Raw genomic sequence first — 72,089 nt, 5'->3', positions numbered from 1 at the left:
TTATGAAGAAACAATTATAAGAATACAAAAAAATGAGGATGCTTTGGTAAACAAGCTAAAAGAAAAGGTGCAAGAATGGAAAAAAACTTGAAGAGTAAGTTGTTTCAACAAGGAAGAAATTAGAGGAAGCAAATAATAATTTGAAGTTAGGAAAAGGAAATGAAATTTGGGACACAATTATTAGCAATTAGAGATCTCCCCTCATCAAAATAGGATTTGGTTATGATCGCGAAATGTTCAAAGATAAATCACTCTCAAGGGTACCAAATGGAGAACATATCAAGAGCCATGCCATTAAATTCATTGGATCCACCAACAACATAATTGAATATTCCAAGCAAGTGATGGACCAACCCAAACATATTCACTTCAACATCTTAGATAACACATAAAAATACACTATGAATTAACAACATTCTCAAGATAAGGTTGAAGTAACTACCATAAGCCATTATAATCCTCTCAAGGGATCTAAAAGAAAGAGCAGAATAGGAGAAAAAGATTGGCAAGGAGATGAATATTTTCAAAGGAGGAACAACTTCACAAGAAATGCTTCATCAAGATAATCTCACTCATGGAGGTATCAAATAATTTTTTTGGTCATTGTTACCCATGCACTACATTTGGACATAAATTAAAGGATTATAGAACCTATTACATAGATTATTATGAAATATACATAAGATACTATTGAACTTCCAAGAGTAGGTTCATGAACAATAAAATAAGAAGTTATGGCAATAGGTCATTCCTATCAATATTCAAGCCCAATATAGAATTTTATAAATGTCACAATGAAGGACATACAACATGTGGTTGCATAATCAACATAAGATGGTCCAAAGAAGAAGGTTTCTCTACTAATACAAGGAATAACACTAAAGTATGGAGAAGAAAGAAGGAAGATCCAAAGGTAGATATGACCACTCAAATCTAATATATTGGTGAAGGATTCTTCAAGTATGAGCAATTTTGAAATTGAGATGGAACTTGAGAAAGTAAGAGAAGGTTTAAGAAGCCCAAGCACAAGGGGAACAACTATCAGAAGGAGCAACACTTCAGGAGTGGATATTGGGGCACATGTAATGGATCATATATTTGTTTAGATGATTTGTTGATAATGTAGAGGTAATATTTCAGATATATAATACATGGATGACTTCCAGCTCCTCACAATAGGAGTTTGGCAACAAGAAAGTATAGAAGAATATGTCTACAATATGACAGGAGGTACATGTACATAGCAAGAAGACTTCAAAGCCTAGATTTGAAACATAGGGTTTAATACAAAACAAAAAAATCCACTTGCACCCTTTTGCACCATGAATGATGAATCCTATCCAAAAATTCTATGTTGTAATCCTAATTGACCTTAACTAAGTGGAAATAACCTAGAAATATATTTATATCTATCTAAAAAAATTTGATTGGAATGAACAAATGTAGCATGTTGTTCCCATTCCAACCTCCTTATTACTTGTAAGAATCCTCATTTGAAGGGGATAAAGATAAAAGAGTTATGATGGTTATACTTCAAAAAATATATACATGAAAAAAGTAGGTTATGTTTAGTATGAAAACAAAGGTTATAAATTGCAAGCAAAGAAAATAAATTATTTTCCAAATCACTCTTCAAGCATTACTTTAAATTGTCATAATTGGTTATATATATTACTTAAGCATACTTATATGGTTGAAACTGAATGTTATATCTAGATTTATCTTCTATAAAAAGCCATTGGCATAGGATGTTTTCCATAGAGAGTAAGATGATTCTTCATTCTTGTACTATCAAGTGCATTTAGTCAAGAAACTGTGATATAGATTATAATTAAGAGACATCATAAATAAAAATTTATAACCATGAAAATGTATTTAGAAAATATGGAACAATAACACTCTTATAAGTTGTAGCATTATCGATACAACTCTTGTGAAAGGGGAAGTTTTGACGGAGGAGAGACTGAAAATTAACACCTCGAAGGTTTCTATGCCACATGTATTGAAAAAATAATATGTGGCATGTAACTTCATGACATATAAATGTCATACAATAAGAATACCTGCCATGCTCTATTATGGAAAATGTAACCATAATAGGTGTAGTGCCTCGCTCTAGTTGACTGACAGTTATATGACATTAACATTTATTTAGCCCTAAGGCCCACACTTTATTCTTTTAGGACCTCGGGTTGAGGATCTGGACACATGACTCTATTATTAGTGGTTGCAATGTTTATGTATGTTCTCCATTGATATTATGATGAAGATAGCATTAATGGTTATGTATGTTATCTATTGGTATTATGATGATTGTAACATTAATGGTTATGCATGTTCTCTATTGATATTATGATGATTATGGCATAAATGGTTATGTTTGGTCTCTATTGAATTTATGATAATGATAGTAGTAAAGGATATGTATGCTCTCTATTGATATCATGATGATGATATTGATTGATAGGTATGTTTTCTATTCATGTTACGATGTTGATAGCTTTGATGGATATGTATGTTTCCATTGATCTTATGATGATGATAGCCATGATGGATGTGTCCCCTATGTTACCTACTTGCATTAGTTTGGTTCACAATGAACAATGATATGAATGACTAGGTGATGGTGATGATGCTATTATGACAATGATTAACACTGAGAAACCTTTCTACTGATGATTATTGAGTATGGTAGGAAACCACCATAGGCACTCGCATCTGGCGAGTTGATGAGACCTTGTTTGATGAAAATTTATATTATTTTATCTTTGAAATCCTAAGTCAATTTTTAAACTTGCTATATATGTTTATCTATATTCTGATGACATGTTAGTGGTTGCATGCACATATTAGTTTCTTGTCTGAATGACTCACATATGGGTGATGGGGTTGTATAATTGGATGGAACTACATGGGAGGGATGGGACAGTGTCCCTGATCTCACCCACTAGCACTCCCACCGTGACTTGGGATGGAAAGGTTGAAACACCTTCGCCTTGAATATCATGATGTCATGAGGGAAGGTCCCAAAGTTGGGTCACTCATGAGGATTTTACCAGGGGGGTGCCCATCAAGGCAAATTCCTTGATCCATAACACCATTGGTCTCACTATATCAGGAAACATAAGAGATGATAGTGGTCTCTGTCGTAGCACCTATAGTTTCCCCTCATAGCCACTAAATGCTTGAAAGGAAAGTGGCGTGGCACCCTTGGAATTTCAAGGGAATTTCTTGAAGGGCATGACCAACTTGGCACCCTTGGAATCACAAATATACTATTAGTTGTGGCACCCTTGGAACTTCAAGGGAATTTCTTGAAGGGAATGACCAACTTGGCACCCTTGGCATCACAAATAAACTGTTAGGCATGGCACCCTTGGAGCTTCAAGGGAATTTCTTGAAGGGCACGACTAACTTGGCACCCTTGGCATCACAATAAACTGTTAGGTGTGACACCCTTGGAACTTCAAGGGAAGTTCTTGAAGGGCACGACCAAACTTGACACCCTTGGAATCATTAAAAATAAATAAATTAATAAATATAATCAATATATGAAAGCCAGGTAAATTCACATCAAGGGTAAATGATGTTAGAAACTGAGGTAATTAAATCGAGAATAAAACTTGGGTTAAGAGGATCATAGGGAGAAATAAAATATTTTACCTTAAAAACTCTACCTTTCCCATGTTGGAAAATATTAGGTAGATAATGTAATTTAATTAGGTAAAAAGGGGAAAGCGAAACATAAATGTAAGGATAAATATTAATCCTAAAATAGTTAAACCTAATTAATAGAAGAAGACGGTGAATTAAAATAAGATTAATAAATTAAATTTTAGAGAAATTTAGAGAAGCTCCATGTGGCAACAACCAACATAAGAATATCCATCTAATAGATAACTTGAGTTAAATTAGGGAGTAGATAGGGGATCAAATCTTCACTTATCAATTGAATTTAGTAATGAAAAAAAATTAACGAGTAAAAAGGAGGATGAAGAGACAACTAGGAGAAGAAATAGGAATCTTGTTGAGGTGAGGAAAAATATTAGTTTTAAATTAAAATTTAAGTAAATAATTTTGGAGACCCTTGATGAGAGAGTGACACATGGATATATATAACTTGAGTTAAATTAGGGAGTTGATAGGGGATAAAACCTTGACTTATCAATTGATTTTAGTAATTAACACAAAATAAGGAGTAAAAAGGGGGATCAAGAGACAACTAGGAGAAGAAATAGGAATCTTGTTGAGGTGAGGAAAAATATTAGTTTTAAATTAAAACTTAAGTAAATAATTTTGGAGACCCTTGATGAGAGAGTGACACATGGGTGGTTGAATAATCAAACTTTCGAATTATCAAAAATATTTAATTATGCATGAAATGGCAAGTGTCACCTATGAGGACTCTTATAAAACAAGGGGCAGGCCATGGAAAAGGGGACTTTTCTTTACCCTATTGTTGGATGGATGAGACTATGTTAGATTAGTGACTATGAGCTATAGTGAGTTTGGTGAGGTAGAGGACTTTAGATAGGGGACCCTTGAGGCAAGGAGTTCTCTCCTCTACTAGCTAATACATTCCTCCATTGTAAAAACCCATTGCAGCTCGGGGTTCTGCGGGGAAGGAGAGTACCCAAGGACTAGGTTGGGAGGTCAACCAGTGGGTCATTGCATTCAGATTAAGCACATCAACATTCACACTTGGAGGCGACTGACAATGAAGGAGGGAAAATAGCGGCAAGTCAAGTTTGAATCTTGTCCCCCAGTGAACGATACCTATGTTGTTATAATATTATTTTGTATGACTTCATAATGGTTTTAGTTAATAACATGTAAATTAGATGATATGTTCAATAAAGTGAAATTCAGGAAAGTTTTCTATATTGCTTAATAATTTTTGGGTCCTAATGCTATTTTCTTATGCTTGTATGTTTAGTATTTAAAAAAAAAATATAGGGTTGGTCCTTACACTTGGTATCAGAGTAGGTTGAACACTTGAGACCTATGGGCCCATGCATGCATGACTAGTTTTGTCAAATATCTACTACATTCAAATTGGTAAGAGTATCACCCTCGCAGGATTTGAAACTGAGACCTCACATCTACAAACAAAGTCCAACACTAGCATGCCAATTGTGTTTAATTTGACAATTTTTCTCCAAAAGTGAAATTCACTTTACTCAAAATATAAATGGTAAAAACTTTATAATGAAAAGAATTTAATAATGAAACTTTTTCTAGTGAATTTCCCAAAGCTAAAATATGAGAAAAAAATCTATACTATAATGAAAATGACAAATATAATTAAATGAGAAAATTCTTCACAAATACGGAAAACAATTTTTCTCAAAGTGAAATACCCTCAAAAAATTAACGCTAAAGTTCAATGAGGAAATTCACCTAGATGAACAGGGAAATTTTGATGCAAGCTTGTAGGAAATTAAAATTCAAAAAACCCAAGTCTCAAAGAAGCGTGAAATAAATGTATGGTTAATCTCTGCAAAACTTTCAAAGTTAGTGTATCAAAACAAAGAATAGCTTCTCAAACCATATTCGACCTTTTTCAGAAAAATAATTGACCCTTTGAAACATAATTTCTAAAGATAAACTCAAGCAAATTTCAAAAGAATTTGAAAGATGAAATTCTACATTTTTCATAGCCGTCTACTTTCTGGGATCAATTTTTTCTTAGGGTTGCAAATGCCACAGGGCTGCTCTAGCTTCATATTGAGGGTTTCACAAGTTTTTTTGTTAAATTTTGTGGCGCATTAATACATTCATTGAAGGCTCCTTATCTCTGGTAGGTTTATGAGATAGCCGCAGGCCATAGAGAAATTGCTTTTTTGTTATAAAAAATCATCTAATCCTCCATGGCAATTTATTCCAATCGCCTAGAAAGATTGCACTCAATCTCTGCAACGCGTTGATCGGATTCGTTCACAGCCTTGTGATTTAGCCAATCTCAAAGGGACTCTAGAATGGATCTAGTCTATGCAACATCAGAAACAACGCCAGTCAGTTTAGCCACGAGCTCTAGGTGTAGAAGCTTAGGCATATATCTAACCAGAGCCTTGCCATGTTGCTCATTGGCTTCTAAATCCACTTCAATGATGATCGAATATGAAGGTTTGGAGGCCAACATCAATGGCTGCTGCAAAGGTCCTCAAAGAATTAAGTGTAAGCATCCAAAGGAATATGAGTCTTTTGACAGAATAACTAGCATTAGCTGTACCATTGTTGAGACTGTGAACTTATTGAACAACGAAAAACATGTTAGTGCAAAGTCAGATTCCATAAAACAAAACTATAATGAAAACATCAATATAGGAAAACATTTGCCCAGAAGTATTAGAGTTAATATTTCAGACAGTGGCAGCTAGTGTGAAGAAGATTCAGGAAATACAGAAAAGGTTGATCAGAGCACATTAACTTTCCTACCCAGTATGTTAGTTTCTATTAAAGGCTTTCTCAATCACGGTCAAATGAATTTGCAGATAAAGAAGTAAGCATACACCCTCTGAAACTTTAACAATAGTGTGAAGTCTATTCAAATGGAACTTTCAACAATACAAGAGATGGCCTTCAATGTCAATGGAAAATTCCAGAAGGAACTGACAATAGTTTCTTTCGAATTCATTTGTATTTCTTTCTATTAGGATAACTAACTTGCATTAATGATTTTTCCAATTACAATGGTACGAAGCCACCAGGAGCATTTATTTAGGAGATGCCCTTGTGCCAGAGCATGGGAATAATGTTTGGGGATGCATTGTCAAAACTTGCGACATCCCCAAATATATTTTTAAGTAGGAGAATAAAGATGTGGATTGATTTGTATTTTTGAGGGAATGATCAAGGAAGGAATTCTTCTTAATTGTAAAAGCTAGAGCTTGATGCCAAGGACCCATCTACTAAAGAATGTGGAAATGTATTAATATGATAATGTTTTCCCCTGGATGTGAGATTGATTTTGTAATAATTAAAATCTGGAATGGATTGTCTTGGGACAAACAACATGGGAGTTATGCCCTGATAGATGGAGTCTAGTTGATATCTTGAACATTTCTGGGATTAATGAATCCCTCTTCCTTTTTTATTGTGTTAGCCCACATCTATAAATTGGCCACCTTTCATATATAGGACATAGTTTTAATTTTGACTATAGCTATTCTGCTTCACTGTAGAGTCACTACTATGAATTGTGAAGAGTGTACGAAGATAACTGGGTGTTTTCTTGTTGAGGCTCATGTCTAGTGGCCAAGAAAGTTTTGCTGCATGATAGAAGAGTTTTGTTAGAACAATTGGTTTCTAATTGGGCAGATGATGTAGAAATTGGTGACTGGTAAACCTATACAAGACAACAATGCAGAAGAGATTCATAAGAGAAAAATAATAATAATATAATTGTATCAAGGTTCCTGTGATCATGAAGAGTTCGATCTATCTGAAACTTTACATATATGAATTTCTAAAGTTTTAAAATAATCAGAAGTGTGAATAGCATATAAAGAAGTTTGCCCCTAAACAAATTTTTTCAGATTGAAGAAAATAGTATCTCAACTAAATTTTGAATTTCTAACAAATATTTTTATGCCCACAACCCCATTAATTTAGTTTGTATGCTAAAGCAAGTACGAAGTCACACATCTCTTTACGTCCTGACTTCTATCCGCTAGTTGTCTCTTTCGTAGGCATGCTCTTAATGAGTTTGTGAAGTTTGTGCTCTACAACACTCGATTTGTTTCATGTGTAGTCTCTGTTCGGTATGTGTTTATGTATGTGTCTTTGTTTGTTTGTGGTGTCTTTGCATGAGAGCGTGATGGTGTCTATGTGAGGGTGAGATCATTGACACATGAAGAAATGAGATGTCGGGATCGATGGACCAAGGCAGAGAAATTTTTGATGCTAAGAAACGAGATGTTGATTCGATGAGGGACTAGTATGTTAAAATATTTGTCATTGTTTTCATTTTCATCCTAATAAATCGATTTTTTTTGGGTTGCATTTTTCAAATCACTTTGTCAATTAAAATTTGAGTTTTGATTTGTGAATTTCTAATATTAATTTGTAACCACCTAAAAAAAAAAAAATAATAATAATAATAATAATAAAATTAAAATAATTTACTGTATGGGGCATGGCTGGGCGGGCTAGGTGACAATGATTTCAAGTGATCAATGGTACTTAAGATTCATAACCATCTAGTAGTTGTTGTTTCTCCATCAGATAGCTACCATTTTTGTTTAAGTTTGTTTGAGCCCTTTTTCTCTCCAATTCGATGCTCTAGTTATCATCCATTTTATTTTTATTGTTAGAAATAGATTTTGAGTTTTATAGTTTCTTTAATTTAGATTTACAGGAAAATTCTTTTATCCAGTGTCCCACATATACACTCTATCCTAAAACAAATCCATGGGTGTTTTCCTTATACACTGTCCCTGAAACAAATCCATGAGTGTTTTACTTTAATTGTTTGGGCTTTCTATCATCATCTAAGGGTGGGTGGCTGATATCGATGATATCTACACCAAAAGAGTGGACATCCATCAAAAGATGCCCAAATTTTTCAAGTTGACCCATGGAATTCCGTTATGAGTTTCATGTCCTTGCTTAATCTAATAAGATTATAGCATCGATCCATAAATATATTGACATAATAATCACTAATAAGTATAAGCACTCTAAATGCAGTAATAATATTAAGACTAAAAAGTGTAAGCACTCTAAAGGCACTAGCAAAGCCCACTACATATCGCCATAGTTAGATATCCTCTAGTTCCAGATTTCATTGAAGCCATAGAAAAAACATTACCTTCTTACATAGAGAAAGGATGAGAAATCCCCAACAATAGGATGAGAAACATCAGAGCAAGCATCAATGGTTTAAGCAACAAAGTCGGGAGATAGAACATGGACAACATAGGCAAGGGAAACAATTAAAGAGATAGAGGTGGCAGCAGGGGGAGAATTAGTTAGTGGATTTTGTTGTTTAATTTATTGATCCATGAGCTGTTGTTTTATTTCACAAAGTGGCACTCGGGGGTTAGTATCTATCTCTTTCATAATTTATTCTCCGACATTATTTAGAAATCTTTCACAATATTGATTTCACTTGTACAAGGCAAAAGCAATTATTATTGTGTTTATGTCTGGTGTTGATGTGAGATTAACATCTGAGAGATAGAGAGAAAGAGCATGGCACAGAGGGAGAAGTTATTGAAAAGTAGCAGAAATGGAAAATTCCTAAATAAGAGGCATGGTTAGAAAAAATGGCTATGTGCTTTACCCTAAGAGATTACACTTCAAACATGAAGGCCAAAATGGGTATATTCCAACTAAAAATAAACACACTACTTTGGTGGAAGACATTATTAACCCAATTGGGAATGGATATCTCAAAAGTAACATGGGAACTATTTGAAGAAAAATTTAGACAAAGGAGTTCCTTGAGAGGAAACTAAATGAATTCAATGCATTAAAGCAAGGGAGTCACTCACTACCAGAGTATGAGGCTCGTTTCATGGATTTACTCCATTATCCTTCGGGTGTTTTCATGAGTTTGATGAATGGGATATTTTAGAATTACTTAGACAAGTTTGTACAAGTCTTTATCGATGACATTTTGATCTACTCAAAGACCCCAAAAGAGCATGACGAACACTTGAGGGTAGTTCTACAATGTCCTAGAGAAAACCAATTATACGAGAAGTTGTCAAAGTGTTCATTTTACCAAAACAATATTCATTGTCTTAGGCACATTATCTTTGTGGATGGTATTACAGTATACCCGGTAAAGATCGATGCCATCATGGAATGACCAACACCAACCAATGTTCATGAAATACGAAGTTTCATGGACATGGCAGGGTATTATCATAGATTTTTAAAAGGGTTTTCAAAGATAGCAAGCCCCATTATCGAGCTCCAAAGAAAGAACAAGAAATTCATTTGGACTGAAAAATGTGAAGAGGCATTCCAAAGGTTAAAGGTTTTATTAATGACAACACCAATTTTGAAGGTGCCAGACATGGAACAAGAATTTTTGGTTTGCACTGATGCCTCCAAGGAAGCGTTGGGTTGTGTGTTGATGCAAGAAGGAAGAATAATAGCTTATGCATCAAGGAAACTTAGAACCCACAAAGAAAAATATGGAACCCATGATCTAGAAATGGAAACAATTATTTATGCACTAAGGATTTGGAGACACCACCTTCTAGGAAGGAAGTTTGATCTTAGGATTGACCATTGTGGGCTACAACACATATTCAGTCAAGACCACTTAAATGCCAGACAAAGATGATGGTATGATATAATTAGTGAATATGATTTTGATATCACTTACATAAAAGGAATGGTAAATAGGGTGGTTGATGCTTTAAGTAGGAGGCCTTGATATTTACAGTGATTCCCTTAAAGACAAATTTGAGGGAGAAATTGTTTGATTTACAATTTAAAGACACCTGGTATCAGGAGGTTAGCAAAAGTTTGAGGGGGGATGAAATGACGGTCCCAAAATATGAGGAATACTCCCTTGATAATGATGGGCTACTATGATTTCGGGGAAGGATATATGTACCACCGAATAAAGATATACACTAGTTAATCTTGAATGAAGCACATTGCTCAATATACATGGCACACCTTGGTGTTAAGAAGATGAGTGTGGACTTGAAACCAATCTTCTCTTGGAAAGGGATGGAGAAGGACATTGTAAACTTGGTAGAAAGATTCTTAGAGTTTCAACGAGTAAAATTTTAACACAGACATCCAACAGGATTATTGCAAACCCATGAGATACCAAAATCTAAATGGGAAGTTATATCAATGGACTTCATTGTGGGACTACCAATGACCTCAAGAAGACATGAATTCCATATTTTTAGTGGTGGACACATTGACTAAGAGTGCCCATTTCATACCAGTTAAGACTACATACAAGGCACCAAAATAACCAGAGTTTGTATTGATGAGATTATGAGATTACATGGAGTGCCTAGGAAGATCATATATGATGGGGGAGCAGTGTTTACAAGAAGGTTTTGGACCAGTTTCCAAGAAGCCTTGGGAACCTAATTGAACTTCAGCACTTCTTATCACCCTGAGATAGATGGGTAGATAGAGAGGAAAAATCAAATCCTCGAAGACATGCTTCAAATGTATGTGATGGACCAAGAAAAAAGAAGGGAGGAGTTTTTACCCCTTGTGGAATTTTCTTACAATAATAGTTATTAGATTTCCATGAAGATGGTGCCATTTGAGTTCTTATTCGGAAGACCTTGGAGAACACCTCTTAGTTGGGACCGACTAGAGGATCGAGTATTAATAGGACCAGAAGTGGTGCAAGAGATGGAAGAACAAATGACTATGATTAGGAGGAGGCTAAAAGAAGCACAAGATCGACAAAAGAGCTATGTTGATGCTCATCAGGTAGACCGAAGTTATGAAGTGGGAGATAGGGTGTCCTTGAGAGTAAGGCCCCCAAAAAAAAACCTCTATAAGATTTGGAAAGGTAAAAAAATTGTCTCCACGGTTTGTGGGACCTTTTGAAATCTTAGAAAGGAAAGGGTCAGTGGCATATAGGATTTCCTTACCTCCATCTTTAGCACGTATGCATGAAGTGTTTCATATTTATGTTTTGCAACATTATATTTCAGATCCTTCGCATGTTATTGACTTTGGTCATTTGAAGTTTCAGATGAGGGAACAGTAATGGCCAAACTAGTTCGCATACTGGACCAGTGAACTTTGTAGCTTAGACAACGGTTAGTGGACCAAGTTAAGGTCCAGTGGGAAAATTATAGTCCCAATTCATCTACTTGGGAGGACGCCGAGGAGATGCGCCACTATTTTCGTTACCTGTTCCAAGGACTTCGAGACGAAGTCTAGTATTAAGAGGGGGTGTATGTAGTGCCCCACTCTAGTCGACTATCAGTGATATGACATTAACATTTATTTAGCCCTAAGGCCCACACTTTATTCTTTCAGGACCTCAGGTTGAGGATCTAGACTCATGAATCTATTATTAGTGGTTGTGATGTTTATGTATGTTCTCCATTGATATTATGATGAAGATATCATTAATGGTTATGCATGTTATCTATTGGTATTATGATGATTGTAGCATTAATTATGGTTATGCATGTTCTCTACTGATATTATGATTGTGGCATAAATGGTTATGTTTGGTCTCTATTGACTTTATGATGATGATAACAATAAAGGATATGTATGCTCTCTATTGATATCATGATGATGATAGATTGGATGGATAGGTATGTTTCCTATTGATGTTATGATGTTGATAGATTTGATGGATATGTATGTTTCCATTGATGTTACGATGATGATAGCCATGATGGATATGTCCCCTATGTTACCTACTTGCATTAGTTCTGGTTCACAATGTACAATGACATGAATGACTAGGTGATGGTGATGATGCTATTATGACAATGAAAAACATTGAGAAACCTTGTTACTGATGGTTATTGAGTATGGCAGGAAAGCACCAGAGGCACTCACATTTGACGAGTTGACGACACCTGGTTTGATGAAAATTTATATTATTTTATCTTTGAAATTCTAAGTCAATTTTGAAACCTACTATATATGTTTATCTATATTCTGATGATATGTTAGTGGTTGAAGGAACATATTAGTTGCTTGGCCAAATGACTCACATATGGGTGATGGGGTTGTACAATTGGATGGAACTACATGGGAGGGGTGGAACAATGTCCCTGATCTCACCCACTAGCACTCTCATCGTGACTTGGGCTGGAAAGGTTGAAATACCTTCACCTTGAAGATCACGGTGTCATGAGGGCAGGTCCCAAAGTTGGGTCTCTCATGAGGATTTTAACAGGGAGTGCACATCAAGGAAAATTCCTTGATCCCCAACACCATTCGTCTCACTATATCAGGAAACATAAGAGATGATAATGGTCTCTATCATTGCACCTATACTTTCCCCTCGTAGCCACTTAATGCTTGAAGGGAAAGTGGTGTGGCACCCTTGGAATTCAAGGGAATTTCTTGAAAGGCACGACCAACTTGGCACCCTTGGCATATAAAATAAACTGTTAGGTGTGGAACCCTTGGAACTTCAAGGGAATTTATTGAAGGGCACGACCAAATTGGCACCCTTTACATCACAAATAAAATGTTAGGCATGGCACCCTTGGAACTTCAAGGGAATTTCTTGAAGGGCACGACCAACTTTGCACCCTTGGCATCACAAATAAACTGTTGGGCAGGACACCCTTGGAACTTCAAGGGAAGTTCTTGAAGGGCACGACCAAACTTGGCACCCTTGGAATCATTAAAAATAAATAAATAAATAAATATAATCAAGATATGAAAACTAGATAAATTCACATCAAGGGTAAATTATATTATGAACCGAGGTAATTAAATCAAGAATAAAACTTGGGTTAAGAGGATCATAGGAAGAAATAAAATATTTTACCTTAAAAACTCTACCTTTCCCATGTTGGAAAATATTATGTAGATAATGTAGTTTAATTAGGTAAAAGTTGGAAAGAGGGACATAAATGTAAGGATAAATATTAATCCTAAAATAGTTAAACCTAATTAAGAGAAGAGGATGGTGAATTAAAATAAGATTAAATTAAATTTTAGCGAAATTTAGAGAACCTCCATGTGGCAACAACCAACATAAGAATATCCGTCTAAGAGATAATTTGAGTTAAATTAGGGAGTAGATAGGGGATCAAATATTGACTTATCAATTGACTTTAATAATGAACACAAATTAAGGAGTAAAAAGGAGGATCAAGAGACAACTAGGAGAAGAAATAGGAATCTTGTTGAGGTGAGGAAAAATATTAGTTTTAAATTAAAATTTAAGTAAATAATTTTGGGGACCCTTGATGAGAGAGTGACACATGGGTATAGATAACTTGAGTTAAATTAGGGAGTTGATAGGGGATCAAATCTTGACTTATCAATTGAATTTAGTAATGAACACAAATTAAGGAGTAAAAAGCGGGATCAAGAGACAACTAGGAGAAGAAATAGGAATCTTGTTGAGGTGAGGAAAAATATTAGTTTTAAATTAAAACTTAAGTAAATAATTTTGGAGACCCTTGATGAGAGAGTGATACATGGGTGGGTGAATAATAAAACTTTTGAATTATAAAAAATAATTAATTATGCATGAAATTCCAAGTGTCACCTATGAGGACTCGTATAAAAGAAGGGGCAGGCCATGGGAATAGGGACTTTTCTTTACGCTATTATTGGATGGATGAGACTATGTTAGTGTAGTGACTACGAGCTATAGTGAGTTTGGTGAGGTAGAGAACTTTAGGGAGGGGACTCTTCATCCAAAGAGTGCTCTCCTCTACCAGTTAATACATTCCTCCATTGTAGCTTGGGGGTCCGCGGGGATGGAGAATACCCAAGGAGTAGACTGGGAGTTCAATTGGTGGGTCAATGCATTCAGATTAAGCATGTTGACATTCACACTTGGAGGCGACCAACAACAAAGGAGGGAAAATAGCGGAAAGTCAAGTTTGAATCTTGTCTCCTAGTGAACGGTACCTATGTTGTTATAGTATTCTTTTGCATGACTTCATTATGGTTTCATTTAATAACATGTAAATTAGATGATATGTTCAATAAAGTGAAATTCAGGAAAGTTTTATATATTGCTTAATAATTTTTGAGTCTCAATGCCATTTTCTTATGGTTATATTTTTAGTGGATATATCTATATCTATCTATATATATATATCTATATCTATCTATATATATATATATATATATATATATATATATATATATATATATATATATATATATATATATATATATATATATAGGGTTGGTCCCTACAATAGGTTGCATGTCCATTGCACAACTTACATGTCTAATAGTAGTGTTGAAATGTGCAACTCTTATTTGATTGCAAAATAAGTGTTGTTATAAGGAGGAGGAGGAGATCCTTCATGCCCACACAACCAATAATATTATATACTAGAAAAATACACTCTTTTAAAATTGTAAAATAAATAGAGACTAGCTGCTAGATGGTGACCTATTGCTTTTGCACATTTCATAGAAATTCAAGTACTATTGGTGTTTAAATGGCATATTTTTTTTTGTAAAAAATTTCCTTAGTGAGGACCTCAAGGGGAAGAGGTTTGTAATATATTTATTATTGTAGCTAGACAATTTTACAAAACTAGAAAATTCTCCATGTAAGGATTGGAGAAGGATGCTCTCCAAGTAAGAGAACCATAAGAAGCATGTAAATAAAAGTTGTGGGCATTCATATATTGAAGAATGTATAAATAAATCTACAAAGTATTATAAAACTTACAAAAAACAACTTCCATAACCCCAACAAAAGACATGAGAGAATATATGCAATTATTGATAGCTAGCCTTGCTAGACTAACTACAATTTGGATCTCAAATGTTTAGTTCGCTTATGATGGGTCAATCTTAGTTACCATGGGTAGCTTAGAAAACCCGTAATCACCATTATGTTTATTTTTCACCTTATGGTATGAGCCAAGTGCATAAGATGCATAGCCTTAATAATTTGAGTTGTTGCGTGATGATTCATGTCTCATAGAAGTGAAATCACCATGTGCACAAGCATAAACAATACACTAGGGTAATTGAGTCAACACTAAAGGGATTGCACTTGGGTTGAGCACACACCATCGTCTAGGAAAATATTTAACACCCTTGGAAGAAACAAATGTCATATTCTATTTGTGTCTTGACAAATTGATTGCATATTTGGGCATCCCATTATACTGAGAAATGCCCCAATGCCTTTCATATTTACATCAACATGGTGAAATAATTTTTGCGTCTTCATCAACATGACTAAATAGATAAGTTACAAAATCTATATGTCATGTTAGTATACCTTAACCATTTTTTATATGCTTAAAAAAGATCTAGTTAAAGCATTATGCATAATTCATGTTTCCATTCTTATCACCATCTGTAGGCCAACCAACTTCCCCCACAAGGATAAGCAAAGTAGGGAACATTGACTTCTTTAGATCCGTTCTTGCACAAGGATAAGAAAAGTAGGTAACCTTGACTTCTTTAGATCCTGAAGCAATATATCAAGAGCGCATCAAACACATTTGTATAATTGATATTTTCCTTAATAAATGGTTATCCAATACCATCAAGTAAGACAAACTACACAAGAAAGTTTTCATTATTGTACAAACTTAGAAAGAGGTAGAAATTAACTATAAAATATCCACCATTATTAGCTAGAAGCTAAGAAATATGTATCATGAGACATCACAAGATTCTACCCAACATTGTTTCTTATATGCCATTGTATATGGAATATTAACAAAATGTAAAAATGGAAATGAACAAGTTCCTATATATGTTATGAGTGGTCAAGTATGGCACAAAAATATGACACCAAGATAAATATAGAAAAAAATTATGACATGGAGAGTTATCCTCTAACCTAAGGCCATGATATTTAGCTTTGTTGTAGTAAAATCTTAGACAAAAATGAATTAAGAATACAATTGTAGATCAATACTAATGTACTAGTGATAGAAATTTTGATTAGGAATAGTGATGAAAAATCTTGAAGTGCACTATTTGGGGTGTGAAGAATACCACAATTTTGTGGTAAATCAACTTAAGCATCATTCTACTGAGATTTCTTTCTTATATTTGTAATGTCTTCATTTTAGCCTCTGCATACATTCTATCAACTAATTCCTTGTAGTTGACACACACACTAAGGGCTGCAGTTTTGGGGGTTGGCCACAAAGGGGTAGGCAACTTGTGGAGATTTCCTAGTGCTAGGAAGTTGGATAGTGTGTCCCTATTTAGTTGGGTGGCAGATTTAGCTAGTTAAACTTTGAAGAGAAGAGAATGGAAAACAACTTCAAAACTAGGTGAGGACCCTACAAATCCCAATGTACTCATCTTACACTTATCTAAGTTTAAATTCAGATTTTATACACGAAAAAAGAAAATACTGTTTGTAATATAGTTTGTGTATACTTTGTAAATAAATATACTATATAAATGAAAATGATAGAATTACATAAGAGGTTCTTATATATACATATATATATATATATATATATATATATATATATATATATATATATATATATATATATAGATATAACCATTTTTTAAATGTCATGTATTATAGGGATAATTTTTTTAGGTTGTTTACAGAGAGACATTATATGAGGGATTTGTGTAATTCCTTTTGTGCTCAACCTAGAGTTGACACATGTCATTTTTAAAATAAAAATAAAATGTTATCTAAAGAAAAAAACAAAGTCTACTCTAATATACATGTTGGATTACTTTTAATTAAAAGCAATATAAAACATTAACACTAATATTATAATTATGAGGTGACGTAATAAAAATATTTTACTTTTACTCTTAGTCATAAACAAAATATCTTGATGTTAATATGAAGTAACATAATTTATACCAACTTTAAAAAGAGATAAAGTAATCAAAATTAAAAAATAATTTATATTTTCATTTTTCTCTTGATGTTAATATGAAGTAACATAATTTATACCAACTTTAAAAGAGATAAAGTAATCAAAATTAAAAAATAACTTATATTTTCATTTTTCAATGTAAGGAAGATGTATAATTTTATAATTTTTAAAAATATTCAAACGGAAAAAATAGTTAAAAGGTTTATAAATTAATTGTACTTTTCAAGATTTTGTGGTTGGAGTTGTTTATTGATTAAGGAAGATCCACATATGTGAGATTTATTTTCACATTCGACAATAAATCTCATATTTGTGAATCTTCCTTTCTGAATAAAAAAAATCTTCCGTTATGAATAAAAAAAATCAATTACTTCACAGTAAAAAGTAATATGTAATTCATTTAATTCTTATGCGGCATTTAAAAAATATTATTATTAACTCTTTCAGTCTAACTTTCAACATAAATTATTGGTTCCACTTTGAACCACCAGGAACCACCTCCTCGTTGTCCTAATGGGACCGGCCAAGAGGTAAATCGAGTGGTAGGTTCGATATTTTCCCTTATTATGGCTTGTATCAGACTCAGGTTCGCTATCCGGAATGCATAATTATTTGTCTAAGGTTCTCAATGAAATAGGAAAATCTCTCACTATTAATTATTCTAAATCAACACCAGTAGCCATAGTTATGCTTATATTTGTATACATGTTTTATACTCGTTTTTATTATGATAAAATTATGCCTGGGTTTCCATGTACAATTGTTCTTTGTATTTAGAGAGTATTACCAATAAATTGAAGAACAATATTCACAGATTTCATAACCGTAACGAGAATCCATTCACCAAGCTATTCTTAGGTACAGTCCCAAACCTGTTATCCCAGCAGCTATATAAAGAACAATAACACACCTTTTAGTTAAGCTATTCTCTAACAACAGTAACATATTATGCATTTATCATTAGAAACATTGCATATAGTTTCACCATAACAAGGATTGACATACTCATAGATACACTCCGGTGTTCTATGCCAACCATTAAACCTCTACTGCTAGCTAACTTCCATATAAAGGAAATCTACAAGAAATCTTTTAAGATTATTACTCATAAGTGAATTCATAGTGTCACACATTATTATAAACTTATTCTATCATCATAACCAATGAGTAATGTACTTATCTGAGATTCCTTAGATGATTAAGAGTTCAGGTTCAAAATGAAACCAAACCTCCCTTCCAATGGAACTAGCAATTACATCCAGATTCCCCCCCTAGCAAATGTTGGGCACAGCTGGATATAACCAGTCAAGGTTATGCTTCCAAACCTTAGGACCCCTGTCCATTCTATAAATTCTTAGAAATCAATATGACTGGAGAAATTTCCACTGGTCCAACTAGCTTTGGAAATACTCCTGCATTTTTCACGTATCCTTTATCTTTAGGTGGTTCCTCCCTCTGGTGGCCAACCCCCAATTCATCCCTCGAGAGTCATTTTTATCTCCATGACTTAGAAGAAAGGAAACTGAATAATAAATACCTCGAACTATTTTCACAAACTTTCTTTAGATTCTCTTGGAATCTTCATTCTATCATGATTCTTAACCACTTCCAGAATTTTACAAGAGATATTCATTGTTTAACCATTGTAACCGTTCTTTTCGTAATTACAAAAATTAAAATTAAAATATTAAAAACAATAATTTCAGTTTTTACTTCCACATCTGGGGGTGTTACATCTTCCCCCCCTTAGGTGGAACACTATCCACGGTGTTTAACCTTCCATCTGCTCTTGAAATAGTCCAGGGTATGCCTCCTGCATAAAATATTTATCCTCCCAAGTGGATTCCTCTGGATTAAAATGCTTCCATTGCACCTTAACCTAGATGATAACTTGCCTCTGCAATGTTACTTCTCTTTGATCGAGTATGTGTAGTGGCTCTACCAATAATTCTCCTTCTCGTTCGACCTGCCATCATCCAATTGCCATGACTTGGCATATCTAAAATAGATGAAAGATATCTACACACACACAAACACACACACACACATATATAATAAATATTCCTTTACCTAAATATCTTGCCAATTTATGATGCGTCAAGGATCATATACATACATATTTAAAAGGGAAACATGAAATACATTATGCACTTGAATGTGGCTGCATAGTGCAAGTTGGTATGCAACTAGTCCTACCCTCTCTAAGATTTGGAAGGGACCACAAAATCGAGGAGCCAATTTGGCATAATTTCCACGTATGAGAGTACTTCTCTTGGGTTTGACTCGCACATAGACATGATCCCCTACCTGCAATTCTTGGTAGGTCCTCTTCTTATCGACATAAGCCTTTTTCCTATCCTGTGCAACCTTCAAAATTTTCCTGACCTTTTTCACCATTCTTTCCATTTCTTCTGACATATCTAGTACAGATATTATTATATTCTCAGGGTTGTTCTAATTTGAAGGGATGGTACACTTCCTCCCACAGAGCACTTCGAAGGGACTCATCTTTAACGATTCATGATAACTGTTATTGTAGGAAAACTATACTAGGTGGAGATATTCCTCCCATTTTCTGGGTTGTTGCATGATGTACATACACAACATGTCTTCCACCACTTGATTGACTCATTCAGTTTGCCCATCAGTCTGGGGGTGATAGACAGTACTAAAGTGAATTTGAGTGCCCAAACCTGAGAACAATGATTTCCAAAAAGTAAAGGTTAACTTAACATCACGGTTAGAGATTATGACTCGAGGCATCCCATGAAACCTAAAAATATCTCTCATTAATATATTTGCTATCTGGGTGGTTTGATATGTGGACTTGATAGGGACAAAATGAGTTTCCTTGCTCGAATTGTCTACCACCACCATAATTGAATCATTTTGCCTCTTTGATCGGGGCAAATCACTTATGAAATCGTAGGTTATAGTAACCCACTTCCATTCCAGAATGGATAAAGGATGTAATAGCCCAACAGGATGTTGATGCTCAATTTTAACTTGCTGACATTCAAGACACTTGGCTAGGTATTTCACAATGTCCTTCCTCACACCAAGCCAGTAATAACCTATCCTAATTGAAGAGAATAATTTTTGATAGCCAAGGTGGGCTGCATAAGGACTCCTATGGAATTCATCCAATATAATTTGTTTTACTAATAACTGGTTAGGAACATATATTCTACCTCTAAACATCAGCAAATTCTCAAGGTTAATACTATACTCACTATGTTTCTCAGAATGCTGCACAATTCTAACTTTCTAGAAGAGATACTTATATTCTGGATCTTTCTCAATTGCTTCTCTGATTTCATTATAAAAATTAAATTCTACTCGACTAAATGAAATTTCATATACATGATGCAACTTCCTGCTCAACGCATTTTCTACTTGATTCTCCCTTCCCTTAGGTGTTTGATTTCAAAATCAATTTCACTTAAGAATGTAGTCTGTCTTGCTTGGCGTGCATTCAGGGTGGGTTGACTAAAGAAGTTTTTTAAGCTGCTATGATCCATCATAAGCAAGAATCTCTTCCCCAATAAGTAGTGCCGCCAAAGCTTTAAAGCGTGAACAACAACAATTAGTTCCAAGTCATAAGCATAATATTTCTGCTCATGATCCTTTAACTTACGAGATTCGTAAGAAATCACTTTATATTTTTGCATTAATACTCCACCCACCCCTTCTTTACATGCATTTGTACAGATTATAGAATATTCCTCTGGATCTGTAATTTTTAATACAGGTGTGTGGTAAGAAAATGCTTCAACCTTTCAAAAATATCTTAACAGTCCTTCGACCATTTAAAACGCTTTCCCTTTTTCTATAAGGAGGTGATTGGATATGCTAATTTGGAGAATCCTTTTATAAATCGTCTATAATATCTAGTAAGACCCATAAACGAGTGTATATCCACCACGCTGGTTGGGACTGACCAGTTCATGATAGTCTTGATCTTCTTCGGATCTACCATAATACTAGCAAAGGAAATAATATGTCGCAAATACTGTATTTGATCCTTGAAAAAGTCACATTTGCTAATCTTGGCATAGAGCTGGTGTTCTCTTAGGGTCTGCAATACTATTCGCAGGTGTTATTTGTGCTCCTCCACACTCCTGGAATATACCAGGATACCATCAATAAAGATAAGAATGAATTTATCTAGAAAGGGGTGGAAAATACCATTCATCATACTCATAAATGTTGTCGAGGATTTAGTGAGTCCAAATGGTAGAACCACGAATTCATAATGACCATAACACATTCTAAAAGTGTTTTTATATATATCCTCGTCCTTAATATGAATTTGGTGATAATTGGACCATAAATCAATTTCGAGAATACCACAACGCCCTTTACTTAATCAAATAGATCACCAATTTGAGGTAAGGGGTACTTGTTTTTTATTGTTAATTTATTCAGTTGTCTATAATCTATACACAACCGTAGAGTACCATCCTTTTTCCTCACAAATAAAACCGGGTCGCCCTAAGTGGACACACTGGGTCTAATATAACCTTTATCCACTAGTTCTTGAAGCTACATTTTTAACTCTGTCAACTCCGAAACACTCATTCTGTAAGGAGATTTGGAAATTGGAGCAGCTCCAGGGATCATTCTACTGTAAAATCAATATTCCTTTTGGGTGGTAATCTGGGAATATCTTTTGGAAAGACATCCTTAAATTCTTGAACTATTGGTATGTTGTCTAACATAGATAGATTATCTTTAGAGTTAATATATCCTACATGGACTACGTAAATTTGACAACCTTTACGCATACTTTTCCCTAATTGGTGAGCTGTAATGGGTTGCAACTTAACTTCTCTTTTATACCCTGAATTTCTACTCTATTTCCATTATCAAATAGGAAGTTAATTGTTTTTCCCTTACAGTCTACTATGGTCCAATGCTGCTCCATCCAACCCATACCTATTAATACATCATAGGAACCTAACGGTAGCACATTTAAATTGGTTTTTACCCAGTTTCTAGCCAATTCAATTACACAATCATTTACCTTTTCATTAAATCTTCTCCTAGCTCCTGTTGCTAATTGGACCAACCAAGGATTCCTAAACTTTGTACTTGTCAAACGACATAAATCAACTATTCTTGGGCTAACATAGCTTAAGCTTATATCTGAATCTATCAGAATGGAAACATGGTGGTTGTATATTTTACCTTCTAGTTCCACCATCGACGGTTGGTATTCTACCTGTTGATCCTCCAACACCACATTAATCCTTGGTATGTTCCTAGCCATATTGCTAACAATAGAAGCCTCTTGAATGTTTGCAATCGGTTCAGATCTCCCTCGATGGGGACAGTTTATGTAGTAATGGGGTTCCCTACAACCCCAACACTGCAAAGGAGGTTTAGGAACCTAATTAGTTTCCATCTTGCTAGATTCTTCGGTCTGTTTCACTTCACTTTGAGGTCTATACTTTTGTTAATTCCTATTCATAGGTCCATTTGATCCTTTCCGACCTAGATATCTGGTACTAGCATTTTTTATGCTCTTGTTGGTTGATAAATTCCTTTTCCCTTTCTTATTTCTCCAATTTTTGGTGCCCTCGCCCTCTTGCTTCATCTGCTGATAACAGATTTGAGCCTTCCAAACTGCCTCATCCATCATCTTAGGATTGTCAAATTCCAACTTTTCCTTCATATAAATTGGTAAACTACTGATGAAGCACTGGACTTTAGCCTTCTCTTCCCAAATGTAAGGAACATATCTCAACAAGGAGGTAAACTTAGCTATGAACTCATCCATTGATTGTTGTCCCAGTTTCAGGTCATGAAACGCTTTTGCTTTATCATCATAGAATCGCTCAATCAGGTATCTGTCCTTAAAATGCTTCTGGAACTATTCCCATGTGACTTCCTATTCATCAATTTCCTTGAATGTGTTAATTTCTTCCCACCGCGAAGTGGCTTTACCCTGCAACTGGTATATTGCTAACCTTTCCTTCAAATTATCATTGTATTCGTAGATTTGAAAATATTTGTTCATGTTGATTAACCAAGCCTTTGTCACTTCCTCATCCTCTCCATTATATATTGGCGGCTTGATCTTTTTAAATTCCCCTTGAAGTTCATTTTTATGTCTCTTGAATCCTTTCTTATCGAAAACATTATCATATTCTTCTTCATGGCCGGTTCACCCTCCCTCAGACTTCAGATTCTCCTCCTATTGTCTATGCGACTCTATTCTATTTTCCTCATCCTTACTAGCATTAGGATTCCTTTGATTCTACCTGTTCGACAGAATCTTCATAATATTTTCCTACTCCAATTATAATCTTTCATTATCTGCTTATAAGTTTAACATCTCTGCTTGTAGTTACTGGACTGTCTCCAGTAGTGCAACATTTGTATTCTAATTTGGCTCTCCCAACTGTACCCACACCTCTGGGTTATGTCTGGCTGTCCCTCCAGAGGGCACAGATCCTACTCCTCGTCTCATAATGTGTTAACCTTCTTCCTCTGTGTATCATAATTACTTGTGTTATTCAATAATCATCCATTCAAGCCTTAATGTAGCAACCTGAGGGCTTTGATACCACTTGTCACACCTACATAACCTAACTATAAGACAAATATATTTTTTTAGATTCAACTGCCTTTACACTACCTAGGTCATCCAAATTACAATAAATACTATTCAATATAATTACGGAATTAACTGAAGTAGTAAAATTCACACCATAAGCATTTGATTAATTTAAATATGTGATTCTTGTTATGGTAGAAACATTAATTGGAATGAACCAGACCGTGATTACATATCTATGTTTGGTTTGCGTGCTGCATTGCTTGACAGTTGTTATGAGATTTAACCATGGTAATTTATATATGAGCTTATTTTCATACATATGGTTTCTCGAACCCTCGAGGCACCCTCCAAGTGCATGTCGATCCACCCTCCACTTGGCAGATTCTCCAGGTTATTATCCTGAGGTAGCCCATCAGACAGTTGAGAGGCAGGACAGGAGAATTAGGGTAGCTTCCTACCCACTTCGCCATGGACCATCCTCACTCTCATTCCTTTCGACCGAAGAGACAATCTCGACTATTCCCTAGTTTTGTTATCCTCAACTAGAAACCTCAGTATGGCCTTATTGTTTTTGAGTTCATCATGATCTTCATTGTCACTCATCGCTTAGTACATGTATTTACGATGCTCGACGCTCAACCTACCTTCATTGGGCCACCCCGCTTACAACAAACTCTAGTAATTCCTTAATCACTTAATGATTTCTTGGTCTTTTCTATGGTGCCAGAGGTGAATATCCAGCTTAATATCTCTATCCTTCTATTTGTAGGCTAGTCAGTAGGGTTTTAGAGCAACTGGTGAGGCTTACAGTTTTCGAGGCTAGTGCAGAAGGGACGACTCTCCATCCTCAAGTTGGTAATCATATTTCTCCCCTGCGACTCTTATGAAAGTTTATTCCTGACATGTGTAAAGAGGAATGATCTCTTGATGCGTTTTCCTTTCAGAACAGAACCTCAGAGGTTCTGGGTTTGCACCTCAAGCTCATTAATGGAGCTAAGAACTCAGTCAGGTTCCTTACAGCATTTCACCAAGGTATAAGCCTTGTTTTTTAGAAGGGTTTCACCCTCGGGTTTATCTCTTGTGGCTTCAATGTGATACTTGTTTAATTTGGATTAATATGTGTATATCAAGCATGATTATTCTCCTTTCCATTTTGGGAGTCGTTGCTTTGGATTGCATATTTAGCTCTTATCTCTTAGGGGCCTATTGTCGCATCATTGACCATGTTAACTCTTGAAGATTCATCGATGTAACTTTGTTGTTGAGGGTTTCATTCTCATGGAATATGAGTTTCGAACTGCCTTTAATGAGTTCAATATAGTTATGAAATATTTCCTAACAACTCATATGTGTTCTGCTCTTTGAATGGCAAGAATGAATGTTGTAGGTTCTTTCTAAGAGTACTCATTTGGGTATATTGAAACTACTGCCATTTTTTTGTATGCTATGAATTAATTCATTTACAATGTTACCAACTACACTTGATAACAAAGTTTCTTTTATTTAAGGTAAAAGTCTTAGGTTCCACTTTCAACCACCAGGAATCGCCTCCTTGTTTTCCTAATGGGGCCGGCCAGGAGGTAAATCCAGTGGTAGGTTCGATATTTTCCCTTACTATGGCCTATATGAGACTCAAGTTCGCTATCAGAATGAAAAAATGTTTGTTTGAGGTTCTCAATGCAACATGAAAATCTCTCTCTACTAATTATTCTAAATCAACACACCAATAGCCACAATTATGCTTATATTTGTGTACATGTTTTATACTCGTTTTTATTATGATATCATTATGCTTGGGGGTCCATGAATGACTGTTCTCTATATTTAGAGAGTCTTACCAATAAATTGAAGAACAATATTCACAGAGTTCATAATGGTAACAACAATCCATTCACCAAGCTATCTTAGGTATAGTCCCCAACCTATTATACCAACAGTTATATAAAGAACAGTAACACACCTTTTTGTTCAGTTATTCTCTAACAACAGCAACAGATTATGCATTTATCATTAGCATAACAAGGATTGACATACTCACAGACACACTCTGGTGTTCTATGCCAACCATTAAACCTTTACTACTAGCTAACTTCCATATAATAGAAATCTACAAGAAATCTTTTAAGATTATTACTCATAAGTGAATTCACAGTGTCACACATTATTATAAACTTATTCTATCGTCAGAACCAATGAGTAATGTACTTGTCTGAGATTCCTTAGATGATTAAGAGTTCAGGTTCAGAATGAAACTAGTCCACCCTTCTAATGGAATTGACAATTACGCCCAGATCCCCCCCCGAAAGCAAATGTTTGGCACAACTGGATATAACCAGTCAAGGTTATGCTTCCAAACCTCAGGACCCAAGTTCAGCTTCCAAACCTCAGGACCCAAGTTCAGTCTGGAACTTCTTAGAGATCAATCTAACTAGAGAAATTTCAACTAGTCCAACCAGCTCGTGAAATACTCCTGCAGTTTTCACATATCCTTTATCTTCAGGTGGTTCCTCCCTTTGGTTCTTTAAGTGGTGCCACCAAACAAATTTCGAAATATTTTAAAATAAAATTGTTATTTATTTATAAATTGATATTGTTTATAAATAGATAATGTTTATCACTTGCTGGAAAAAAAAAATGATAATGTTTCTAGAGTTATTTTTATTTGAAAGTGTTGATCTCATAAATATTTTGAAATAAGACGAAATAAAACAAATAAGAAATCCTCAGCTTGTCCATCCAATTTTCGAATATGGTCAGAATCAAGAATTAAATTGGAAATTGGGTCAGAATAAACAATTGAATTAAATTCAACCCGAGTAAAATAAGAATGTTTCATGTGCTCCTATTTTCAATGAAGTGGACTGATCCATCTCCTATGCACTGAACTCCAGACTATTTTTGAAATGACAACAACTCACTAGTCTCCTGGGTTGCTATAATTATTCATACTTAACTTGCTTAGCTTCACATGCATTCAGCTTTCAGTGTCGAGAAATAATCGCTGGGTCGTCTCTCCAATGGAGAACATGAAACGTCTGAATGATGTGCTGTGCATGAAGGGTGGAAATGGGGATTCGAGCTATGTCAACAATTCATCTCTCCAGGTAATCCCATTAATCTGAGTTCACAATCTTATAATTAGAAATATTAATCGACTAATTCATTTTGTCTGAGAAAAATTTAGTTCCAGTAGTATGGCACACGTTGTTCAAGTTTCTAGAGATACTTTGTAAATTGGGCTGTATTTATAAAATAATTATTTCATCCAGTGAAATAGTATTTTTATTTATAAATTTTTCATGGAGTTGTTTTTAGTGAGATGTTTTGGAGTTTGAAATCTGGTTTGTGGTAAAATTTTAATTAGTTTTATTTAAATTAATATTTTAATTAGATATATGGATTTAGCCTCTGGAAATTTCTCAGAAATTACCTATCAAACTTCTAATTTTTATGAATTTTTTGTCAGATTTTAGAGAAACTAAACTAGAAATAAATATTTTATCCAACAGTAAGCATAGAGTTACTGATTCCTCCCAGGAAAAAATAAAAAATATTACTCCACCTTAAAAAACACTAATCCACTCCGTGCAATGATGGTTGTGCAGTTATATATGGTTAAGGCCATGAAGCCCGTTCTTGAGAATTCGATCTACCAGAACATGACATCTGTATCGCAGATTTCATATCGCAGATTTGGGGTGTGCAATGGGGATGAATACTCTTCTTGCAATAGACACCATCGTTAATGCTGTGAAATTAACTTTCATTCGGCATTCCATGGACGTGCCGGAATTCCAAGTGTACTTCGCCGATCTCCCGTCAAATTATTTCAATACATTATTTCGGACGATGCCTCCAGTGAAAGGCGCAGATGGAATAACAGCAGTAGCACACAATGAAGATAAGCCCCCAGCGACTAGATGTTACTTCGCATCATCGGTATTGGGATCGCATTACGGACGCCTTTTCTCACGGAAAACCCTCCATTTCTGCCACTCCTCCATCAGCCTGCACTGGCTCTCTCGAGTAAGTGAAGGACGCATTCATTTGACAGATTCTATGAGTACTATCACAGTTTTTTCATTTACAGGAAGTTCTGAATCCTGTGCTGAATTTACGTTGATCGCAAATTTTGAGATATTTCTGAATCTAAGGGTTAAGAAAAAGGTCAAATTCTCTTAATCGTTACACACTAAATATGTAGACTTTTTGCTAACTGTTAAAATCTAAATTTGCTTTTATCTATTTCTGTTTTTATTATATATGTAATTTTTTAATTTTATTTTATTTTTAATAGATTATACAGCAGACCTGGTTATTTGCCTTTACAACAGATTTTCAGATGGTGGTTGTTTTTTCTTCATAACAGATTCTCAGATGTATTTTTTTTGTTTTTCAAAATTTTGGATAATTTGTGATGCGCCTGGATAAATGTAAATATTGATTTTACTGTGGTAATTAATAAACTGAACTGACTGTTATTTGTCTGTTGGATTTAATAATAATTACTGTGGTATTTTTTTTAAGAAAAGGTTTCTTGAAAATTTGGCAACTTCCGAAGAAGGTAGTTGTTGTGTGTGTTCCATATACCCTAACTGTTTTCCTAACGGGGGTTATCCCGCAGGAAAGGGCGGGAAAAGGGGGTATTTGGGTTTTGTTTTCGGTGCTATTGGGACAGGCAGAGAAAGAAAAAGAGACACACAAGAAAGGCTACGTCTGGTGAGGACCAGATAGCCACGCACCAAGGTGCAGCAACTTGCTGAGGGCAGTGGCCCGGAAAGGGAGCTAGGGGGGGATTTTTGGTCCTGGAGGACAAATCTCAAGGTTGGGTGGCATATCAGGAGTGGGAGAAATAGAGGAGGCCCGACTCTGGAGTATTCGTAAGTTTCTGCAGTGTAGGTAAGCGAGTAATATTTATAAGTATTTCTGTGAAAGATTTTAGGAAATGTAATAAACTGTATAGTAGAAAATTCAAGAATTCGCTGCTGCCACCGAGGTGGTGTTAAATGAGGAACAGGAAAATATACATATTATATGTATCTTTGATGATGATTAAATGTTGGTTTCTTTATTTTAAAAAAAGACATAATGGCTGTGATAAACGAGAATCTCCACGAAGATGGCAAATGCTGTGAATGGTGCTGAGTGGTTGTAATGGACGGCCGTAGTGGAATAATCATAAATACAGAGGGATTGTTAAGTATGGTTACTTCAAAAAAAAAAACTATTACAGCCTCCCGATTAAACATTTGTAGCAAACACGTCCTGTAGGATTTAGTGCAGTGAATTAATAAAGGAGCAAGGGTTATCAGATAGTGTAATACCTTGCCACAACAGGAATGGTGTTAAGCATTACAATTTCCAAACAATAAGCAGGGAATAAGCTAGGATGGCCCCGTTATGGAATCATCCCTAGGTTTATTGGCTTAAGCTAAGGAACCCTTGTGAGTCGCGTCAGACTGGAAAGTTCGTGGGCTCTTAAGCCGCGAATGGGGAAATATAAAAAGAAGAGAAACAAATAACTTCCCTACAAGCTAGGACCAGCATAGTAAAACATGTTATTTACAAAATAGTGATGTTTAATAATACAGACTTTCAATGGAACACATTCTCTGACGAAAAAGGGAAATTACCACAACCAGGACTCCAGTGAGATCCTAGTTCTGTGGCTTATACTGCATGCACTCTCTTTAAAAAAAAATGTAGGGTTTAGGGAGTGTAGAGCTCTTGGGGCGAGGTCTCGAGTCTCGGGCGCTTGAAATATGGTAACTGGAAGATGGGTTATCGTGGCTGGGAGGGGCTGGACCAGAACCCTTGAACCGTTGGCAGGGCCACCCCCCCCTCTGAATCAAAATAGTAAATACCCTTGTTGGGATTAAGAAGAGAACATAACAACGACATACTTAAATACCGGAAATGGTTCTTTCAAATGAAATACAGAGCTGGAAGCTGAATAAAAATATATACATAAACACTACTGTACAGAGCCATGACTGTAGGAACTGAACCAGTTTTAAACAAATAAAAGAACAACAATATGAGTAGAAAATTCATTCAGTTATGCCAATATATACATATTCAAGATTTCTATGGAATTTTCCATGTACAGTTCCAAGCCCGTAGATTAATAAACCGGTGCTAAAAATGCATTTCTTATCATAAGCTAGGCCCTAAAACGAGAGAGTCTGCCAAGGTCATAAGTTAAATTCCACGCAGACTTTGTGAAAGTTAACATACAACACCGCATGCACCGCCAGCGTGGTTCAAGGAAAACAACAAGAGGACGAAGCCTCATATTCATTAAATGAAATAATAGCAAACCCCCCAAGGATGGCCTCACCATACTGGAATCCGGGCCACCCATCAGTGAGCTTGGGTGAGCAGTCAACAGAGTCTAGGCACAACAACCTGTAGATCGGACCCCATCCTATTAACCTCAGAGAGTGAAATTTCTTCTTACCCGTGGCAAGCCAAGGTGGTTATCCGCTCACCACTCCGTCTAAGCTCTCCTCAAACCAGACCGATGGGTGGGGGTACCTGCGAGTGAATAAAAACATCGTGTTAAAGATCTGTGTACATATAACTAGCATACGATGTGTATTCCAGCAATCAAATGACTGTGCCAATAACTAGGGTATGAAACTGGCTAGTATATTTACCTGGCCAAAGAGTTTTGGTAGTGAGAGTGAGCTCCAAGACCTTGTATTCTCGTCCTCTACAACCAGAGCGTAGAGTTGGGACTGCCCAGCCCTCTAATGAGGCAGGAGGCAGAGCAGTTCTAGGTCCTTCCGTGGGAGAATGGATCAACAAGTTGGCGCCGGGAGTAGTGTAGGTGGCTAGTGTCCAAGCTAGCTGTCAGATCGCCTCACCTTATTTGTAACCGTTGATTCATGACAGATCCCGAAAGTGGCAACTAGGTCTGCCCCGCCACGTACCGGGGGTGGGATAGAAGAGTTAAATGCTCGATTAATGTCAACCAATATCATGGAGTAACAAACAATATAAGAACGATAACATTGTTATTTCATACCACCTGGAAGATTACATGAATCATCAGGAAGAGAATGTGTCATTCGCCAACGAGATTGAGTCATAGAAAACCACATGGGAACCCTTGCAGTCCTGTTTTACAAGCTGGATGGTGGTACAGCTACAAGACTAGAATTATGTAAGCGTTTAAATAAGTCGGCATGCGAACGTAGATGCTAGGATAGGGCTTGTAGATCTGTCAACCGTATAATACATAAAACAAGCTCAGTTATGTTGGTAACTTCATATATCTGTAATCTTTATACTTTAGGAAAAAAAAATTGCAGCAGGGTATGTGACAACTGGTATCAGAGCCCGGTTTCAAAAACTGTGGCCTCCGGGGTAAACATCAGAGAAAAGAAACAGTGTTAAAATTATTATATGTTTGAAATTACAATTCTTCTGATATTTAGGGAGTTGTTAATATGTTAATCCTTCTTTTTGGTTCTGTTCTCAGGCTAAGAGTAGGGAAAAACAGAAGACAACCTATGCGGAAGTCGAGCAGTGCTCCCCATCAGTTTGTAGCAGGTCAGGGACCTACAACAAACCCTGGAGTTAACCTAGAATTATGGGTTTAGCTTGGGGAAGAGACCCGCAGCACGAATTTAGCAATACTGGAGACCGTACAGGAATTGAAAAACAAAATGGCCCAATTGTGGGAAGATAACGCTAGATTAACCATGGAGCAGGAAAGAATTTTAACGAGCCTATCAGACAAACAGAACCAGCAGCCGCTGAATCCTAGTGCTAAGCAATAGTGAGAATCAGAAGATCGAAATCACCTTACAGATCTAGAGGAGTCGGAAGGAAAGGATGGAGAACAGGAATAGCGATCCGATAATGCTTCTGAGCAGCAGACATCAAAAAAACAACGAATAAAGTTGCAAGGGGAATTCCGTAGCATCAAACCGCCACACTTTGATGGAGAACAAGAGGAAGCCGCTAAAGCATGGTTGATTAATATGAACAAATATTTCCAGCTGTACGAATATGATCATAACCTCAAGGCACGGTTAGCCATTTTCTAGTTACAAGGGAAGGCCACTCTGTGGTGGGAGGAAGTTAGAATTGTGAAAGGAATAAGTGAGCAGAATGTTACTTGGGACAAATTTCAAAAATACTTTAAGGAAAGGTACCTGACGGAGCGTTTCTATGACGAGAAGGTGAGGGAATTCCATGACTTGCGGTTGGGACAGCAAACTATGGATGAATTTATCACTCATTTTACATCATTACTTCGTTATGTACCTTATATCAAGGAGGAAAAGGCTAAAGTACAGAGGTTTGTTAGCATTTTATCCTCGAATATGAGGGAAAGGATTGAGTTTGAAAATCTGAAAACAATGGACGAGGAAATACACAAAGCCAGAATTTGTTACCAGCAAAGTAAGCAGAAGGGGGAAGTCCCGAGTAAAAGATGGGTTGATAAGAGGAACATTAAGTTGGCTAGGAATAGTAAAGGGAGTCGAGGTGGTGGGGGTATGGGCCTTGTCAAAAGGCAAACCGGTAGGAATTTCCAGAAAAGCTCCTTTAGATCAAAACCAACTGGTGAATCAAGGATCAATGAACCACCTGGAAAATTTGACAGCAAAGGGACAGCAAGGCCTCCCGTGCAGTGTTGGGGCTGCGATGGACCTCATTATGTCAAAAACTACCCACAGTGGAAAGGAGCTGAACAGATTTCTTAGATCCACGAAGCATCGATAGTCGGTGATGTAGGACATAGTCTGCCAAGGATTAATGCCGCCCTGGAAGATCGCCAAGTGGAGTACCAGCCGACCATGGTGGAACTTGAAGGTAAAATTTCAGACCTTCCTATCACTATTTTAATTGATCTTGGAGCTACACTAAGTTACGTTAGTCCTAAGATTGTGGAGCAATGTAAATTGCAAACTGTTAAATTTAGGAATCCATGGTTAGTACAGTTGGCTATAGGGGCAAAGCGGAGAGTACAGGCTAAGGTCGATAACTGCCCTTTAAAGATATCAGAATAGTAAATAAGGGAAGATTTGAATGTACTTCCCCTTGGTTCTTATGATGTTCTTATTGGTATGGATTGGCTCGAGAAGCACTGGTCCCTGGTCAACTGCAAAACAAAGACTATTTTCTACAGGGATGAGCTGGGAGCAAAAAAAGAAATGCAAGGGATTAAACGGCCTGTATAGGTTCAGCCAATAACTGCCTCTCAGTTGGCTAAGTGCATCAGGAAGGGATGTCAAATTTATGCCATCCAAGTAGGCTACGCTAATTCGAAAGATAAAACAACCACTTTGGACAACATCCCTGTGATACAAGAATTTCCTGATGTGTTTCCGGAGGAGATTCCCGGACTGCCACCTAAGAGAGATATAGATTTTACTATTGAGTTGGTACCAGGTGTAGCACCGGTATCTCGAGCCCCCTATAGAATGAGTACACCTGAATTGACAAAATTAAAAATGCAGTTACATGAATTGGTAGACAAAAATTATATTTGTCCCAGTGTGTCTTCGTGGGGAGCACCAGTACTGTTTCTTAAGAAAAAAGACGGGACCCTTCGAATGTGTATAGATTATCATCAATTGAATAAATTGATCATTAAAAACAAGTATCCCTTTCCCTGAATCGACGAACTTTTTGATCAAGTGAAGGGAGCAATAGTATTTTCCAAGATCGATCTGGGATCAGGCTATCACTAGATTCAGATTAAGGAGGAAGACATAGCCAAGACTGCTTTTAGGACAAGGTATGGGAATTACGAGTTTGTGGTGCTACCCCTTGGGTTAACTAACGCCCCTGCAACATTTATGTGTTTAATGAACAACATATTTCATCCATATTTAGACAGATTTGTACTGATCTTTATTGATGACATATTGATATACTCTCGCACGATGGAGGAACTCAGGGAGCACCTCAGGCTGGTGCTGCAAACCCTCCACGAACACAAATTATATGCCAAGTTCAATAAGTTTGAATTCTTTAAAGAGGAAATACAGTATTTGGGGCACATAATCACGAAAGAAGGGATCGTAGTGGACCCTGAAAAGATTAAGAACATAATGGAATGGCCTGTACCAAAGGAAGTGGCAGACATCCGATCTTTGATGGGATTGGCCAGATACTACAGAAGGTTTTTGGAAGGATTCTCTAGAATAGCATATCCTATCACTTCCTTACAGAAAAAAGGAAGGGCTTTTAGATGGACCCCAGACTGTCAAAAATGTTTTGAGCAGCTTAAGCATCTGCTCACCACCGCACCCATTCTGAGCATAGCTGATCCCAACAAGGAATATGTGGTGTGCACTGACGCCAGCAAAGAAGGTGTAGGAGGCGTGTTGATGCAAGAAGGGAAGGTAATCCTCTATGAGTCCAGGAAACTGAAAGAGCATGAGCATAAATATTCTGCTTATGATCTAGAATTGGCATCTGTTATTCACGCCTTGAAAATGTGGCGACATTACCTTATGGATAGGAATTTCTTACTATTGATGGACCACCACAGCCTAACCAATTATTTTAGCCAGCCTACCCTTAATGCTAGGCAAGCACGGTGGGTAGACTTTCTAGGCGGTTTTGATTTCGAGATCAAACATTTGAAAGGGAAAGAAAATCGGGTGGCGAACGCATTAAGTCGGAAATTACAATGTCTATATGAAATTTCTTGTAGCGAATGGGAGAGCCCCTTTGAAGATATGATTAAAAAAGCAGCAAAACTAGACATGGTATATCAACAAATAAAATAGCGGGTACAGTAGTTGACCAACCAAGGAAATCGGTCAAGTTACTCTTTAAATGTTGATGGAATGTTGTGTTACAAGAGAAGGTTGTATGTACCCAATCAAAACAGCATTAAAAACTTACTGTTGGATGAATTTCATAAAAGTCACTATGATGGTCACCTGGGATATCAGAAAATGATCACTTCTCTTCAGAAGGAGTATTATTGGTTAGGTATCAAGAGAGATGTGGTTGAGTATTTGGCATGTTGTTTGGAGTTCCAACAAATTAAGGTAGAACATCAACACCCCGCAGGATTGCTACAACCCTTACCCATCCTGGAATGGAAGTGGGAAACCATCTCCTTGGACTTCATAACGGGTTTACCCAAACAAAGAAAAATAACGATTCCATCATGGTGGTGGTGGACAAACTAAGTAAATCGGTACATTTCATACCTGTGCAATCGACCTATAGAGCTGTGCAAATTGCCTATATCTTTATGCAGAATATATTTAAACTACATGGGTTACCTAAAACAATAATTTCAGACTGTGACGTGAAATTTACCTCGGCTTTTTGGAGAACATTGTTCAGGGAACTAGGAACTCAGTTGAATTTCAGCACAGCTTATCACCCTCAAACTGACGGTCAAACTGAATGGGTGAACCAGGTGGTGGAAGACATGCTACGGGCATATGTTATGCGACAACTAACCAAGTGGTAAGATTATCTGCACTTGGTCGAGTTCGCCTATAATAATGGATATCATACATCATTGCAGATGAGCCCCTTCGAAGTATTGTATGGATGGAAGTGTCGCACACCCGCAAGCTGGGGTGGGCCAGAAGACCGATTAATGTTGGGACCCGCCATGCTTAAGGAAATGGAGGAAACGGTTAAGGAAGTGAGAGTAAATTTAAGGGCAGCCTAGGATTGACAAAAAAGTTTTGCAGACCGGAAAAGAATGTTTAAGCAGTATCAAGTCAGTGATCACGTATATGTGCGAATTCGAGCAAAGAGGAGCACATTACAGTGGAGCGGATGTGCTAAGCTGGCACCCCGATTTTGTGGACATTTTCAAGTCTTAGTCAGAATTGGGTCGGTAGCTTACCAGCTCGCTCTGCCAAGTCACATACGGGTCCACAACGTTTTTCATGTATCCTTATTAAAGAAATATGTTTATGATCCCAAACATATAATCAGATGGCAAGACATACAGGTGAGAGATAGTCACCGATTAATTAGCCCAAATGTTGTTCCTTAAAAGAAAACTGACTTAGAATGTTGCGTGCTGCAGGTCAAACCACTGAGCATCCTCGATCGGAAAGAAGTAATGCTACGGAAGTGAGCAATTACCCAAGTTAAAGTGCAGTGGCAGCACTTTGGACCTAAAGAGGCCATTTGGGAAGATGAAGAGTTGATGAAAGAGGCTTATCGAGGGTTGTTCATGGCCGAAAGACATCGGGACGATGTCTAATTTCAGGGGGGGAAGATGTCATGCCCTGGGATAAATGTAAATATTGATTTTCTATGGTAATTGAGAAATTGAATTGATTGTTATTTATCTGTTGGATTTAATAATAATTACTGTGGTATTTTTTTTAAGAAAAGGTTTCTTGAAAATTTGGCAACTTCCTAAGAAGGTAGTTCCTATGTGTGTTCCATATACCCTAATTGTTTTCCTAACGGGGGTTATCTCGAAGGAAAGGAGGCAGGAAAAGGGGGTTTTTGGGTTTTGTTTTCAGCACTGTTGGGACAGGCAGAGGAAGAAAAAGAGACACACAAGAAAGGCTACATCTGGAGAGGAAAAAACAGCCACGCACAAAGGTGCAACAACTTGCTGAGGGTAGTGGCCCGACAAGGGAGCTAGGGGGGAGATTTTTGATCCTCGAGGACAAATCTCAAGGTTGGGTGGCATATCAGGAACGAGAGAAATAGAGGAGGCCCGACTCCGGAGTATTCGTAAGTTTTTACAGTGCAGGTAATCGAGTAGTATTTATAGGTATTTCTGTGAAATATTTTAGGAAATGTAATACACTGTATAGGAATGCCTGTTACTATAGAAAATTCAAGAATTTGCTGCTGCCACCGAGGTGGTGTTAACTGAAGAACAAGAAAATATACATAGTATATGTATCTTTGATGATGATTAAATGTTGGTTTCTTTATTTAAAAAAAAGACATAATGACAGTGATAAACGAGAATCTCCACGAAGATGGCAAATGTTGTGAATGGTGCTGAGTGGTTGTAATGGACGGCTGTAGTGGACTAATCATAAATACAAAGGGACTGTTTAGTATGGTTGCTTTTAGAAAAAAAAAAACTATTATAGCATCCCGGTTAAATATTTGTAGCAAACACGTCCTGTAGGATTTAGTGCACATTGAATTAATAAAGGAGCAAGGGTTATCAGATACTGTAATACCTTGCCACAACAGGAATGGTGTTAAGCATTATAGTTTCCAAACAATAAGCAGGGAATAAGCCAGGATGGCCCCGTTATGGAATCATCCCTAGGTTTATTGGCTTAAGCTAAGGAACCCTTGTGAGTCGCATTGGACTGGAAAGTTCGTGGGCCCTTAAGCCGCGAATGGGGAATATAAAAAGAAGAGAAACAAATAACTTTTCTACGAGCTAGGACCAGCATAGTCAAACATGTTATTTACAAAATAGTGATGTTTAATAATACAGACTTTCAATGGAACAAGTTCTCCGACGAAAAAGGGAAATTACCACAACCAGGATTCCAGTGAGATCGCAGTTCTATGGATTATACTGCATGCACTCTCTTTAATAAAAAACACAGGGCTTAGGGGGTGTAGATCTCTTGGGGTGGGGTTTCGAGTTTCAAGCACTTGAAATATGGTAACTGGAAGATGGGTTACCATGGCTGGGAGGGGTTGGACCAGAACCCTTGAACCCTTTTTCAGGGCCACTCCTGCCCGCCGCCCCCCCCCCACTGAATCAAAATGGTAAATACCCCTGTTGGGGTTAAGAAGAGAACATAATAACGACATACTTAAATACCGGAAATGGTTCTTTCAAATGAAATACAGAGCTGGAAGTTGAATAAAAATATATACATAAACATTGCTGTACAGAGCCACAACTGTAGAAATTGAACCAGTTTTAAACAAATAACAGAACAACAATATGAGTAGCAAATTCATTCAGTTATGCCAATATATACATATTCAAGATTTCAATGGAATTTTCCATGTACAGTTCCAATCTCGTAGATTAATAAACGGGTGCTCAAAATACATTTCTTATCATAAGCTAGGCCTTGAAACAGGAGAGTCCGCCAAGGTCATAAGTTAAATTCCAGGCAAACCTGGTGCAAGTTAACATACAACACCGCATGCACCGCCAGTGCGGTTCAGGGAAAACAACAAGAGGACAAAGCCTCATATTCATTAAATGAAATAATAACAGACCCCCCAGGGATGGCCTCACCATACCTGAATCCGGGCCACCCATCAGTGAGCCTGGGCGAGCAGTCAACAGAGACTAGGCACAACAGCCTGTAGACCGGACCCCATCCTATTAACCTCAGAGAGTGAAATTTCTTCTTACCCGTGGCAAGCCAAGGTGGTTATCCGCTCACCACTCTGTCTAAGCTCTCCTCAAACCAGACCGATAGGTGGGGGTACCTGCGAGTGAATAAAAACACCGTGTTAAAGATCTTTGTACATATAACCAGCATACAATGTGTATTCCAGCAATCAAATGATTGTGCCAATAACTAGGGTATGAAACGAGCTAGTATATTTCCTTGGCCGAAGAGTTTTGGTAGTGAGAGTGAGCTCCAAGAACTTGTATTCTCGTCCTCTACAACCAGAGTGATGAGCCCCAAATTTTGGTAACAATTTGGGCTCATTTGGCCTACTTACCTTGCTCAACCCTTCATATTTTTATCACTTATGCATCATTTCTTAGTATATTCGTGTTATTTGTAGGAAGAAGGGCAGTCATTATGCCTACGTAGCTAATACATGATGATTTAAGGTTTTTTGGCATTAAATGGAGCAAAGACCACGCAAATGGAGACAAGGAGACAGCCAAGGTAGCATTGCGGGTTTATAGGGAGGTTGTCCACAGTCTTGAATGACTTCCCTCGTGATCTCCACCCCAACGCTGAGCTCCAACAGCTATCACCACCGAGCTAGAAGGCAGCCAACGGATTCTACAGGAACAACAGTTCACTTTCAGTTGGACAGCCAAGCTCCACTAATTGAGGAGGCCAGCTTGGCCCTCATCATGTATAAATGTTAAGGCTGTTGCCTTTGATGAGACTCTTGAACTTTTGTTATAGATCTTGGATTACGAGCTGTAGCTCTGTTTTTGCTCTTTGTAAGCCAATTTTGGCATGTTGTTAGACTCATGATTATGATATTTTAATAAAGGTAGTCAGATTTGGATTCGATTCTGAGTTCTTAGGGGAGCTATAGCTCTCAGGTTAGGGCCCAACCTGAGAGCAATAGACCTCCTTTCTTTTGTATTGTTACTTGTTTTTTTTCCATTGCATTTCTTTCCTTTACTTGCACTTGAAAAATATAGTTTGCTGAGTTGACTGTTTCGGTTTGGTTATGTAGGTTAGTTTCATGAATACAATTGTTTTAGTAGTTCAGAATTAGCATCGGGAGACTGAAGTTGCTTTGAGTTCAAAAAGGTTGAATGCATGCTCACTTTCACCTCTGTTTGGGGACCAGAAGTGTAGACCGTGCCAACTGCCAAAAAAAACACTGTTTTAACATATGCATGCAAGTATTGTTGTAATGTTTTCGATTGAAGAGTTGTCCATGCGATTTTATCTTGAGTAATGACTCTTTGGTTCAGTATCATGCATGAATTCCTTTCATCTTACATTGCTGTTCTTTGATTCCTAATAAAACAATTAGAATAGGTTGGTGAAATTTCGTTTACATGCAAGATAAAGGTGATTTGTTTCATTTACACTGCGCAGCACCACTTCATCATGTTCTTATCTTTCTGAACCGTGCCTAAGCCACCTACTCATCCTCTGTTCAGCTCATTTGCCTTCCAACTCTTCTATTATCCACGTTGCTCAATCTTTTTGACCTTCCATTGCCCCTACCCTTCTATTGACCAACCAGCTCTATCCACTCTCTCTCCACCTCACCTCTCTGTCCATAGGCCATCTCAAGCTCCTCTTTCATCATACCCATCCATCCATACAGTTCCTTCACTCCTCCATTACCCAAAACTCTGACTGTAGGACATCCTGTAGAAGTTAGCAAACTTCCTCTAGAAATCCCGAGTTTCCTGTAGGATCCCCTGCAGACATCCTGTAGAAGCCTGCAAACACGGTTGCCGAGCACCTGAACATTGTGGACTTCTATGGAATCATGTGAGGGATCCCCTGGAACCTCTTAGAGTCCTCCTGACCTTTCCCAAGCCTTCCTTCCCTTCAACTACCCCTGCACAGTCAAGACCTAGTAAGAAGCACAATCATAATAACTCCACCCACTTGAGCAAAAATACAAAAATGTGTTCTCTTCAATGAAAGTAGTTCAAATTCATGCATCTCATCTCACTAGAAGTAATGGCATCATTTCTAGAAGTTTGCACTCCCACCATTGCATCATAGAGATTAAACTAGTTAGATTAGGGTTTACTAGGGTTTCCCTGTTTGGTTGGCTTTCAGTTCATTCTTGCAAAGTCGGTTAATTTCCTTTAATATAGCCTTCATTCATCATTTAGAAAGCTTCTTCTGAGAACATATAGAAGTTGGCTTGAGCCCTAGCGGACTTGTGCCAGCTGACCAAGTGACAGCTGCGACAAGAGCTAGTACTTGTGCATACAGCACCATCGCTTCCAAGTTTGTTACGAACTACCGGGTTGATAAAATTAGAGATAGGAAGCTCCAGGAGTTGTAGCATTATTGCTACAATACTGGAGCCCACCATCTTTTTGGCGCCGTTGCCGGGGAAGCGTCAGAGTATTAGTAATTGTTTCTTTTCTTCTATTTTCTTACTCTCGCCTTCTGCCAAGTAGTTTATTTCATTTCCATTCTGCAAAAGTAGCTGTTGAGGCCTCGAAAATCGCTGCAACAACATTGGGGGATAACCACCCGGTCCGGACCTTAAAAGCAGCTCCTTTTTCGTTTGGTGTGGTGGCTCCGACTGTTCATCTGGGTCCAGTTACCTTCTCCCTATTGCTATTGGTTTATAATGTATCTTTAACCACCAATAGACAGGGACATCAGATCACTTCTTCTTGCTGATCAGGCAAGAGAATGACCCTTAAGCTGATTTGGGCTCAGCCAAGCCACAACTAAAGTTTTGCCTCTTTGAGGAGAGGACTTAAAAGAATGCAGAATTTACTCTAAATGCAAACTTATTTTATGATGCAAGCAAAAATAAACTAATCTAAATCCTATCTTAATTAGGCAGATATAGATCTAACCCAACTAAGAGCAAGATAATTAAAGTATTGGGATTTAGATATGTCTTGTTTATAATGAATATCAAGTTAATGAAGTAGTTCAATTAACTGATATTATGGATATCAAAACACATCCTATTGAGACCTTTTAACTGAAATAATAAACCAACAACACTCAGGAAGTAGTTCACATAAATGATATTGATTATCAAATCAGCAAATCCAATAACTAAACAATAATATGTGGAAATAGTTCACAACATATTACCACTCAATAAATCAGTTTTAATAAGGCAGATTTCTGAGTAAACAGTTACTCATAAATCAGAAATTAATCCATAAGAACAGAGATACATGATAACAACATTGAGACAAACTACTCATATTGACAATAGTGCACAAACATGAATAAAATGACACATTACTGTTACCATAAAAATGAAACTGATATTTAAAACAGTAGTATTAGAAATACCAATTTATTGCATCCATTTCTCTATCCTTTGTCTCCAACAGCCCTTTACATTGCTTGAACTTTTGCCTTCAAAACTAGAGCCACAATAGTGCAAGCTTTGTTCCTCATGCATAATTCAATATACAAAGGGAAAATCCTCAATAATCCCCAGATCTGAGATTTTTCACTCCTCCCTCCTACAACTCTAAATTCCAATTACAATAGTGCTTTTAGAAGCTCTAAAATTGCAGAGGAGAGCAGCCCCTATTCCATTTTGCAATTTGTTATTTATACTGTCTGTGAAGGAATTCTTGAGAGGAAAGTTTGGTGAAGAGAAATCTGCCAAATCCAATTCTATTTGCTCAAAATTCCTGATCTTCAATTGCTGGAGCCTTCTCATTGATTGAGATCTTTTTCTCCATATTCTTCCCACTGTTTTCCTGCAAAAAGAAATCAAAATAAATTAAAATGCAACAACAAAATCAATCATGGCATTGCTGGCATTTAAATCAAATCCAATCAAATTTTATTTAAATAAATAATTAAAAACAAAATATAAGCTCTGTATTGATGCTTGGAATGGTTTGATTGGTAAATGATATTATTGACCAATGGATCTGCAATTAGAAGAGGTTTTGGACAAATGAAATTGAAGACAATAACTCAGAAAATTGATTTTGTTTTCAAAATTCGGAGCCTGATCTTCTGCCTGATTTTTGGCCCAATAAATGATCAAATCTGTTGGTGAAACCTCCTTCAAAATGTTCTCCTTGATTTTCTCTTTCCAATGAGCCATCCTGGGCCTCATTTGGCCAAGTATAACTCATCTTATGAGCTTCCAAAGTTGATGAGTCAAATCTGGCATGAATCTGGAAATTCTGTTGCTGGGCTAAAAAAATGTAATTAAAAACTAATCCTAAATTAGTCTCTAATTAATTCTAATTTAATTACTAATTATTAATCTAACTAACTAATATCTAATTAATTATTTAAAAACAAATTAAATCTAACTACAAACTAATTAATATTAATTTAAATGATATTTAAATGAATTAATTTAATTACTATAATATATTACATATTATAATAAATTACATATTATTAATTAATTAATATAATATATTTACATATACATAATTCATATACAAATTAATATTAAAAAACATAAACTAACCATAACCATATAAAAATATTAAAACTAAAACTTGTCACCATACGTAAGAGTTAAAAAAGTCATTTGAAATAAACTACACAAGGTTTTATTTCATAGTTTTAATCCCTTTTCGCTATCGGCATGAGAGGATGGACGAGTTAACAACTTATTCCGCATACATATAAGTTCCGATGCGATGGACGAGTTAAAAGTTCCGATGCGATCGTAGTTTTAATAAGACTTGGTCAATGTCTTATTGCCTTTTGTTTATCGGCAACTCGCGTCGGGTGTAGCCCAAGGGGCATATCGAGGTTCTTTTAAAATTGGTTGCGAAATAGAATTCCCGATGCAATTATTTTTATATTTTTGTTTTTTGTTTTAAATTTTAATTTAATTAAATTAATTATATAATATATTAATTAATTTAAAATTTAATTTAAAATTTAAATTTTCATTTTTTTTTTGTTTTGTTTTTATGAACCTAAGTTTTTAAACTATAGCTAAAAATAAAACTACAACCACTTAGAAAATAAATGAAAAATAATAAAAATAAACTACAGCCACTTGAATGTTAGGCTTTTCGAGATTAAGATTTGATTAGAAAATTGGAGTGAATTTCTTAAGTCCCGATGCTTAATTATTTGGCTGCATAATGAAAAATGTTAGTAAAACCTTCTACGAGTTAATATTTAAACTGAATGCGTTATTGGACAAATTTATTTACAAAATGTGATATTGTACATTTTATGCATTTTTAACCCAGGCTAGATAAATGATGAGATTTCAAAGGAGTGCCATTTTCAAACCAGTTGACCAAATGAGGCGAAACAAGCGTCAATGGGAAGCTTGTAAAAAATCGATTCTAACAAAGTAATCAAAACAAGAATCCAAAGAAAACTAAAAATTAACGAAAACATAGGGCAATCAATTAAAATAAAAATCAAAAAGGTGCTTAGCCAAAATTTTTATAGAAAGGGTCCCCGTTATTCGAAGCGGACGCATCAATAATGGGGGGTGTTGTATTTTTACATCAACAATTGGCGACACACGGGAGAAGAACCAGTTATCTCTGTTATGAATGAGATTTTCCTAAAATTAAAGCAAAAATAATTAAAGAAGAGAAGATTATGCTTGAAATGCTTGACTTAGTTCATTAGTCTGAATAAAAACCAGAATCATCTAACTGTAATTTTTCTTAAAATTCCTCATAAATTAAAATATTTCGAAACTCTATATCAGTCATTAATTAGATGAAGAGATAAAGCAGGGGTAACTTTACAGCTTAGCTTTTAAGGTATACTCATTTGTCACAGGTAGAGCCACTGCTGCCAGCAAACGTCTATAGTTTCGATAGGGTTACCTTTTAATCATCAATGATTTAGAATCCCATCTGTTTAAGAATTATTGATCTAGAGATAAATCCATTTATATATGTTTATTTTTATTTTATTTTATTATTATTATTATTATTATTATTATTATTTTTTTTATTTTTTTTTATTAAATCTTAAAAGCCATTGTCCTAGTATGGTAGCCAGATAGTTGACAATGCCATTCACTGGTTAAAATTGGGCTGAACAAGCTGGCTCGTGATGAGACCCCTTGTCTTATAATTGTTTGCATCATAAGCCATTACCCTGGTTTGTTTAGCAGTGTTGGTAATGTCAGCCTATTTTCCCCTATGATCATGGTAAGCAGGCTCGCGATGAGACCTCTTATCTTTTAAGTTTAAATATATTTCTGGATTATTCTCTAGAAAAATATGACTCTTTGGGACAGGGAGAATCGTTGACTCCTTAAGAGTTAAGAATGACAATTTCAGAGTTAAAGGTGCTTTGCTGTAAAGTGTCTTTACTTGGTTATAAATAACTTTTCTTGACTGATAATAGAACTCTGAAAGATCTTAATAAAATTTTGAAATCTCAAAATGATTACAGTTTGATGAAAAAGAAATTTTCAGATTTTATGATACTTTGCCAACTTCTCTTGATTGGTAATCTCTTCCTTAAGTATATCTACTTTTATAATAAGAAAATCAAGCTCTACTAAAAGATGTAAGAAAAAGCTAATAGGTGACTATTAACAATTTTTCTCCATGTATGCTGACCATTGTTAGGTAACAAGAAGGCCTTCCATATAAATCACGGCAAAGTCACCAAAATCAAAACTGAAAACCAAAAGAAAAGAATTCTTATGCTAAAGTGAGAAAAGAAATCAGCAAACAAAAATAAAAACCAAGAAATCTCTAAAAATGGAAAGGAAAACCCAAGTCTCGCAAGATAAACTCAAACAAGAATGTTTGTACTAATGCCTCAACAATATGAAGAAAAAGAAAATAAGCATGTAATCATTCCTTCTTATGTTGAGAGTTAGAAAAACATACCTTGCAGAGTTGTGAATGCTTTAGGCTTTTAGATAACAGTGATCGTAAAAATTCAGCCACAATGAATAATTTCTGTTTGATATGAATCTTCTTGTTTCCAAGCATTATCTTAATCATTTTCTAAAAAAAAAGGAATGCTTAGAGAAACAAACTAAAGGTTCAGAAACTTCCTGATGTGGCTGTTTCAATGAGGATTATTGCTGCTTCTTGAAATAAAGCCAGGAGAAGAGTATGGACTTTCTAAAATATGATTTGGCAGAGGATTGAAAGCTTTAAATGGAGAGCTGCAAAACAGAGTTTTATATCAACATAATTTAAAAACAAAAATGAAACTAGAATGATGAAATGGAAATTAATGAAAATGGGCACATGAATCTTACCATTGGATAATTGCTTTTGATCTTACCTGAAAGGTATCAGTTTCTCCAAGCTAGCTTACTTCTTATTTTAATTAATCATTAAAATATGAAGAAGTCAAACTAACCAAAATCCTATAACCCAAAATCATTACTTATTTTATTTAAACTAAAGCAAGCAGTAAAATTGTCAAAATAGAATGCTTAGTGCTCAAGGGAATTGAAATTAAAGCAAATGCATCAAAAATGAGAATGAGAATTTGCAGCAATGACTGTTTCTCAAAATATCACAAGTTTCATATAAATTCCATGATTTTATAAATAGTTCGGAATCAAGACCAAATCTACGATAATAAAATTTAAATATGAAGATAGAGAGGTCTTGAATTCCATTTTTAATTATGGAATTATATATTTAAACTAAAATGTATGAGAAATTTAAATAATTTGGATATGCTGCAAATTGATCATTAACTGCTTTCTTACCATAGTTGTTACCCAAGCTCGCTTTTAAAATAACACATTGCCGTATCGGATGATTCACATAACATGTTTCTTCACCATGCTTCAAATTTAATCTGCAGAACTTCACCTTTATTGCTATGCCATATATCGATTAAATGTTAATGGCTCATAGGCATGCATTGGAAGCTATTGCATCGGAGATTGCAATGGCAAATTGCCGATAAGAACATGTGCAATGAAATGAAGCGATCGCATCATTAAAGAAACATTATATCGGGGATCAGAAAATAAATTGCATCGTGCTTCCCATATTGCAAAATACATATTGTAGATTCAGAGAAGTGATGTGAGTGTAAGAATGTGATGAAATGATTGCAATATCGGCGATGCGATGGATGTCGTAGCTTAATCGGCAATCGGCAAACTTTGGGTACCCGATGTAACACATTATATTTTTTAGCGATGCCGATATGCGATGAAGAGCGGACCCGATAACTTTTATGATGGGATTTCAATAATCAAATCGGATCCGAGATATCGGCCGTAAATAAAACTGCAAGGAAGTGATTGCGATATCGGCGATGCGATGGATGACGTAAATCGGCGATCGGCAATCTTAAGCACTCGATGTAACACAATATGATTGTTGCGACGCCGATATGCGATGAATGACGTGGCTAATCGGCGATTGCGATCGGCAATGTTATGCGCATGATTTAACAATTCTTAATATGCCGATATGTGATGAAGAGTGGACCCGATAATTTTATGTTGAAAATTTGATAACATATCGGATCCGAAACATCGGCCTCCTTTAAAGTTATACTCCTACCATTATTGCGATTGAACGGACGCGGTATTTTTTATGAATTTGCTTTGAATTTCATATCGGGTCCGGAATTATGTGTTTATCGCAATATTAGTAAACTCGATTATCGGCGATTCATGTTCATAGAAGTACACTTCGCTTGGAAAGCTCCGATATGCGAAATGCGATATGGCATATGAGTAAGATAATACATCGAAGGTCTTTAATGAACAATTTGTGATCAAAAGGAATGCTAAGAGCTACTTCCGATGAAATGTTGTGATGCGAATGGTCTTATGATATTTCTTGAAATTTCAATTGGGTTTTCTAATGAATGAAAGTAAAGCTAAAAAGATGCTTAAATTCTAATGAATGAGAAATGAAATTTCCCTGAACTTGTTGCAAATTTGAAATGGGTTTACTGCTTACTACAAGTTTTGAAAACAAAATGCAAACCTGCAAATAAAATAGAACACAAATCAAAAATAAACTAAGGAAAAGAGAAACTAATAAGAGATGAGAACGAACTTGCAAATGCGTACCTGGAAGGAAATTGTTTGCGAATTTTACCTTATGAATCTTCAAATTCTTCCTTTGATTTATCAAAATTTTGACTTTGTTCAAAATCATCTCATCATTTATTCAAAATCTAAGTGTACAATCAGCCTAAATGAAATCGATCATTCATGTTCATGGAATATAAAATTTACCAGAAATAAATATGAAACTATGCTTCTCTTTCGAAGTGAAGTAACAATTTATTACCTCTGCTTATTCCGAATTAATCTTGAGAAAAATCTGTATTGTTATAGTGACTTTTTAATAATGCCTTTAGTAAATAAACATGATGCGTTTTACAGCATCAGATAATAAACTAAAGATTAGAATGAGATTAAGCCACTAATTGTAGAAAAATGTCAAAACAGATTTAAATGTGTGCACTTGGCAAAATGGGCATCCTTAAGATCGGCTTTTGGCAAATTCTGAGGAATATAATATGAACTTCATATGATTGCTGTGACAGGTTAGATTGACTGATAATGATTGAATTAGAGTTAGGCTTATCATAGTCAATCATACATCTCATACGATAATGGGATCATGAAGCTTTTATATCCTCAAATCCTTACCATATAAATTTCAAAAGAAAATCTTAGAAGGAAATCCCGAAATGAAGAAAAGTGGCTTTGAGGCAATCGATGCCAAGTGCAAATTTTAATTGACTTTGATCAAGACATTATTCAAAATAGGCAGAGTAGAGAAATCGCTATAAGAAATTTCGAAAAGGAAAGCAAGAATTAAAATTTTCTGATAAGGAAAAATGTTTCCACTGAACATGTATGAGAGTGGCTGATTGCTTTGTTTTATTTTTTAATCTACAGAACTATTGCAAATAAATTAACTACATAAAACAAGCTAACTAAATTAATTCTACTCCTATTCTAACCATATACATGAAAATGACTAGGTATAGTCATATTTCCAGTGTAACCATTCTCTCATTTTTATTCCCGCGTTTATGTACAGTTCAAATGTTAGCAATAAGAATAAAAATCTAATTAAACTAAGAAAATTAAATATGAAATCAGAATATACAGTTATTGTTAGTAACTTATTTAAAATCTCTTTCTCCTGAAATTTCCTTTCCAATTGACTACCAATTGGATCATAAAAATCTGGATGGATTTCTATTAAGGATTGAGAAATGTTCAAAGGAAGAGATAACAGGCCAGATTGTGAAGATGAGCTTTTAGATTCTTTGACCTGAAAAAATTTGTTAGTGTTATGTACAAATGTTAAATCATTGACAATTTTCCTTGAAGGAAAAACTTCCAAATAATCTTCAAATGAGTCAATGAAAAATGAATGGAAGTTTGTCAAATGACATGGAAAATTATTAATTAAATTGAATAGCTGGCCAGATTGTGAAGATGCACTCTCTTGTTGATATTGCCTTTGAAAAAATAGAAGCTTCTGATGAAACATTAGCATTGATTTAAATTGGAATATTAATATTTTTTGATGCTGATGATTATAATATGAAACTTGAATTTCCCAATTGGGCAATGCATCGATTGAGTGTTTGATAGTAAGGCGCTCAATATGCCAGTGAAGAGTGTGAAAAAATTGAAAAATAAAATCTGAAAATAAATCTAATTTTATACAAAATAAGTGAGGAAACAAAAATAAAATGAAATCACTATTTGTACAACTAATGTTACAGCACAATTGGAATCGTTTTGAAATAATTTCATTTTCACAAGGAATGGCCAGAATTATGGAATTTGGGTAATTTTGAATTCCAACTTGTGAAATAGAAAACGAATTATGATTATGAATAGGAATGGGAGTTTGATCCTCATATGAATCATAAATTGGAATGATTTCTTGAATGGTGAAATCATGAAGATAATTAGCTACTCTAAAACGAGGATTGGTTGGGATAATTTCTAAATTGAAGCTTTCCTCATTCTCAGATGTTATTTGAATTTTATCATGAGGATTCTCTTGAGAAAAATTGAAATCAACATCCTCAATATCAGAGTAATCATCATAAATGACCTCACAAGATTCTCTAGAATTTCCTTCAATCTCATCCAATATATCAAAACAAGGAGGGACAAGAATTTCATGTTCATTAGTGGCAAAAGAATGATCAATTATTGTTTCTTTATCTTGATAAAAACTTAATGGTAATTCATTTAGATCAGCCTCTTTAATTTCTGGAATATCATTAACATCAAGAGGAAAAATATTACCATTATTGAAAATATCAGGATAAAGGGAAAAGTGTGAACCTGAAACAATGCATTTAAAACTGTCTCTGTTTGAGAGCTCTTGTGCATTATGCTCATTGTAAATTTCAGATTGCAGATCATTTCTTTGCGTGCATATGATTTCTTGAAGAACGCTGCTTTGCTGCTCTGATTTTGGCATTTGCTCATCATGGAGAAATTCAGAAATTTGTACAGCAGTTTGCATTTTATTTACTTTGATTGCTGCTTGTACTTGCTGATTTGCGATTTGATTTTCTGAATTTACTTCAAAGTAGCTTTCAGATTTCAAGGCGGCTTTTTCTCCAAGATTGCTGCTGTTGTCTTCTTGCATTTGATTAGAAATCTCTTCTAAGCTTTGTGAAACCACTTCATCACAATTTATTTGCACATCCAAATTGGGATTCTCATTTGTATTGGAAGGGGATGGAACAAAGCTTGAATCGATTTCATATGGATTGGGAATGGTTGGAAGAGAACAAATATTTTTAAACCAATCTAATGATTCTTCTTCTGTAGGTTTATCTTCGTCCTTAAATCTTAAACAATTCAAGTGAAATCGAATATGAAAATCATTAACAGACTCATTTTTAAACCTTCGTAGATATTCAATTTCTTCACATACCTGTTCATAATCATAGCCGTCAAATTTACAAATGAAAATTGTAACAAATTGATCCCAGCTATGGATTGAGGCAACTGGAAGAGTTTTGCACCAGTTTCTGGCTTTTTCCGCAAATGTGAGAGTAAAAATTCTGCATAAAATGCCTTCATCAATTCCTTGAAAATCATATTTTGAAACATTTTGAATAAATTGAAAGACATGATTAAAAGCAGAAGAATTTCTCTTACCATTGAACTTTACCTGAGACAAGAGTCTTACCACTTCGGGTGGAGTATTGGAGGATGCTCGTCCATGGATACAACTCCAAATTGGAAGTTTGAGAGGAGCCATCACAATAAATAAAATATTAAAATTGAAAAGACTCCAATAGACAAATAATCTCAGGCCCTCCTTCTAGCGCCAAAAATGTTGAGGCCTCGAAAATCGCTGCAACAACATTGGGGGATAACCACCCGGTCCGGACCTTAAAAGCAGCTCCTTTTCCATTTGGTGTGGTGGCTCCGACTGTTCATCTAGGTCCAGTTACCTTCTCCCTATTGCTATTGGTTCATAATGTATCTTTAACCACCAATAGACAGGGACATCAGATCACTTCTTCTTGCTGATCAGGCAAGAGAATGACCCTTAAGCTGATTTGGGCTCAGCCAAGCCACAACTAAAGTTTTGCCTCTTTGAGGAGAGGACTTAAAAGAATGCAGAATTTACTCTAAATGCAAACTTATTCTATGATGCAAGCAAAAATAAACTAATCTAAATCCTATCTTAATTAGGCAGATATAGATCTAACCCAACTAAGAGCAAGATAATTAAAGTATTGGGATTTAGATATGTCTTGTTTATAATGAATATCAAGTTAATGAAGTAGTTCAATTAACTGATATTATGGATATCAAAACACATCCTATTGAGACCTTTTAACTGAAATAATAAACCAACAACACTCAGGAAGTAGTTCACATAAATGATATTGATTATCAAATCAGCAAATCCAATAACTAAACAATAATATGTGGAAATAGTTCACAACATATTACCACTCAATAAATCAGTTTTAATAAGGCAGATTTCTGAGTAAACAGTTACTCATAAATCAGAAATTAATCCATAAGAACAGAGATACATGATAACAACATTGAGACAAACTACTCATATTGACAATAGTGCACAAACATGAATAAAATGACACATTACTGTTACCATAAAAATGAAACTGATATTTAAAACAGTAGTATTAGAAATACCAATTTATTGCATCCATTTCTCTATCCTTGGTCTCCAACAGCCCTTTACATTGCTTGAACTTTTGCCTTCAAAACTAGAGCCACAATAGTGCAAGCTTTGTTCCTCATGCATAATTCAATATACAAAGGGAAAATCCTCAATAATCCCCAGATCTGAGATTTTTCACTCCTCCCTCCTACAACTCTAAATTCCAATTACAATAGTGCTTTTAGAAGCTCTAAAATTGCAGAGGAGAGCAGCCCCTATTCCATTTTGCAATCTGTTATTTATACTGTCTGTGAAGGAATTCTTGAGAGGAAAGTTTGGTGAAGAGAAATCTGCCAAATCCAATTCTATTTGCTCAAAATTCCTGATCTTCAATTGCTGGAGCCTTCTCATTGATTGAGATCTTTTTCTCCATATTCTTCCCACTGTTTTCCTGCAAAAAGAAATCAAAATAAATTAAAATGCAACAACAAAATCAATCATGGCATTGCTGGCATTTAAATCAAATCCAATCAAATTTTATTTAAATAAATAATTAAAAACAAAATATAAGCTCTGTATTGATGCTTGGAATGGTTTGATTGGTAAATGATATTATTGACCAATGGATCTGCAATTAGAAGAGGTTTTGGACAAATGAAATTGAAAACAATAACTCAGAAAATTGATTTTGTTTTCAAAATTCGGAGCCTGATCTTCTGCCTGATTTTTGGCCCAATAAATGATCAAATCTGTTGGTGAAACCTCCTTCAAAATGTTCTCCTTGATTTTCTCTTTCCAATGAGCCGTCCTGGGCCTCATTTGGCCAAGTATAACTCATCTTATGAGCTTCCAAAGTTGATGAGTCAAATCTGGCATGAATCTGGAAATTCTGTTGCTGGGCTAAAAAAATGTAATTAAAAACTAATCCTAAATTAGTCTCTAATTAATTCTAATTTAATTACTAATTATTAATCTAACTAACTAATATCTAATTAATTATTTAAAAACAAATTAAATCTAACTACAAACTAATTAATATTAATTTAAATGATATTTAAATGAATTAATTTAATTACTATAATATATTACATATTATAATAAATTACATATTATTAATTAATTAATATAATATATTTACATATACATAATTCATATACAAATTAATATTAAAAAACATAAACTAACCATAACCATATAAAAATATTAAAACTAAAACTTGTCACCATACGTAAGAGTTAAAAAAGTCATTTGAAATAAACTACACAAGGTTTTATTTCATAGTTTTAATCCCTTTTTGCTCTCGGCATGAGAGGATGGACGAGTTAACAACTTATTCCGCATACATATAAGTTCCGATGCGATGGACGAGTTAAAAGTTCTGATGCGATCGTAGTTTTAATAAGACTTGGTCAATATCTTATTGCCTTTTGTTTATCGGCAACTCGCGTCGGGTGTAGCCCAAGGGGCATATCGATGTTCTTTTAAAATTGGTTGCGAAATAGAATTCCCGATGCAATTATTTTTATTTTTTTGTTTTTTGTTTTAAATTTTAATTTAATTAAATTAATTATATAATATATTAATTAATTTAAAATTTAATTTAAAATTTAAATTTTCATTTTTTTTTTGTTTTGTTTTTATGAACCTAAGTTTTTAAACTATAGCTAAAAATAAAACTACAGCCACTTAGAAAATAAATGAAAAATAATAAAAATAAACTACAGCCACTTGAATGTTAGGCTTTTCGAGATTAAGATTTGATTAGAAAATTGGAGTGAATTTCTTAAGTCCCGATGCTTAATTATTTGGCTGCATAATGAAAAATGTTAGTAAAACCTTCTACGAGTTAATATTTAAACTGAATGCGTTATTGGACAAATTTATTTACAAAATCTGATATTGTACATTTTATGCATTTTTAACCCAGGCTAGATAAATGATGAGATTTCAAAGGAGTGCCATTTTCAAACCAGTTGACCAAATGAGGCGAAACAAGCGTCAATGGGAAGCTTGTAAAAAATCGATTCTAACAAAGTAATCAAAACAAGAATCCAAAGAAAACTAAAAATTAACGAAAGCATAGGGCAATCAATTAAAATAAAAATCAAAAAGGTGCTTAGCCAAAATTTTTATAGAAAGGGTCCCCGTTATTCGAAGCGGACGCATCAATAATGGGGGGTGTTGTATTTTTACATCAACAGTAGCATAGACATCTCCTGCTTTCATAGATTAGCATTTCAATTCCGCAATTTCAATTCTGCAAGGATAGATTAGCCTTTCAATTCTGCAAGCGTAGACTAGCATTTCCATTCCTGCAATTTCATTTGAGCAAAGTAGATTAGTCCTTTCCTGCTTTCATTTCAATTCTGCATTTTTATTTTCAGCAAGATAGTTAGTTATAGATCAATCTGTTTCAGTTTTGCAGGTACCAGAAAAAAAAACAAAAGCAATCAAAAAGTCTTTCCATTTCATGCCTCGTAGGAACCGAGATAAAACAGGCAAATTCCTACCCAACACCCCCACCACATCACTGAGTCACCCTTCTCTCTTCTTAGGTGACAGTGGTCCAGAAGAACCTATAGGTGAACCTCCTGAGATATACGAAGATCCTATAGCAGAAGAAGAATTAGAGACCATCCCATCTGAAGCCATGGCTGACAATAGAAGAGAAGATGAGAGAATAGAAGGTGCCTTCCCCATCCGAGAAACCAATGGAGAAATGAAAATGAAAAACATTAGCCCCTCCACTCTGCCTCACTTGCGTGGACTGACTACTGAAGATCCTGATACCTTCCTGTTTGAGTTTGCTGCCCTTTGTAGAACCTATGACTATACTGAAGATGAGAAGAAGCTGAAACTCTTCCCTTCCACTCTTAAGGATGCAACATTACGCTGGTTCATGGGCTTACCTGGGAATAGTATCACCACTTGGGCTCAGATGCAGGTATTGACCAAGTACCGGGACTACTGTAGGTCCAAGGAAACCAAGGGAGAAATCTTTCAGATGACCACGGGAAATGATGAGTCCTTAGAGGATTATGAGGAGAGGTTCCAACTTAGATATAAGCGGGCCAGGTGCACACTTGACCCTGAATCCCTCAAGTTGGTCCTACTCCGAGGAGTCCCTGAAGACCTTTTAGATACCCTTCACATGTTAGCTGGGGGAGATATTTACCAGCTGCCTTATGAGGACATCAAGGCTGTGTTCAGAAACCACTGTAGGGCAGCCCAGAAACGAGGTAGAGGAAACCCTCTCTCAGCTAGTATTCCTTTCTCCAAGCATGAGTTTGCAAATCAATTAGAAGATCTTAAGAGTGAGGTGAGACAGACCATTGCCATGCAACTGGACACATTCAGGATCCAGCAGAAGAAGGAAGAAGCTGAGAGGGCCTTGACTATCTTCTGCCCTAGATGTACAAGGAGACACCCTAAGAACGAATGCCCATTGCATTCGGTTGAAGTGTGCTTCGTTTGTGAGGAGGACCATCCCACAAATCAATGTCCAAACTTACCTGGGTTTAAAGCTATGTACCAAAGGACAGAAGCCCCCACTGAACCTCTCTATTACCTCAACCAAAGGAGGCCACAAGGACCTAGACCTTACCAGCAGGGGATGCAAGGGGCACCTCAAGCTTATTATAGCCCCAACCAATCGACTCCTATGCCTTCCTGGGGTCCCCCTGCTCATCCTTCCTGGTCCATGCCTCCTCCATGGTCTTATCCACCTCAGTACCCTACTCAACCCACTACTCATTCATATCATTCACATGCCCAGCCACAGCCTCAGTGGAATGCACCTCAGTCGGGGTGGAGGCCCCAGTACAACACTCCTCCTGCCATTTTGCCTCCACCACCAGTTCAACCTCAGCCATTACCTCCTGCTCCTCCAAGGCAACCTCAAATGCCTGCTCAACCGAACCCGAAACCCAACAATAGACAGGCCCAGCAGGTATACACTGGGTAAACATCATGTCCTACCTATGCTGTGGAGATCCAGGAGATCAATCTTCGATCTGGAAAGACTCTTCCAGATCGCCAACCTCCTCCCCCAGAGGACGAGGAGGATAAACAGGAAAGTGAACCAAAGGCTATTCCACCCTTTCCTGAGAGACTAACAGCCACCACACAACCCAACCTAGAAGAGGATGAGCTTTTGGGAGAGCTCAAGCAGTTGTGTGTGAAAATACCACTTCTCCAAGCCATCAAGGATGTGCCTATATAAAACAAACTGGTTAAGGAAAAGTGTTTTAAACACCCAGGCAGGCAAAAGAGAGATGCTTCAACCATCAATGTCTTAGGACAACTGTCTGACCTTATGTTAGGGCAAGTCATCTGCCCAAAGTACCTAGATCCTGGGAGTCCTGTAGTAGATGTCCACATCAATGGCACCATCATACCTCACACCTTGATTGATCTGGGGGCTGCCATTAATGTGATGACCAGGGATACCATGCTCAAACTCAATCTTCAGGGTTCCTTGAGGAAGACCTCGACAGTACTGCAACTAGCAGATCGCTCCACTGTGACTCCTGAAGGGATTGTGGAGGATGTCTTGGTCTCTATCGACTCTTGGGAATACCCTGCAGATTTCCTGGTTCTACAACCGAAGGAAAAGCTTACTGGATATCCTCTCATTTTGGGAAGGCCTTGGTTAGCCACTGCAGATGCTTACATCAGTTGCCGTGCAGGAAACATGACCATCAAAAACGGTCCTATGTCCAAGCAACTAGTCCTATATCCTCCTGCCCAACCCTCCTTAGAGCATGACTTACCACTGTGGTTGGAGGAAGGAGAAGAGGATGAGGTGTACTCAACACCTTTGTGCACCCTAGATACCACTAGAAGAGACCCCCCAACCGAGGATGACTTGATTGAGACTTTGATCCAGAATCCACCTTCCAGTGCACTATCCTTAGAGAAATTGGTGGAGGACGCCCAAGCCAGCACCTTAGTGGATCTTTGTACCACCAACCCTGTTACTCCCAGAGTCAAGAATATGGAGTTCGGCCCTGAGAGATCGTTAAAAATCAGCTCCTCCCTATCTCCTTCCCAGGAAAAGGAGCTGTGTAGCCTGTTGGCCACTCACCTAGATGCTTTTGCTTAGAGCTATAAGGAGATGAAAGGAGTCCATCCCTCGGTCTGTACCCATCATATATACATCAAGGAGGATTGTAAACCAGTTAGGCAACCTCAGAGGAGAATGAATCCAGCCCTTAAGGACATTGTTAAGGAAGAATTGCAAAAACTGTTGGATGCCAGATTCATTTACCCCATCTCAGATAGTGAATGGGTGTCCCCTCTGGTGTTGGTTTCCAAGAAAAATGGGAAGTGGAGAATCTATGTGGACTATCGAGAACTGAACAAAGCTACCAAGAAAGACCATTTCCCTCTACCTTTCATAGATCAAGTGTTGGATGGACTGGTAGGAAAGAAGTTCTTCTCTTTCCTGGATGGGTTTAGCGGGTACAACCAAATCCAAATCAGCCCAGAAGACCAAGATAAGACCACCTTCACTTGTCCTTAGGTTACCTTTGCCTACCGAGTCCTTCCCTTTGGGCTATGCAATGCTCCTGCTACCTTCCAGAGAGCTGTCTTGAGCATCTTCTCGGAGTTCGTCCATGATGCGGTGGAAATCTATATGGATGACTTCACTCCTTATGGGTCCAACTTCCAGGAAGCATTGTCCAATCTGGGAAAGGTCCTAACCAATTGCATTGAGATGAACCTGTCCCTTAGTCCTGAAAAATGTGAATTCCTGATGACTGAAGGGACTGTGCTAGGCCATACCATTTCTTGCCAAGGGTTACAAGTGGATCCTAACAAAATTGCTCTCATCAAGAAGGTTCCACCTCCCCAAAAGGTAAGGGATGTCCGGAGTTTCTTGGGATTAGCAGGGTATTATGGGAGATTCATTAAAGACTTCAGCAAGCTAGCCTCCCCACTGTTTGGTCTGTTGGCAAAAGATGTGGAGTTTAAATGGACTGACGACTGTCAGAGGGCTTTGAATGAATTAAAGGACAAGTTGGTGTCAGCCCCAATCTTGAGAGGCCCAAACTGGGCCCTACCTTTCCACATCCACACTGATGCCTCAAACAAAGCCATCGGGGCAACTTTAGGACAAGTTGAACAGAAACTTCCATATGCCATTTACTTTGTTAGAAAAAACTTGTCCAAAGCCGAGCTGAATTACACTGTAACCGAGAAAGAGTTCTTGGTTGTGGTCCATGCACTGAACAAGTTCCGTCATTATATTACTGGCTATCAAACCTTTGTACATACGGATCATGCTGCAATTAGATATTTAATGAATAAACCAGATGTGAATGCTCGTATTATTAGATGGTTACTTTTGTTGCAGAAGTTTGACTTGACCATTGTTGACAAACCAGGTAAAGAAAATGTTGTTGCTGACTTTTTATCTAGATTGGATTTGTCTGCAGATGAGGATGGAACACTGGATGACCAGATGCCCGATGAACATCTGTTTGCTATCTCAGTACTCTCTCCATGGTTTGTTGATATAGCAAACTACCTTGTTTCAGCACAGTTCCCTCTGCACCTATCTTCAAGAGAGAAGAGCAGAATCATCAGAAAAAGTGCCTAATTTACTTGGATCGGGGGCAATCTGTTCAAGCTTGGCCCTGATCAAATCTTAAGGCGTTGTGTAAGGGAGGAGGAAGTCTTTGATATCCTCCTCACCTGTCATGATGGGCCTTGTGGAGGACATTTTGCAGCAAAGAGGACTGCCTTCAAAATCCTGCAGGCAGGCTACTATTGGCCCACACTTCATGAAGATGTCAGAAGATATATCAGCCAATGTGATCTATGCCAAAGAATGGGGAAACCGACTCCAAGGGATGAGATGCCTCTCCAACCTCAAGTGACTCTTGAGCCATTTGAGAAGTGGGGTATGGATTTTGTGGGTCCAATCAACCCTCCTTCGAGGCAAAGGTCTTACATCATTGTGTGCACTGACTACCTGACAAAGTGGGCAGAGACTAAAGCAATCAAGGCAGCAATAGAAGAGAAGGTGGCCGAGTTCTTAAGAGAAAACATCTTCTACAAATTCAGCTACCCAAGAGAGCTGGTCACCGATCAAGGGAGCCAGTTCACATCCAACTTGATTAAAGACCTGCTAGCTCACCACAAGATCAAGCATAGGACTTCCACCCCCTATCATCCACAGGCAAATGGGCAAGTGGAAGTCACCAACAGAGCATTGGAAGGGATTTTGACTAAGGTGGTGAGCAGCAGTAGGAAAGATTGGACAGATCGCCTGGTTGAGGCCACATGGGCTTACAACACCACCTGGAAGACCACTACCGGCTTCACACCTTATGAGCTCGTCTATGGGAAGAAAGCTTTGCTGTCCATTGAGTTCGAGTACAACACTTTGAGGATGGAAACTCAGCTAGATCTAGATCTCAGCCATGCACAACAAGAAAGGTTATTGCAACTGAATGGACTGGACGAGCACCGGATGCAGGCCCTCCTTCACTCAGAAGTGGTTCAACTTTAGAGAAAGGTGTGGCATGACCAACATCTCCATGAAAAGCAATTCCAGCCGGGAGATTGGGTCTTGTTGTATGACTCCAGATACAAAGATTTCAAGGGGAAGCTGAGAACCAGATGGCTAGGACCATATGCAGTGAAAAAATGCCATGACAATGGATCTGTTCTTATTCGAACCATTGATGACGAAGCCATCCCCATGCTTGTCAATGGGCATCGCTTGAAGATCTACAGGAAGCCTCTCTCAAGACAATAGTTCATCAAAACTATGGAGAAATCAGTGATGGTCATAGAGAAGGGTTCTGCCTCTGCTTTGGGCATACCCTGAAAGATTTTAAAAAAAGAAAAAAAGAAAAAAATAATAAAGATCCTTGGGTGAAAACCTTTCTGAGGCTCCCAAGGCAGGTGGTAGGGGTGAAAACCTCATTGAGGCACCCCTATTGTCTTTCAAAAAAAAAAAGAGATTTGAAAAGATCCTTGAGTGAAAACCTCTCTGAGGCGCTTAAGGCAGATCGCAAGGGTGAAAACCTCATTGAGGCGCCCCTGTTATCTTTCAAAAAAAAAAAAAAAAAAAGAGGAAAAAAGAAAAAAACAATAAGCAAAAAGATAGGGACAGCAAGTTTATAATGTAAAAATGCATGCAAGTTGCAGGTGTTCTATGAAGGTGAGGAGGACTCTTAATGCAAAGCCAAAGATCCTTATCATGCTGCCAGGGGACGTCACCAGCACCTCCTCCAAGAATATTCAGTTCCTCCAAGGTATGTGCACAATGTCATCATGGCCGAGTCTTCTATAGGAAGATGCAGACTTTCTACAAGAAGATGCAGACTTTCTACAGGAAGGTGCAGACTTTTCTACAGGAAACACAACTTTTCTACAGGAAAGTTCTGTATTTCTACAGGAAGCCTCTTGTAGAAGTTCGGGAAGGGCCAGAATTCATTTCATGAGGAGATCTAACGACCAAGGGTCGGTTTGGACGCATGCAAGCTACTGTTGTCACCCTTATACATTGCTGTCACCTCTTTCTACCGTCCCTGTCGACATGCAACCAAGTTACCTGCACCATCAAAGTAGATCAGTGAGTTATCAAGAGAAAAGCAATTTTTTCAATAAAAAAAATGCTGAGATGTCATACCATATTCATCCCAGCCATCCATGAGCTCTGTGAGCGTGATCGCGGGGCCACTGCCTTCGTCGTGCTGCATGCACCCGAGGAGGAAGAAACTATTACAGGACATCCTGTAGGAGTCCCGTAATAGTTAAGACCCGCTGGAGTGCACACCATATACAAGGAAAACGCGGGCGCATGCAGCTGAAGCATCCGATCCAGTGTCAGCGACCTGGGAATACGAACCTCCGGGCCTGCGCAAATCCACCAGCAGCAAATAAATCCACTCATCGTCGTCCAAAAGCCTGAACAATCGTGTTGCGCCCGCGCAGGTAAGTGTCTCGACCCTTTCTTCCGACGAATTGCATGAATTTTACTTTGAAAATGTTTGCAAAGTGTGAAATGGATGGGTTGAGCGGTTGTATGGTCATTTGATTGGCCATGTCGACCAGTCAGCTAGTCGAGCTGGATGTGTGAATGGTGACCGTGGAAAAAAATGGGCAGTGGGCACGTGAGAACCGTCCACTCGGGGAGAAACGAATTCTAACGAGAATGGCTGCGGCGGATCTACGGGAATGATGCGGCAGTAAGTAAACTTGCAGAAGAATGATGGTGTGACATCGCCCAACGGTCCGGCAGGGACAGCTCACCCCCGCGCCACGGATTCCGCCGATTCAAATCTAATCGGCTAGATTATCAACCTCATGCATTTATCATTCACCATTTGCGACTCGAGTAATCATCCAGATCCCTCTGTAGTTCGATACTCCGAGTCTTTGGCCATCAGAACGCCTGTGAAGCTACAGCAAGAGCGCAGACCCACTGCAGTATCCCCCGGAAATCGCGCGCTGCTCCTACAGGAAAGCTGCTCCTACAGGAAAGCTGTTTCTACAGGAAGTCAGGTTCCTCACGTCAAAAGGTGGCGGATTAAAAAGGTAAGCCTGAACTCTCCATGCAATTGGTTTTTGAAGGTGGCAGAATCGTCGTCTACAGTCTGGTCGAAGAAAAATTGTTGCAATTGTTGTCTGCCGTGCATGAACTGTCGTCCTACAGGATGTCAGTATAATTAGCTGTGTTAAAGGTTTGCAGGGGGTAAGCTTTGTGAATTATGTGCATGACAGAGGCGTAATCCTACGCTCTGTCCCAGTAGACCGAATTTCTTTCCCATTTGCCACCTCCAGCTAACACAGCAGTTTTTTTCACAATGCCAGGTGGGTTCATCAGAAGGGAGCCCACTGATTCAACAAAGTTAAGAGAAAATCCTGAGGTGGTGGAGCTCTTCACACGAGCACAATGGATATCCTTCTGTGACAAATTGCAGGGCTATGATGATGAAGTGGCAGAAGATTTTTTGCAAGCTCTGAGGCCGAAATCTAAAACGTTGGCCACCGTTACCTTCAGGGGTCTGAGCCTCAAACTCACCCCACAATTCATCAGCCGAGTTACGTAGCTCCCAATGGGATTACCATGGGATAAAGAAGAAAGGAAACTGAGCCAACAAGCTAAGAAAGAATTCTTTCCACCAGAGGAGGAATTCTCAGAAGACAAAAATGGGGTTCGTAGAACTAGTTTATTGCCACCATGGAATGAAGTGAGCCTGCAAATTATGAAGTACATCACCTGCGAAGGCCGTTTTAGCATTGTCTACGGGTACCACTTTCGGTTACTCAATGAATTACGGCACCAGATGGAGATACCTATAGAAAACAAACTCAGTCTCCCTTACTTTCTACTACAGTCTCTGATTGAGTGTGCAACCAAGCTGAAAGAAGGCATACCAGACCAAGTAGCCCACCATGGATTGATCAAACTCCTCATGGAGGATGCACTCCACACGTTCAAGGTTCCCCTCTCATGGGAAGACTTCAGGAATTTGAAAAAGGATGGGGACATAAAGATGCTAACTGAAGAGCTCGGTTCTTCTAGCAGTGAGGAGAAAGAGTCAGTGGCCGCAGTAAAGAAAGAAAAAGGCCAAAAGACCCCGACCACAGAGCAGAAGAAAAAGCAAGAGAAGAAACAAGAGAAAAAGGATGACAAGGAGAAAGATGACACACCCATCTTGACAGCAAGAGAGAAAAGGTTGCAAGGCAGAGTGGACAAGGCTGAGAGGGTCCACATCAGCAAGAGTACCTCGACAGCGACCGCAACTAAGTCAAAAAGCAAAACTCATGCAGCAAAGCAACCTAAGGCGGCAACACCTGTTTCTACAGGAAAGCCGAAATCGGCTTCTACAGGAAGCCCGAAAATTATTGAAAAAGGGTCTTCCACAGGAAGCCCGAAAAGTACTAAAACAGGGTCTTCTACAGGAAGCCCAAAATTGACTAAAACAGGGTCTTCTATAGGAAGCCCTGAAAAAGTGAAACCCAAGGAGAAGAAAGCTGATATTCGTGAAAGGGAGGCAGGAGTTGTGATGGCCGGCCTCAGCACACCTCCTAAGCCAAAGGAGAAGAGAAAGAGGGAGACCCCTCTATACTTTAAAGCTCGAAGAAGTGTGAGGATAAAGACGGGCAAGCCACAGCCTCCGTCCAGCAGCCCGATCATCATTGAAGATGCCCCTACTTCACCCAAGGAAAGGTCCCCCTCGAGGATATCAGTCACCTATGAGAGGGGAAGCTCGAAGAAAACTACGTGGCAGGAAAGAATAGACCAATTGATTGAAAAAGCTTGGCTACAGGATGCTGAAAATGCTCTACAGGATACCTTAGCCAGGCTTAAAGAAACTGAGAGAATGGAAGAAGAGCCCTTATCACCACCAAGGGAGGGTGAAGTAGAGCCACCAAAGGACGTGGAGGAAGAGCATATACCAGAGCCTAGCCCTTAGCCAAGTCTGAGTTCCTATTACAACTTTTTAGAGGCTGGCAAAATCATACCTCAGAAATTTACTGTGCCACTGTTTTTTGCATTAGAGGAAGAAAGAGTCCGTACACACACGTGGATGAAAATAGCAAAGTCAAAGGGTGTGGCGGACATAGGTCCCTTATAGGAGCAGCTCAAGGAGGCTAGAAGTGAATTGTCCATGGCCAAACACGTGGCAAATTGCCAACGTGTGTTTCTACAGGAAGAAAACCAGAAACTGAGATTGCAGCTACAGGAGCTGCGGGCAGGGACAGGTACATCCTCCAAGGACACCACAGAGGAACAGCAAGGCAAAGAGGAACTGAACACCGGTCTTGGAGAGCCAACCACACTTCTACAGGAAGCAGAATAGCAAGCACAAATTGAGGTGCAAGCTCTCAGAGAACAGCTGCAGCAGAAAGATGCACAATTGGCCTGCATGGCCAACTGGGCCATGGATGCTATCCAATGCAGACAGCCTGCCAAATCCTATGGCTTGTACTTGAAAGACCAATGGCTGCAATTCCAGATCAATACCTTGGCGCAAAGAGGTATCTCTCAGCTCCAAGGCCCACAACAATTCACTGAAGTTTGCAGTACTAGCTCATCAGAGGATAGGGCCAAATTAGCGGAGTTCTACCTCCACAATCTGGCCCTGCCTAATGAAGTTTCATGGGATCCCAATACGGCCTTGAGAGATATGTAATTATTGGCATTTGCCTCATGGCTGAACCATGAGGACAAAAGAGCAGCAGAAGCCAAGGCAATTATGAACCGGGAGCTGAACGAACCATTACTCATCAGACCAGAACCAGGGGATCCAGTTGCACTAATCTCGGCACACCAACATTTGTCATCTGACCCTCAAGCTTCATTAAGTTATATGGATAAACAGGCCCAAGCCATAGCTCATTTTGAGGACATGGAGAGACTATTAGGAGACAACGTTGTCCAAGCATGCACACGCAGATGGAATACATTGGCACACAGTCTGAAAATACGAGAGTATCATACCCCAACTCGGATGAGGGAAGCTCTGGTAAGGGTAGCCCTCTATAAGAAATCCATGCAAAACCTCCAGGCCAGCTGGATTGGCCTTAAACTCAGCCCACCACTGCTGCTAGGATTGATGGAAGGCAGCACAGAGACAAATGATAATGAACAATGGGAAGAGGTAGACAGAAGGGCTGGGTTTCATATCAGCAAAGAGGACACTACTACAGAGGCTTGGGATGTAAGGGTAGCAGTAAATGCAATGAATGATGAAGAGTTGGACTAGTTGCTAAAGGATGAGCAAATATTTTAGCTGGGGGGTGATGATGAGCCCCAAATTTTGGTAACAATTTGGGCTCATTTGGCCTACTTACCTTGCTCAACCCTTCATATTTTTATCACTTATGCATCATTTCTTAGTATATTCGTGTTATTTATAGGAAGAAGGGCAGTCATTATGCCTACGTAGCTAATACATGATGATTTCAGGTTTTTTGGCATTAAATGGAGCAAAGACCACGCAAATGGAGACAAGGAGACAACCAAGGTAGCATTGCGGGTTTATAGGGAGGTTGTCGATAGTCTTGAATGACTTCCCTTGTGATCTCCACCCCAACTCCGAGCTCCAACAGCTATCACCACCGAGCTAGAAGGCAGCCAACGGATTCTAAAGGAACAGCAGTTCACTTTCAGTTGGACAGCCAAGCTCCACTAATTGAGGAGGCCAGCTTGGCCCTCAGCATGTATAAATGTTAAGGCTGTTGCCTTCGATGAGACTCTTGAACTTTTGTTATAGATCTTGGATTACGAGCTGTAGCTCTGTTTTTGCTCTTTGTAAGCCAATTTTGGCATGTTGTTAGACTCATGATTATGATATTTTAATAAAGGAAGTCAGATTTGGATTCAATTCTGAGTTCTTAGGGGAGCTATAGCTCTCAGGTTAGGGTCCAACCTGAGAGCAATAGACCTCCTTTCTTTTGTATTGTTACTTGTTTTTTTTCCATTGCATTTCTTTCCTTTACTTGCACTTGAAAAATACAGTTTGCTGAGTTGACTATTTCGGTTTGGTTATGTAGGTTAGTTTCATGAATACAGTTGTTTCAGTCGTTCAGAATTAGCATAGGGAGACTGAAGTTGCTTTGAGTTCAAAAAGGTTGAATGCATGCTCACTTTCACCTCTGTTTGGGGACCACAAGTGTAGACCGTGCCAACTGCCAAAAAAACACTGTTTTAACATATGCATGCAAGTATTGTTGTAATGTTTTCGATTGAAGAGTTGTCCATGCGATTTTATCTTGAGTAATGACTCTTTGGTTCAGTATCATGCACGAATTCCTTTCAGCTTACATTGCTGTTCTTTGATTCCTAATAAAACAGTTAAAATAGGTTGGTGAACTTTCGTTTACATGGAAGATAAAGGTGATTTGTTTCATTTACACTGCGCAGCACCACTTCATCGTGTTCTTATCTTTCTGAACCATGCCTAAGCCACCTACTCATCCTCTGTTCAGCTCATTTTCCTTCCAACTCTTCTATTATCCACGTTGCTCAATCTTTTTGACCTTCCATTGCCCCTACCCTTCTATCGACCAACCAGCTCTATCCACTCTCTCTCCACCTCACCTCTCTATCCATAGGCCATCTCAAGCTCCTCTTTCATCATACCCATCCATCCATACAGTTCCTTCACTCCTCCATTACCCAAAACTACGACTGTAGGACATCCTGTAGAAGTTAGCAGACTTCCTGTAGAAATCCTGAGTTTCCTGTAGGATCCCCTGCAGACATCCTATAGAAGCCTGCAAACACGGTTGCCGAGCACTTGAACGTTGTGGACTTCTGTGGAATCATGTGAGGGATCCCCTGGAACCTCTTAGAGTCCTCCTGACCTTTCCCAAGCCTTCCTTCCCTTCAACTACCCCTGCACAGTCAAGACCTAGTAAGAAGCACAATCACAATAACTCCACCCACTTGAGCAAAAATACAAAAATGCATTCTCTTCAATGAAAGTAGTTCAAATTCATGCATCTCATCTCACTAGAAGTAATGGCATCATTTCTAGAAGTTTGCACTCCCACCATTGCATCATTGAGATTAAACTAGTTAGATTAGGGTTTACTAGGGTTTCCCTGTTTGGTTGGCTTTCAGTTCATTCTTGCAAAGTAGGTTAATTTCCTTTAAGATAGCCTTCGTTCATCATTTAGAAAGCTTCTTCTGAGAACATATAGAAGTTGGCTTGAGCCCTAGCAGACTTGTGCCAGCTGACCAAGTGACAGCTGCGACAAGAGCTAGTACTTGTGCATACAGCACCGTCGCTTCCAAGTTTGTTACGAACTACCGGGTTGATAAAATTAGAGATAGGAAGCTCCAGGAGTTGTAGCATTATTGCTACAATACTGGAGCCCACCACAGAGCGTAGAGTTGGGACTCCCCAGTCCTCTATTGAGGCAGGAGGCAGAGCAGTTCTAGGTCCTTCCGCGGGAGAATGGATCAACAACTTGGCACTGGGAGTAGTGTAGGTGGCTAGTCTCCAAGCCAGCCGTCAGATCGCCTCACCTGCTTTGTAACCGTTGATTCATGATGGATCTCGAGAGTGGTAGCTGGGTCTGCCACGCCACGTACCCACAGTGGGACAGAAGAGTTAAATGCTCGATTAATGTCAACCAATATCAAGGACTAACAAAAAATATAAGAACCATAGCATTGTTATTGCATACCACCCGGAATATTACATGAATCATTAGGAAGAGAACGTGTCATTCGCCAACAAGATTGAGTCATAGACAACCATGTGGGAACCCTTGCAGTCCTGTTTAACAAGCTGGATGGTGGTACAGCTACAGGACTAGAATTATGTAAGTGTTTAAATGAGCCGGCATGTGAACTTACATGGTAGGATAGGGCTTGTAGATCTGTCAACTGTATAATACATAATACAAGCTCGGTTATGTTGGTAACTTCGTATATCTGTAATCTTTATACTTTAGGGAAAAAAAAATTCGCAGCGGGGTATGTGACATAATTAGGTACGTGCAAAATGTGATTTTATTTCCTTAGAATTGGGGTAAGAGACACATGACCCGACCAAATTTATTCACGTGATTAATGATGGCATACTAATGGAATTCAATTTCAGGTTCCTGCTAGCGTTGAGGACACAAATTGTGTTGATTGGAACGATAGTCATGTCAATATATCCAGCGATACAGTGGGCAATGCGTATCTCAACCAATTCAGACAAGACTTCGCATCATTTTTAGAAGCCCGAGCATAGGAAATTGTTCCCGGAGGATGTATGTTCATAGCGTTCCTGGCTCGTAATTCTGGCGACATAAAGCAACAAAGCGGGTTAGGAGCTTATGCTCGTCACCTGGAAGTAGCATTTGATGAGCTGGTGAATGAGGTAAAATTATAGATAAGTTGATATGATTTTTGGATTCAAGTTTTGATTCATCATGAATTAAACAAAGTCTTCAAGTAAAAATTACATGGGAGAATTTTTTTTGGCAGAAACTTTTAGAACCAAATGGTTCATCATCAAAATTAAAATTACATTTTTGAAATATTAAATTTATTTAGCCATTAGAGTTGAGTTGCAAAATTATTATAGATTGATGTATTTAAAAGCTAAGCAAAGTTATTTTATTTTAGATCATTAATATGATATTTAAATTTGAATAGAGAAAATAATAAATTTAATTTTCTATCTTTTATTTAAGTAAAAAAATAACAAATTTAAATTTAAAAAATAACAACTATTTTTCCCAACCATCTAAATTAAGCTCAATTAATTTTTATATTTAAATATATTTGTTTGATTTTGACTAACCGAGTTTGATTGAAGAGAAGAAACTAGATTCCTTTAACCTTCCTTTCTATTGTGCAAATGTGGAGGAGCTGATTGAAGAGAAGAAACTGGATTCCTTTTAACCTTCCTTTCTACTGTGCAAGTGTGGAGGAGCTGCAGAGCATCGTGGAGGGGGAGCAGTCCTTCGAAATAGAGAACATGAGGCTTCTCACTGATTTTCCTGCACATCCATTGTGGGAGGTTAGAGAAGGGGAAGAGAAGAGGTTTGGGAGAATAGTAGGTAACTTTTACAGAGCCTTGTTTGAGAATATTGTGGGAACTCACTTGGGGTTGGATGAGCATCTCGTTGATGAAATTTTCAAAAGAGCTGGTTGTTACCATTCTCATTCGCAAAAGAGCTTGATTTCTTTATTCACTCTTTAGGTTATCTTGCATGCAGGCTGTATAATAAGGGTAAATTAAAAAAACCATGAGTTTTGGTTTGATATTTTCAAGAATGTAAGGTGAACAATATTATTATTTTATTATAACGAATTTTCCTTATGTGTATTTCTACTGTTTGAGTTTCTTTCACATTAAGAAATATTAATGATAAAAGGTTAATGATTTTTCAGTTTCAGAAATGTTAAGGATAGAAGGTGCTTCTATTTATTTATATATATATATATATATATATATATATATATATATATATATTAATATAGTTTAAAAATTATATTTATAGTAAATTATTCTTTATAAGTATATTTATTAAAAATTATTATATATTTTAATTTTGATAATGTGAAATGTAATTGTTTTGATATTTATTCGTCATTAAATTATATGATTATAGATGAAAAGTTAATATTTTATAATCTAATTTTATAAGTTTATATAATTATAAATAAGAAGATAATATTTTATATTCTAATTTATTTTTTACTTAATTTTGTTTAAAATATAGTTGGAATTTGTTGAATCATAAATACTATTTAATTTGCATAATATAAGGTTTTAGTTGATTTTTGAGAGTGTTGAATCTATTTATACATTTAAAAAAAAATATATTCCAAATAACAACAAATCGTAATCTTATTGGAAATTATATCATCATATTTTAACTAAAAAAAATAGGCTTTGTATAGTCTTGGTTGACTATAGTTTAACATTATGACCATTGTTTTCATTTTTTAATTATAAATGAATATGGTACCATGTTCAGAATGGGTACATTGTTGACCATGGTTGACCTTGCATGACTACTATGGTCTATTGTAGGTGACTATAGGTGAATGTGGTTAACTACAATTGTCAATGTTTAACTATAAATGAAGATGGTTGACCATGGTTATCAATGATAATTATTTGTTCATTGTTATCAATTATGAATAATAGATTAATATGGTTGACCATGGTTTACCATTGTTGCGCTGGTTGACAATGTTTGAATGTTGTTGAGATTTTATAACCATTTTTTAGCTAGTTTGACCATAATTTACTATCGTAAAGCATGTTTGATAATTATTTAAATAGTTTAACCAAAATTATATTTAATACTACACTAAATTCATATAAACATCAAAACAAATTACATGTAGAAATTAATTATATTATTCCATAAATTGTAAATGTTATTCAAACACACATTGTTTTCCATACATATATATATATATAAACCATGTCTTTGCACTTCTTATGATAATTGAGAATTGGGTGTCTACGTAAAATGAATATACACTTTCCATGATTTCAAATCACCATTATATTAATTTTATTTGTAGTTTGTATTAAAATATTTTAATAAATCTAGTTTCAAATATTATTTTAGTTTTTAACTTATTTTAAAATAATAATTTTGTTTAAAAAAAATAAATATTATTTTAGTTTTTAATTTATTTAAAAATAATAATTTTGTTTAAAAAAAATATTTTAATTTTTAGTTTATTTTTAGCATGTTTTAACTTTTAGGTCATTTTAAAAGATTTTAATGGGTATGATTTTAAAAAATATTTTAATTTTTAATAAGGGATATGGCTTAAAAAATTATTTTTAACTTATTTTTAATGGTATAAAATATTTTATTAAAATTATTAAAATTATAATAATATATTATTACTATATATATATATATATATATATATATATATAATTTATAAAGTTAAGTTCTTAATATTATAATTTATTTTTATTTATTTTTATATTATTATTATGGCGATGGTGGCGGCTATATTATTAATATTGTAAACTTATAAAATGACATATTAAAGTTTTAGATATATAAAGTAAGAAAGTTAATTTAGTTTATGTCATCTCAAAATATAAATACATAATGCATGTTATTATGTGAAATTTTTTGTCAGTACGGAAATCATATTAATATATATTAAAACAATTTTTACTTATGTAAAATATATGAAAGTAAAATAAAAACTTGCTAGATACTTTTGTCTAATAAGAATATTTCTTTGAGTATCTTTTATATTGCCTATTATGTGCTTATATGAGGCAAAAAATTGTTGTGTATAAATATAAGATTATCTATTCTAATAGCTAGTTAGAAGGTGTATCCACGTGGATGGTTATGGGTGGTTTGATGTCATAATGAGAGCTAGAAATTTCTATATTTTCCGCTACTTTTGCTAGCTTTGTCACTTTTGTATCTAACTTGCAGACCTATTTTTGGGTCTCACCTAGACAAAGCAATATTTTGTGTTGTCCTAATATCTCTACTAGCACCCTACCCATTATTGTTTTAAGTTGTTAGTAAATATTCAGGTTTACATGATATATTTTGTTTTCTTAACTACCCTCTTACTTTAAAACCTATTCGTTTGAGACAAAGCTTTGTTCAATTTGTGTTGACTCCCTTTTAACATTTTTCATATCATATTCGATACATGGGGGGCCCTGGGTCTATTAAATCTCCAATAAATTATTTTTGATGCCCAAGATGAAGAGGGACCAACTCCATTGTGACAAGACCTTCTACAATCTCCCTTGCCTCTATCCATGTCACCTGACTATGCAATATCAAGATAACTATAGGTTCAAATAGAGAGAAGGCACACAAACTTTGAACAAGTAGCTAAGGTAGAGGAGATAAGTTAGAGAGAGTGAGGAACCTAGAAGAAGAAATATAATAGTCACTGAAAGGAGTAGAAAACACTTTTACCAATGCTATAAAAGTGCTTGAGACAGTGTAATGGGAGGAATCAAGAGATAACCATGTAAGCCAAGTCTAGAAGCCACAAATTTCCTACTAGTACTAAGGAAAAAGGATACAAAGGAGAAGAAAGTAGCATCGAGGATCTAGAGTCCAGTAGCGAGGATCTAGAGCAACTGTAAGAGTTAACACACTCATTGGGATCAAAGTAGAGAATTAACCAAAGGTCAAAATAAGAGCAGCCAAGGCCAAGCCAAAAAGAAGAGGCCAGGGATGAGGTGATAACTAGAGAATAATTGCTTGAACAAGGGATGAAAGACTATGAGCTGACCACAAAATTGTGAGAGGATACCCTGGGAAGTAGAAGCAACTACTCATAGTGGCATCACCAAACCACCGAGGATAACATAATAATGGAAACATATGATGAGAAGGAATGGAAATTTTCATGAAATTCAATTTTTCCCATAATAGAGTATTATCGCTCCAGATCCCTCTAGATCTAATGATATATCAAGCTCTCAGCATGATTTGTGGGTATCTGCTCACCCAACTAAGATTCATCCTTCCCTCCCTATTTTCCTTTGTAATTCTCCTGTTACATCATTAGTTTCCATCGTTCCCTCCTTTGACTATGATGATGATGAATAAAGCTCACATTAATCTCATTGATTTCTAGGTGATTAAATCCCTCATTCCTATATGTCCTACCTTGTGACTCCCTATATTCATAAATGTCACCACCCTTTGATAAGCAATCATTCGAAATGCTATAAAATTATATTAATAGGTTATAGTATTTATTAAACTATATTAAAATAATAATTCCATACCAAGAAAAGTGAGGTTAAATCACTATTAATAATATCCCTAAAATGTAAAGTCAATATTTTGTTATTTACGATTACATAAAAAAATTTAAAGACTAATTTAATTAATTTGACCAAGGACATAAATAATAAACATCATTATTACAAGAATAGGTATCTCTATTTTGGAATGAGGCTTGCGGAATTTTAATTTAATTATCAATAACTATTAGGTATTTAACCTTCATGGAATATTCTAGAATATTCATAATAGTATACACAAATCAATGGTTGAAAATTTTCTCCAAAGTAGTTATGTCTTTTTACTCTTTTAATTAGATTGATTAGTTAAAAAAATGTCATAAGAACTAGTGCCATAAGAAGTGAGTTATGCCTTTTTGAGCATGTAGTATTGATAATCCATGGTATTGTCCCATTAAAATGGGTAGTAT

General features: G+C 36.8%; 1 pseudogene; it reads left to right on the top strand.

Moving 5' to 3' along the window:
* Positions 1-27,077: 27,077 nt before the first annotated feature.
* LOC149260364 (indole-3-acetate O-methyltransferase 1-like) lies at positions 27,078-68,106 on the top strand (annotated as a pseudogene).
* Positions 68,107-72,089: the final 3,983 nt, after the last annotated feature.

The sequence above is a fragment of the Pinus tabuliformis genome, chromosome 6 (genome assembly GCF_031772625.1).
Source record: "Pinus tabuliformis cultivar Carrire ecotype Pingquan chromosome 6, CPIR1, whole genome shotgun sequence".
Taxonomy (NCBI): domain Eukaryota; kingdom Viridiplantae; phylum Streptophyta; class Pinopsida; order Pinales; family Pinaceae; genus Pinus; species Pinus tabuliformis.
This window is presented reverse-complemented; position numbering and strand designations above follow the sequence as displayed.